The following is a 70,566-nucleotide window of genomic DNA, read 5'->3' as shown; positions in this document are numbered from 1 at the left end:
CTTGAGCTAGGGCCAACTGAGTGTAGGTCAAATGAAGACTTACGAGCTTGTTACTCTTGGTGTTTGATGGCACCTAGCCGTTCTCGGTGATCGGGAGGTTCTTGGTGAGCTCTTGGAGTTTGTGGGAGCCCCAAGACAAGAAGCTTGTACACGGTGTGAAGCTCGCCGTTCCGGAGACGGAGAAGGAGCATTCTTAGTGATCACTTGCTCCTTGGTGAAGCAAGGGAGCGATACCCTTGTGTGGGTGCTCCAACGTGGATTAGGGGGGAGCGTCAACTCCTCAATACCACGGGAAAAATCCGGTTGTCTCGTGTCCTTCGCATTTACATTCAAGCATTAAATTTCCTTATTGTGATCTTGCTCTTCTTTGCTTGTTTGTTTGACTAGGACAATGGCATGATAGTTTGATCTCTTGACTTGAACTTGTTCTTGCTTGTGTGATTCTTCCTAGGAAAGATGATCATGTTAGTATGTTCTCCTACCTAAGGACCCTTTGCTAGTGTGCTCTAGTCAGTAGGTTTCAAATTTGTAGATTGTGCAATACTAGTCTAGGTTAAGGACTCCCTAGAAATTTGAAAAAGTCCCAATTCAACCCCCCTTCTTGGGGCTCGATCATTTCAATTGGTATCAGAGTGTAGGCTCTCTTTTCATAGGCTTAAAATGCTAGAGATGTCCCCGGGGAGTAGTGGACCGCCCAAACTTGATGGGATCTCCTAATGAAGTGCAAACCATCCTAGATGAGTACCAACAAGTGATCAAGAAGTACAAATCTAAATGCAAAGTTCTTGAAAATGAATATGCTAACCTTAAGGCCTCGAATAATGAGTTGCTTATTAGACACAATGAGGTAGTAGAAACTCATGATACATGTATTGTTTCTAGCAAGCAACTTAAAGAGGAGCATGACAAGTTACTTGCTAAGCACAATGAATTGAATGTTAAACATGAGGAAGTAGTTCTTCTTAATAAGTCACTTACTTCATGCAACAAGAAACTTAAGCTTGATTATGCCAACTTAAGAATGAAGTATCAAGAACTTGACCTTGCCTTTGATGCCTTGGATGAAGAACTAAAAGAAACTCAAAAGGAAGTCATCAAAGTCAATATATCTACTTTTTGTGATGATCTTGTGGAGTTGCCTCACCCTACTACTTGTCATCATACTTCTCATTCTTGTTCAAAGACTAACCATGATAGGGAGAAACAACTTGAGGAGGAACTTGAAAGCATGACCAAATGCATGTTCAATGTGACAATGGGAGAATACTTGCATAAGGAGATTATCTTCCACAATGCAAGACACTTTGGGACAAATGGACTTGGATCATTTTCCAAGCATCCGGAAAATTGTCCCAAGTCGCCGGAGTTCAAGGCATGCTTCAACAAGGAAGTTGGCTCATATTGCCAACATTGTCAAATCACCGGGCATCATACAAGGGAGTGTCCAATTCCTACTCGCCCACCTCCTACCTTGCCTCCTAATTACAAGTCTCAACACAATGAACATCATTTCTTGTTAAGCAAGCTTAAAAGTGGCAATGTTGAGGCAAAGTTCATTGGCACTCACATGAAGGGAAAGCTACCACGCCAACTATGGGTTCCTAAAGCTTTAGTAACTCATGTTAAAGGACCCATACTTGCTTGGGTTACCAAACCTCAAAAGTGATTCATTTGTGTGTAGGTGAACTACAAAGCCGGTGGAAAGCATTGGGTGCTTGATAGCGGATGTACGTAACACATGACCGGCTATGTAAAGATGTTCACCTCACTAGATGAAGATGTGGAACATCATGAACATGTCACCTTTGGTGATAACTCAAAAGGAAAAGTGGTAGGTTTGGGTAAGGTAGCAATTACCAAGGATCTTTCTATCTCTAATGTGTTGCTTGTTGAGTCAGTTAGTTTCAATTTGTTATCTATTGCTCAACTTTGTGATTTAGGACTAATATGCACCTTTAGTGATAGTGAGGTTGTAGTGACAAGTAAGGAGGACAAGAGCTTAATATTCAAAGGATTTCGACATGATAACATTTACCTTGTTGATTTCTCATCTAATGATGCAAGCTTGGCGACATGTCTCTTCTCCAAGAACTCCATGGGTTGGCTTTGGCATCGCCGCTTTGCTCATATTGGCATGAGCCAACTCAAGAAGGCCTTCAAACGAGGTATGGTGGTTGGTGTCAAAGATGTTACATTTGACAAAAACAAATTGTGTAGTGCTTGTCAAGCCGGGAAGCAATTTGCATCATCACATCTCATGAAGGCTTATTTGTCAATATCAAGAAGCTTGGAGCTACTACACATGGATCTCTTTGGGCCAACCACCTACAAAAGTCTTGGCGGTAATCTCTATTGTTTTGTAATTGTTGATGATTACTCTAGAGATACTTGGACTTTCTTTTTAGAGGACAAGAGCAAGACTATGAGGATCTTCAAGACTTTTGTCAAGCAAGCTCAAAATGAATTTAAGTCAAGTGTTGTGAAGGTCCGGAGTGACAATGGAACGGAGTTTAGAAACACTCAAGTTGAAAAGTTTTGCAATGACATTGGCATCAAGCATGAATTCTCATCAACTTACACACCCCAACAAAATGGAGTGGTGGAGAGGAAGGATAGGATCTTGATCACTCTTGCAAGAGCTATGTTGGATGATTATGGCATCTCATAAAGATTTTGGGCGAAAGCCATCAACACCGCATGTCATGCATCCAACTGGGTCTATCTTCACCGCTTCTTGAAGAAGACGCCCTATGAATTTCTCATTGGGAGGAAGCACAACATCTCAAACTTCCGGGTCTTCGATTGCAAATGCTACATCTACAAGAAAAGGAAGCACCTAGGCAAGTTTGAAAGTAGATGTGATGTTGGTTTTCTTGTTGGTTACTCATCAAACTCCAAAGCATATCGAGTATTCAATAGTGCCACACGCATGATTGAAGAAACTTGTTGTAACATCCCGAAAATTACCCAAAATAAATCGTGCGCTAAAATTTTGCTTCGTCGTTGAGCTCGAGATTCCTCCTTGAAACCCTAACCCCAGTTTTCCGAAATCCTCCCTGTTCCGCCGGATCTCCCGATTCCCCAAAGACCCGACACCCGTATCCAGCACCCTGTTTCCCCTCGACCTGCGCGTCGCGCTCTCGCGCGCCCGGACGCCAAGCGTGGCCGACCGGCTCCGCGATCGGCGCCGTGATCCCGGCGCGGATCCCTCCCTCCCCCTTCTTTTTCCTTCTCTTTTCCCTCCTTTTCTTCTTCTTTTTCTTTTCTTTTCCCATTTTCTTTTTCTTTTCTTCTCTCCCCTTCCCTCTTCTCTCTCCTCTTCCTTTCTTCTCTGCCGCTCGCGCCTGGCCCGCGCCTTCTCCTCCTGCCCCGTTCCCCCCTCGCGCTCGCGCCCCGCTCGGCCCACCCGCGCGCCGCTCAGCCCGGCACCCAGCTTGCCGCGCACACCGCCCCCGGGCCGTGCCCACACGAGCGCCCGCGCTCACGCACGCCCCGGAACCCCGCTCTCGCGCGCGCCGCTGCTGCCTCCTCCTCTTGCACTGCCGCGGCGCGCACACACACACGCGCCTGCCCGAGCCGAGCGCGCGCCCACGCCACGGCCGACCGGCGTTGACGCTGCACAGCAGCGTCGACCGCGGCACAGAGCCGCCTGCAGCGGTCGCCGCCCGGCCGTGGTGTCACGTCGCCTCGCAGCGCACGCCGCCGCCCTGTGCGCGCACGGCGCCGGCGACCCCTCTACAGCGCCGCCGTTGACGCCGCGCCGCCCGCGTCGCGCCGTGCCCACACCGCCGCCGCCGAGCCATCTCATCGCCCTGCCGCACCATTACTCCACCTGCCCGACGCGTCGCGTCGCCCCTGTGCCGCACCGCCTTCCTGTGGCCGCTCTGCGACGCCCGCAAGCCGCCAAGCAAGCCCCGAGCGCCATTAATGGCCGCCCATCGACCTTCACCGTGCCACGCCACCTCCACCGCCTCACTCCGTCTATAAAAGGCGCCCGAGCTGCTTGCCGTCGCCATCCCAAGCTCGCCAGGCCACCCAGCTCGCCGTTCTTGTTCCTCCCCGCTCCGATTTCCACCTCCCCTGTTTCGGTACAGGGCACAACTCCCTCGTCGATCTCCTCGACCAGGCCACCCCAGCTCGATTAGCTCGACGGTGAGCATATCCACATCCCCCTCTTCCTTCGCCGAGCTTCGCTTTCCCCTTTCCCTTCCTACGTTGAGCTGCCCACGGAGCTCCTGGAACCGTAGCCATGGCTGCCATGGCCGGCCATGCCGAGGTCCCCACCTCGGCTGGAGAATCCCCGGAATGAGTAGCCCTCACCTCCCTCTTCCTCCCCATGCCCTTGGATTTGATTTTGGTGACGGGAATCCTCGAACGCCGAAGCTCCGTCGAGCTTCATCCGTCTCCTATGGCGCCAGGCGTGTCCGTGGGGCACGAGCGCCTCTGCCCTCTGCTCCTATCCGTATTCCTCCACTCTCCTATTACTTTTTCTCTACCAGCCCAACTACATTCCATTGGCCCAAGTGCTGGACGAAAAGCCCAGGGGCCCAGCTCAACTCCGTTCACGCACAAGCAAGGCAATGAAGCACTCCGTCCGTTTATTCCAGCCCATTTTCGGAATTAATTAAGCCTCCAATTTTATAATTACATTATCTCACTCATCCAACCTCCGATTCAAGTGATTTTTGTCCCTAAATTCCTATAAAATCAAATACTATCCATTCATACTATTTTCATCTCTCCTTGAAACCTGGTTTAGCCCTTGAACACCTCTTTAACCTCTCATTTCATGCGCCAAAAATTCCCCGTTTGCCCCCAAACTCCACTACACCCTTTCCAATATAATTTTGGCCATGCCATTAGAAAATCTCCCGGAAATAATACTTCTATCTCCATTTCTTGATTATTCTCCGATCCGAGCTCGACGATAAACATTTGTTTTCTTTTTATTTATTGTTTGTTCGTGTATGCTTGTTGTGTGTGCTGTAGATCACGGTGTGACCGAGGAAGGACCCGTCTCCGAGCAGGATCAGTACCGCGAGCCCGAGCCCGAGGACCCGTACCGCGAGCAGGAACTTCCGGAAGGATTTGAAGACGGCAAGTTCAATCCCATCCTTTGATGCATGTTTATGTCCTAGTTTTTATAAACACAACCCAATGGCCTATTTTATTAAGATGCATATGTTTTACTTGCATGAAAATACGGCTGGATAGCCACTCCTTGATTTGTGTTGACCATTCCTTGACCACCTAGATTAATGTCTGATTTTGCTTGGACGTTAATCGATATTAGAACGCTTAGGACTTTACTCTTAATATGATTTATTTGATAAAGAAAATGTGTGCGTGTGGGAAGGGATAAAATGTGGATTTTCGAAAGATGAGTATGGGCGAGATGGACGGCATTTCTGTGTGATTTGCCGATTGGTGTGCTTGTGCTTGTGTGGCAGAGCGAGAAGGGAGACATCCATCTTGTCATGTCTAAGGACCGAGTTGGTGTGTCATCTCACCTAACTCTACTTTCATGCAAACCACTCGACCGTTGAATGGGCAACGGCGTAGCATAAATCCCACTAGTTGGTGTGATAGCCATCAGGAGAGCTGAGAGCAACGGGTGTCTAAGGAGAAGGGATAAGCCCCGAGTGACTTATGCCCGGTTATACCGAAGTGAACGGTCAATGACCCCTTGGTGCAACCCGTGATGGCTAGTCAGGCTTAGCTATGGTGGGTAACGGCTATGTTAGGATCTACACCGACACGACGGTGTTCGAGTTGTGGTATCCTACTTGTGGGAAAAGTTGCACACCTCTGCAGAGATAAGAATCTATTCGAATAGTCCATGCCCACGGTATTGGGCGAGTTATGGTGTGGTCACATAACTAGTGTTTCAATGGGATGGGCTGGTGTGAGTTGTTTTGGAATTGTGTCCGGCAGTTGTGCCGTGTGCTACGACGGACGGGGAGTCCGGTAGCAGTTTTAAGACGTGAACTCCGTGTTGCTACAAAAACTGATTTCTAAAAGGGACTTTCTTTAAAATCAACCCCTGCTTAAAATACTGTTTTTCTGCAAATTAAACCGTAACCTTATCCTTGATTTACCTATGCATATTATTCTGTTATAACCCCCTCCGTGGGTGTGATTGGACTTGTTGAGTACGTTTGTACTCACCCCACTCTTACTTTTTACAGAAGAAGACCCGGACTTCGTACCAGACGACGTCGAGTAGGGTTTTCGTTCTACACCCAACCTTGCCTGTGGAACCGGCCCTGTTGAGATGCCTCCGCTGTCGCAGTACTCTGAGCCCGTAGTAGACCCTATGTGGTTCGCGGTCTGGTGTTATGTCGTAGCCTGGTTAATTATTATTATCATCTGTATCGAGTGTCCGCCAAGGTTTGTAAGGTTTTGAACCATCTGATGTAATAAATGTGGCATCAGCCTCCTGGGACTGATGTTTTGTATCACATTTAAGTCTTCTCTTATGAGGGGACGCTTCACTTGTGATGTGGAGTTTGATGAGACTAATGACTTCCAAGGGGAAGAATTTTCTTGTGATGATGTAGGTGATGAACCACTAAGGGAAGTCATGAAGAACATAGCCATTGGACATGTCAAGCCAAAGGAGGAAGTTGAGCAGCTACCAAGTTCATCCACTCAAGTTGAAGCCACTTCCAAGGATGACTCCAAGGTTGAAGAGAAGAGTATACCATCACATCACCACTATGAGTCATCCAATGAAGAAGATGGCTCCTCACATCCTCCTCATGACACCCAAGATGAACAAGTGGTTGAAGAACAACTTCCATTTGATGACACACAGATCACAAGTGAACAAGCCCAAGCTCAAGCCCAAGATGTCGAACCACTAGAAGATTCATCGTCTCAATTACAAGAGAGGCTCACAAGAACTTCAAGGAATCATCCCATTGACTTGGTCATGGGTGACGCCTCCGGTGGAGTAAGAACTCGTAGACGTCCATATGCCTCTTTTTGTGAACATTACTCGTTTGTTTCTTGCTTGGAACCCACAAATGTAGATGAAGCTCTTGAGGACCCGGATTGGGTGATGGTCATGCAGGAAGAGCTCAACAATTTCACCCGCAATGAAGTTTGGGTTCTTGAAGAACGTCCTCAAGACAAGAATGTCATTGGTACTAAGTGGGTCTTCCGCAATAAACAAGATGAGCATGGTATAGTGGTTCGCAACAAGGCAAGACTTGTGGCAAAGGGCTTTGCACAAGTTGGAGGGTTGGATTTTAGTGAAACATTTGCCCCCGTTGCAAGACTTGAAGCCATCCGTATCCTTTTAGCGTACGCTTCACATCACAACATGAAACTTTTTCAAATAGATGTGAAGAGTGCGTTCTTAAATGGCTTTATTAATGAGTTGGTATTTGTTGAACAACCTCTCGAGTTTGAGGACCCTAGATATCCTAATCATGTTTATAAGTTGCACAAGGCGCTCTACGAGCTCAAGCAAGCGCCATGGGCTTGGTATGAACGCCTTCGTGACTTCCTTCTCAACAAGGGCTTCAAGATCGGGAGGGTGGATACAACTCTATTCACAAGAATCATCAATGAAGAGCTATTCGTTTGTCAAATCTATGTTGATGATATCATTTTTGGTTCAACTAATCCCACTCTTTGCAAAGAATTTGGAGAAATGATGGCTAGGAAATTCGAGATGTCCAGGATCGGTGAGCTCAATTTCTTCCTTGGGTTTCAAATCAAGCAATTGAAGGAAGGGACTTTCATCCATCAAGAAAAGTATACAAATGATATTCTCAAGAAATTCAAGATGGATGATTGCAAGCCGATCAAGACTCCAATGCCAACTAATGGACATCTTGACTTGGATGAGGGAGGTAAATTGGTTGACCAAACTCTCTATCGTTCCATGATTGGGTCACTTCTTTACCTAACCGCATCTAGGCCCGATATCATGTTTAGTGTATACATGTGTGCCCGCTTTGAAGCTAATCCTAAGTAATCACACCTTAGTGCCATTAAGCGGATCCTTAGATATCTCAAGCATACGCCTAGCATAGGCTTGTGGTACCCCAAAGGCACTAGTTTTACACTCTTGGGATACTCGGATTCGGACTTTGCCAGATGTCGTGTGGATCGCAAGAGCACTTCGGGTGGGTGCCACTTGCTAGGGCGTTCCTTAGTCTCCTGGTCGTCAAAGAAACAAAATTCTGTGGCCTTGTCAACCGCGGAGGCGGAATATATTGCCGCTGGGGCTTGTTGTGCTCAAATCCTCTACATGAATCAAAGCCTCTTGGACTATGGTGTAGTATTAGATAGGATCCCGCTCCTTTGTGATAACGAGAGTGCCGTTAAAATTGCTAATAACCCGTTCAACACTCTCGCGCCAAGCACATAAATATTCGTCATCACTTTCTAAGAGATCATGTGGCAAGGAATGATATACTACTTTGTGGTGTTCGTTCCGAAGATCAATTGACGGATATCTTCACAAAACCTCTAGATGAGAGCACATTTTGTAGGTTGCGAAGTGAGCTTAACGTTCTAGATGCTTCTAACGTCATGTAAATGCCTTGTCATATAGATGCATTTCATATGTATATATGCTAGGAGCTTGTCTAACCTTGTCAAGATAGTGATGAACATGGGTCTTGCATGAGCCAGTGGACTTTGGTTTCGCTCATGGCATGAAGAATGGTTCATCGTGAAGAAGCTTGCCAAGGGTTCAAACTTGACAAGATATATTTAAATTCTTGCGATGCATGTGCTTGTCATATAGAATGCATCCATATTTAATTTCTCGCTTTGCATTGGCATTGCATCACGTTAGTAGCATCACAAGGCAGCAAATCACACTTCGAGAAAGATATTCATGCTAAATATGATATATCAACTCTACAAGGGTGATAAGATCAATGTTGCGCTTTCATGCCTATTGAGTCACGTCCTATCAAACTTAAAGTTTCAATCTCTAAGTTCATAGGCAAAGTGGCTCATACATTTGGTTTTTGTGTTTAAAACCTCGCTTGGATCTTAGTTTGTCTATGTCTATGTAAAAGCTTGCGAGCACTATGTGTATGAGTGTTTGAGGGGTGAGGCTGTCTCTCGAAAATGATCCAAATTGAGTGTTTATGGATTTGGTTTTGGATATTTGGATCAGAAGTAGAGTTTGTAGTTCAGCAGCAACTTCTTAACCACCGGTTAAACCGATGTCCTGTTTTCACCTATGTTCAACCGGTGCTTAAGTCTTCGTAATTTGGTTTCTGCATCGTCTCTGGAACAACCTCCGACGGATACACCGACGGCCGCCGATGCATCCGATGGTTGGCGGATGAACCGATGCCCCTTGGAGGTTCTTCCGGTGCTACTGCATACGAATCTTGGTCCTTGCAGCGTCTCTGGTCTTTTCTCCGGCCAATGCACCAACGACCATCGGATACTCCGATGCCCTAGTGGCGGTTCTTCCGATGGCCCCTGTTGACCTCACTTCAAACTCGCACAGATCTAGGTTAATCTTGCTCCGATGGTTGCACCGACGCTCTATCCTCTGCACCATCGGTTCTTCCGATGCCTTAGGGTTTACGGGCCCGTGTACACCGTTTCACTTAACTTGCCCGCGGGCCCCACGCGTCAGTCACACCGTCTCCTTCTCCTTCCCAAATCAAAACCTCCCGCTCGCCCCCGTGCCCTGCTTGCAGCGCCGCCGCCCGTACGCCGCCGCTCCGAACCCGCGCCCACGCTCCACCGCCGCAGAAGCTCTGCACTGCCTCGCCCGCGCCGCGCCCGTGCTCTACGCTCCTCGCTGCTCACCCGCACGCCGCCGCCAAAGTATTGCGCCGCCGCTCGCCGATGCCAACGGCATCCTCCACATGCCCCCTGACCTACTCCGCACGCGCCTTCACCTTCCAGACCCCCACTCGCAGCAGCTTGAACTCAAACACATCCTCTCCACCCTGACCTCTGGTGCACGCCAAGTGTTCGACAGATTGTCCCTTGGACAATTTTTGTCAAACTCAGTGTGGTTTCTTCTCAGCTCTTTCAGAGTATGATCTCTGCTTTATCCCTCATGTGTAGCACATATCTTTTCACATCTTTCACACATGTTCGTATATGATATCCTTGCACACACACACACTTTCTCTTTTTTTTGACTTGTTGAATCTCGTTAGTGTGTTAGTGAGTTGTTATCCACTAGATTTCCACTCTTTAGGCTCATATCTTTCCATGCTTTGCTTAAGGCCATTCTTTCCTTTAGCGGATATCTCGTATATGCATAATTCCCTGTCTTAATTCTACTATCTTCTATCGTTTCTCTATGACAGATGGCTGGAGATAAGAAGGGTAAGGGCAAGCAGGTGGTACAACAGAAGAAGAAGCGCACCCATGAGGACCGAGAGCGAGAGCATGCCCAGGCAGTTGCAGATGCAGCAGACCGATAGGGTTCGCTTCGGATCAGGGATCCTCAGGCTCAGGGGGAGCCACAACAGCGGTTACGTCGCTCAGGGCGTACTCGTCAGCCAAAGACAGCTCAGACCACACCTGAGTCCCGCTCTCGTCCACGGACTCGAGGTGTTGGTACTCACAGGGCAGCAGGATGTGATAGTGAGAGAGAGGCAGCTGGTCAGGACAGTGATGCAGAGTTAGAGCCACCTCAGGTCGAGCTGTTGGATCTCAGGGGGATACCAGGGCCTCGAGTGAAGAGATTGAGATACGTCACCCCGGAGACATGGTTTCCTGAGCAGAGGGATGTTGGAGTTGACCGTCGTTTTCACACCCTGCTCCAGGAGTCCTTTTGCCATGCTTATTGCCAGATGGACATCAAGATCAGTGAGCACAAGATGCTTCACTAGGTGGCTATGCGTGTGGCAGCCGGTGGAGTTCCAGTACTCTCCTTCTTTGAGCACTACGATGGGCTGCCGGCACTACTCAGTGAGAGGTCTAGATACATCCGCGAGTGGGTACGCGTGTTCTACGCTACCTTGTTTGTGGAGGAGGACATGCAGTTTATTGATTTCATGTTCCAGGAGAGGCACTATCGTTTGACTCACGCCAGATTGGCTACCCTGCTTGGAGTTCGGATTGCCTAGGAGCCCCACTACTTGCACTATCAGGCTTATGGCAACACGGTGCCCCCTCGTCGCCCTCACGATCACTTCCCGTCTGACGAGGATGTCAGTGTGCTTTTCCAGCAGCCATTTTTGCCTAGCACTCCTAGGACTCCGGACAGGCTGACTCCCGTGGCACACACTATCCATTTTGCTCTGAGGAAGAGTCTGTTGTTCAGGATAGGCTACAATGAGGGGATCACAGCTCTGCAGCAGTGACTATTACTGTACATCATGACAGGTCGAGACTTTGACCTTGTCGACTTCTTCATCTGCGAGCTAGAGGACGTGATCATGGATGGGATGGCAGTTCACCGTCGCCACCCATTCGCTCACTGGATCTGCTGGATTCTTGCCAAGCTCAGTCAGAATGCTCATATGGATGAGCTGGCGCAGTCGAGGACGCACTTCACAGTTTACTCACCTACTACTCCTCGAGACGGCCGCTGCAGCCCGAGAGGCCAGCGCAGAGCACAGTAGGTTTTAGATGAGCGTGCCTTGGCTGAGGGCAGAGTTGCAGATGATCCCACGGCAGCTGAGGACGCTTCACTCGCCGCTGCAGAGGCCCAGCTCCCGCACTACTTGGTCACTGACTCTGAGGACTCTGAGGATGACGAGGACTACATACCCACTATTACCGTCCCTCGAGGTGCTCATGATGATGAGGCAGGATCCTCTGGTGCAGCCTGAGTCCCTGCTCCTCCAGTTACCGCTGCTCAGGTCACTCAGCCTGATTCACTCGCTGCTATTCTTCAGAGGCTCTCTGACCAGCAGGACAGATTTGCTGCAGCTCAGCTGAGCATGCAAGCCGTGCAGGCTCGCCAGCAGGAGGCCCAGACACTTGTACTTGAGGGGATCCGGCAGCAGCAGGAGGCCATGAGGTTACAGCTTCAGTAGCAGTCCCAGATTCAACAGCAGATGTTCGCATTCTTCTCGGGATGCTTCGGTCAGCTGTACCATCACACCGGACTGCCAGAGCCTCAACTCCCTACACCCCAGCAGCTCCAGTTCGACCCCACTACTCCTGCTCCACCTGCTGGCGGCTTTGTGCAGACACCCTTGGCGTCCTTCCCAATGTCACCTCTTCTTCAGACCGGGGTGTTTGCCAGCCCTGCTCCTGCTTCGGCGCCTTCTCTACAGCCTAGTGTCTGGACTGCCGAGTAGCATGCAGAGTTCCTCAGGCTGCAGCAGGGTCTGCATCAGCTACAGCATCCCTTAGCTCAGTCCCTCACGTTCGAGTCACCCTCACAGCCTGAGGTGCTCCGTCCGTCTGTTGTCCGCCCTACTCAGCCAGACACGACTCCCGTCACGTCTACTCCTCCGACGGACTCCACGGTCATCACCGAGCCAGCTGCTACCTCTACTCCGGCTACTTCTGCTACTCCGACGACTCCGGTCGAGCAGAAGTCCTCTTCGGCCGACGAAGACTGGACGGACGATGACGCCGACGACTCCGCCACTCAGTTCTCCACCGGACCGAGCATGAAGACCCCGCCTTCTCCAGCTCAGGACTAGATCGCCTTCCTTTTTGGTGCCTTGTTGCCAAAGGGGGAGATAGATAGGGGGAGTAGAGATAGGGGGAGCTTGGTGGTTTGTGGCGTGTTTGGATCTTCATGGATTTTGTGTATGGACATGCCTTTTGGATATTGTGTTTGCTCTGGGTTGACATGTCCCTACATGTGCTTTATTTCTAGTAATGCATGCTTGTTTAATCGCGTTTCAATTTCAAATCTTTGTATCTCTACTTTGTGTTGTCATCAATCACCAAAAATGGGGAGATTGAAGCGCATCTAGACCGATAGATGTTAATGGTAAGTTTCGGTGATTAATAACAACCGTATGCGACTAACATGTGTTTTGAAGGAAAAATCAATGATTAGGTTAGTCTCATATGAAATATGAAATGAGACCCCTCAATTCAAAACAATCATGCGTGCCAAGGACTCAATTTCAAGGATTAAGGACCTTTGTAGTCTCATGTGTCACAAGAAGATGAAGGACACTTGATTTAGCTAGGTTTTATAGTTTCTAGTTCTTGACCATACTATTAAGAGGGGTTTGTGAGTTAGTAGCTTGACCAAAATTGAGTTGGCCTTAGAAATCTTGCACACTCGCTCAAAAATAGCCCAAGATAGTCAAAATAAGTCGACACAACACTTGGAAGAAGAAACAATCGAAGTTACATTCAACTCCAAGTCAAATTTAGCTGAAAATCAAGAAAAACTGCAGCACCGGTTTAACCGATGCCTTAGCATCGGTGCATCCGACGCCCTTGTCGGTCTATCTTCTCTTGATACAAGGGGAAATCAAGTCAACAAACTCTATAGCACCGGTTGAACCGATGGTCCCAAGCAAAGCACCGGTGCATTAGATGTACTTTGTTCCAGAGAGCATGTTTTGGTGGACCTCAACTCGTCTTCAGCACCGGTTGAACCAACGCTTAAGAATCAACCATCGGTGCATTGGATGTAGTATGTTCCAGAAAGCTTGTTTGAGTTGATCAGTGAACCTCTTCAGCACTGGTTGAACCGGTGCCCCTACGGATCATGCACCGGTGCAATGACGCAAGCCTGGATACTGTGTCAGAACCTCCAATGGCTACTATTTGGACACAGAGAGACCGGTTGAACCGATGCCTTCAATTTCTCACCCGTCGGTTCTTCCGATGGTCACGATTTTTTGCAGTGGACTTCCAACGGCTATGTGACCCTCTCCACTCTATATAAGGGCACCCCCTGGCTCATTTGAACTGCCTTTGATGTATTGAATACCTGAGGCCACCCTTGAGAAGAAGAGAGAGTGCTTTGAGCAAAAGAGTGAAGATCTAGTGCATTGATTGCTGCTTCAACCTTGAAGAATTCAACCTTTGCAAGTGTACCAAGTGTGTTTGAGCTAGAGCCAACTGAGTGTAGGTCAAGTGAAGGCTTAGGAGCTTGTTACTCTTGGTGTTTGACGGCACCTAGCCGGTCTCAGTGATCGGGAGGTTCTTGGTGAGCTCTTGGAGTTTGTGGGAGCCCCAAGACAAGAAGCTTGTACACGGTGTGAAGTTCGCCGTTCCGGAGATGGAGAAGAAGCATTCTTAGTGATCACTTGCTCCTTGGTGAAGCAAGGGAGCGATACCCTTGTGTGGGTGCTCCAACGTGGATTAGGGGGAGCGTTAACTCCTCGATACCACGGAAAAAAATCCGGTTGTCTCGTGTCCTTCGCATTTACATTCAAGCATTAAATTTTCTTTTTGTGATCTTGCTCTTCTTTGCTTGTTTGTTTGACTAGGACAATGACATGATAGTTTGATCTCTTGACTAGAATGTTCTTGCTAGTGTGGTTCTTCCTAGGAAAGATGATCATGTTAGTATGTTCTCCTACCTAAGGACCCTTTGCTAGTCAGTAGGTTTCAAATTTGTAGATTGGAAAATACTAGTCTAGGTTAAGGACTCTCTAGAAATTTGAAAAAGTCCCAATTCAACCCTCCTTTCTTGGGCCTCGATCCTTTCAAATCTATCAGAAGTAACGACTCAAACTTGTCATTACTTCTTGATCAATGAAGGACGTCAACAATAACAATCAACTCTAAAGCAGCCGTGTCAAAGAAAACGAATAAGGGTCACGGGGTAAACTGCTTAGGCGCCGTTCATGAGCGGTTTCTTCATCTCCCAGGCAGTCAGGTGCGACACCTTGATGTCCGCCTCCCCATTGTTGAAGACGTAAAGGTGCGCGTCTTTCCCGATAGCGATGGAGGGGTAGACTCTTGACAGGATGCAAGTCCGGCCTCCTGCTCCGAAGCTCTCCACCACGGATCGGTCGATCTACGCCACATAAGAAAACAAGGGATGGATCAACACATACACATATAGCTGTGGTTGTCAATAAAGCTATGAGCTCGAGGGTCAAAGTGAGGTTGCTTGTTAGAAAGGGCATCATGGACATACCAAGCTCCTGAGAGTGATCTTCCCGCTTGAAATGTCGGTGTCGACGAAGCCCGCAAAGGTCGGCTTGTACAGGTCTGGACTAAGAGACGACCTGCTCGATCGGCGCGGGAAGAAGGAAGGAAGAAAAAAAAAGTCATCAGTAAATTGTGTACTTTTTTGAGGGCCAGTAAATTGTGTACTTGAGAAGAAGAAAAATGTCTAAAATGCCATGGCTGGGTGATCTATGCTGCCCCGGACATGCATGGGGGAATGCATGTTCTTCAATTCTGTCCTGAATGTTGTTTGTCCACATGGGCAGTGTGTTTTCTTGTGAGAAGGGGGAAGGATGCATGATGGTGTGAGCGAGGGAGCAGCAGTTGAGGCGGCCATACTTTGTGGGGTCGGTGCACATGAGCACCATGGGCTTGCCGTATCCGTCCTTGAAGACTCTGAAGAAGACGGCCGTCTTCTCCTGCAGGTCGGCAGAGGCCAGCACCCACAGGCCGAAGGGCCCCACCCCGCCCTTGGCGTCGGCGCCCTTGACGCCGCACAGCTTCTGCGCGTCGTCGGCGTACGCCGGGTCGAAGGGCTCCGCCCTGTCCAGGCTCGACACCTCGAAGCTCACCTCCACGTCAGCCTGCCATCACCGGATCGATCGAGATCAGATCAGTCATCATCAGCAGATTAGTCAGCGTTAAAATAAAGTTTCTCCGGAATTTCTCTTGATCAGTTTCTCCGGATTTGGCGTTATTTCACACGTGAGTAGACAAACCACTAAAGGTTAGGTTTTTTCCCCGCCGCTCTCTAGAAGAAGAAACGAGAGGGTCCAAGAAGCCCAGGTGCACATGTGAACTGGAACTGATGGGAGCTAGCCGCGCCGTGACGGCGATGGCGCGGCACGGGCGATGGCGAGGACGAACGGCGACTACGGGCGTGCGCAGCGCAAGTGGCGGGGCAAGACAAGCAAGGCATGTCTGTAAGGATCAACGCCGACAAGTCATGGGCGAGCGGATCTTGGCTGGACTAGAGGACTCACTAGTCACTACTCACTACTGACCTGGTAAGTTGCGAGGCCCGTGACCTCGAAATGCTCGCCGGGCTTGACGACCTTGCCGGCGACGCTGACGGGCTTGCCCCTGAGCTCCTCCAACTCCTCGACCGGCCACTGCAGCAGCTGCTTCCCGCTGGGGTCCAGCCAGATCTTCCTGGGGATCGCCTGCGCGCGGCCACGAGCACGATCGGGTCAAACAAACATTGCCACCACACCGACGCTTCAATTCAGAGCTCCGAAGTTTCCGAGCAGCAGTACCTGGATGCCGGCCCAGTCCTTGGCCTTGTCGTCGGGCACGCTGTCGGACTCGTTGGCCCAGCCCCAGAGGATGCGCCGCCGCTTCGCCGGGTCGTAGAACGTCTTGGACGCGTAGAAGTTGCCGTAGTCGTAGCGGCGTCGGTGCTCGTCGCCGGCGGGGTCGTCCGGCACGTACCGGTCCTTGCGCCAGTCGTAGCTGCCGACGGTGTAGTAGTCGTACCGGGTGAGGTCCAGGCTGCTCTTGAGCACGTACTTGGCGCCGGCCTCGGAGGTGTCGAGGCCCTCCTCCTGCCCGGACCCGGACACCGGGAAGAAGTCCGGGCACTCCCACATCCCCGTCAGCGCCGAGTGCAGCGGGTGCTTGGCGCGGGCCCACCGCCGGAAGTCCCGGCTCCGGTACACGAACGCCAGCCCGCGGGTGCCGCGCACGCCGCCGACGAGCATCCGCCAGTGCCCGTCGGCGTACCACGCCGTCGTCGGGTCGCGGAACTGCGTCGCGTTGATGTCGCCCTCCGGCAAGGCGATCGGGTTCAGCTCCGCCGGCTTCACCCACTCCCGGAGCAGCGGGTCCGACTTGTTCTTGGGGAACGCGATGTTCTGCACCTGGTAGTTGATGTTCGGGCGGGTGATCCCCGTGTAGGTGATCGCCGGCGTGCCGTCGTGGAGTAGCGTCGCCGAGCCGGACCAGCAACCGTACTGGTCGGAGGGGATGCTGGGGGAGATGGCGGGCTCCAGCGCGATCCAGTTGATGAGGTCGCGCGAGACCGAGTGCGCCCACACGATGTTGCCCCACACCGCGCCCTTGGGGTTGTACTGGTAGAACAGGTGGTACCACCCCTTGTAGTACATCGGAGCTGCAGTTCCAAAATTCCAACCATGTCAGCTAGCTCCAAGTTTTTGTCATTGTGTCCTCGGTCGGTATTCTTTTTCTACCAAAAACTTTAGGTAACAGAATCTAGCAAAGCATGCTTCTCATCAGTTCCTGTTTGTTTTTCCTTTCTTTACTGTCTTTCAACATGTTTTTGAGCCATGTGTTGAATTCTTCCTAGCTAGTCAAATTCTTGCTCGTACATGCACATTAATTATGTTGCTTCCACCCGGCTCATTCAGGCCATTGTGGAGCCCAGAGGAAAAGGACGTCCCTATCCCTGATCCCCTGTGTGCAGTGCCTCCTCATGCGGAGTCTGCGGGGCATCAGAACATGCACCATTTGAATGTCAAACTGTTCATCACCCCACAATTAAGAAACACAGCTATTCATGATACTTGCAGACATTATTATAGATCTACTAGCAGGCAGCACAATACAGAGATAGCTACAAGAGATGGATTGGAAATTATAAGGCATACCGTTCGGATCTGGCACCGATGAGTTTCGCCACCATCCCAGCAATCAGAACCGGCCGTAGGAACATAAGAAAAAACAAAACCATATTAAAATCAAATTTATTTACATCAACCAACATCATAAGAACAAAAAAAAGCAATTAGTCTATCACTTAAACAAATAGCTAGCAGCCGTATTATTGTATATAACCACCATCCGTCTTGGTTATTAGCTGCTCATTGTCACTGTCAGCTACTATCAAAACTTGACAGGCTGCAGCTGAGGCTTTTCTGAAGACAGGACAAAGGAAACAACTGCAGAGCTCCTTGTTAACTACCGAGGCTAGACAAGATTTATTTGATTCCTCTCCTACCATGCTGTACTTCGTTGCTGTTCCCCTAAGGCACTATAAATGATTTTATCGAGATATTAGCTTCTTGAAACACCCATCTTATCCCCATGACGATCTCAGTTTGGTATTACTGGCATAAACGACCTCCATTCCTATTCACTACCATTTCTGTCCATGGTCTGCTGACCGACACACACACCTCAATTGCTCGTAGTACTACCAGCACGCATGGGGACAGGGGAGCTACGAATGGGTAGCTTGGAGACAGAAAGAGATCACAAGAGCGAAGCAAAGCATAGAAAGCCAAAGCTGGCAGGAGGGGCATGCGGTTCAAGAGACGAAGCAGCTGCCGTACCGTTGATCCAGTTCCTAGGCGGCTGGAAATGGTACCCCGTCCTGAGCAGGGGGCTGACAATGGACGCCGGCACCGACGGTGGCGCCGCCTCGGCCTCGAGGCTCCGGTGGATGACATGGGAGGCACCGGCGAGCTGCACCGCCACCACCACCGCCAGCAGCGCCCACGGCGCGAGGAGGACCCGCTGCGGAGTCCCCATCACGTCTTGAGAGACTGCAGGCCGAGGGAGAGGGAGAAGAGAAAGGGATGGTTTTGGTTCTGATGGGTGGCGAGAAGACCAGGCACCGGCTGTGGGTTTTTATAGAGGAAGAACCTGCTACACGTTTAGCGCGTCTGGCGACTGATCATTCGCAATAAAATAAGTTTCAAAGCTGACTGCGATTGGAGCAGCGTGCATCGCGTTCCAAAACCAGCCACTGGGCGGCAACCAGTTACCGAGGTCGGGGTTTTCCCTCTTCTGAAACTCCTCGGTCGTCGCTGATGAAGAAACAAATTTAACTACTGCAACTCAACTAGTAGACTTCAGAGATCGCTGCGAAGACTTCAGAGATGAGGAAGAAGAAGCTCACCAAAGAGTGTGGGAGTACGAAACTTGCTCGTATGAAAAGATCTAGGGAGTAGTTTCATGTGCTTATTCTACTCCTGTAGGATGTACGGCCTTCAGTTTTACGAAACGTGCAAGAGTGTTGAAAGCGTACGAGAGGATAAAAAAATTATGGCACGCGGTTATTATGTGCTAGTACCTTAAAACCAGTCCATTACCACGTCCCGAGAGTGAGCTAGCAAAGTTTTGGAAAATGCATGGACAATACAATTTCGTGGAATAATGTCTCTATTGTGATTTTAGATATTTATAGTTGACTAATGTACGTGTATGGACAAATTTTTCTTATATAGTTTACCATTGAACAAGAGCCTTGTGCAAAAGTTTTTTTTGTATATGTTTGGTTATTTCTTAGCAATGGTAGAGGAGGGTAGGTTTTTTCAAGTAGATACATTTCCCCCATGCTATTCCTGAGCTTGGCCCTGATCGGAAGGATCAGGCTGGGGCAGGCTTCTGTTTCTGGATCAAGAAGCATGCCCTGCCACTTGAACGTGGTTAAGAATTACAACTAGTGTTGCGAAACATTATCCAAGGGATACTTGTACAGTTGTTGAGGGACCGAAACTGGCGACCAAAGGTGGGTGAATGGGAGCCGATCAAAATTTCTCTCGAAATCGATCCGTCGGCCTATATCCCGAAAATTACCACAAACCCTCGAACCTAGAGCGAGAGAGTAGCTATGGATCAGCTATCTCCTTGCGAAATGCCCTGGGAAGCTACGCGGAAGCAAAAGAGTCAATACAATTCAAATCGCAGAACACGACTGCCTGGACCGGTCTGACCGGTACAACGGACCGGTCTGACCGGTCGTGGCCTGAACAGGTCTAGACCGGTCTGACCGATCTTGTCGTCCAGTCTGACCGGTGCCACCCAGAGAAACCCGTGAACAAGACTTCAAAAGAGGAATCTCGAGCAAACGAAGTCCAAATCCAGTGAAACTTGGAGGATACCTCCGCAACTAACCTGCGAACATATCCCCAAGAGATCTTTCCCAAAAGACCAAAGAATCTTGAGAATTTAAGAGAAGATCAAGAAGGATTGGGGTTTTCTCAAGAACTCAAAAACTTCAATTCGTGAGAACTTGTGATTCCAGAGGATTTGGGACGAGGCTAGGGGTACGGGAATCACTACAAAGAGCTCTACGAACCGTCATGATCATGTGCACCAAAAACAAAACGAAAATCCATCACAAAAGAACACAAGAGGGACGGGATTGGATTGATTCAAAAGCCCAGAGGGCACAAGGAGGATGGGGCCTCCTTTCCCAATCAAATCTAATACAAAGTCTCACAGATCCATAAGCAAATCCTATTCTAAAGAGAAGAACGGGGGGGGGGGGGGAGACAGGGGCGGCGGCCTGGAGGAACAATCAATCCACGGACGAGTTACAAAAGCCGCACTAACCTAATACAAGTGAAGGGGTATTTATACCCGCGGAGACCGGTCAGACCGGTTCCATGGACCTGTCAGACCGGTTGGTTAGACCGGTCAGACCGGTGCCAGGGACCGGTCAGACCGGTTGGTCTGCAGCATCCCCCTGTACACGATCCCATCTAACGACTGAGGTTCTTTCTTCGGAACGAAGTCTTCTCCACGATGCCGCCATCTTGATGAAGATCTGGTCCACGGTTTTGGAAGGTCCGTGAAACCCGGGTAGATGGCCGGTTTTGAGAAAACCGCCAAAACTCCTTACGCGGGAAGATTCCCGCCTCCACGCCGTGGTCCTAGACGCCGTTCCCGCTTCGGCCTTCTGATGGCCCTAGACGCCGCCCGACGCCCGTCACCTCCTCGCCCGTAGTGAGGCCCTAGACGCCGTCGACGCCCGTCGCCTCCGTTAGTCCCGAGACCGACGCCGGTGCCTCCACGACTTGGCGTCTTCAACCGTCGTCCGCCTCCTTGGTTTTGTGGCACAAACCAAGAAACCCGTCTTCCATCGTCGCTTGCGCCCTCGATCCAGGAGTGGACGCCACAGCTGCCGCCCGGCCTGAGCTCCGGTCCCGGCTGCCCTTCACCGCCGTCCACAGCACGGTCCATCGGCCACAACACCTCTACGGCAGCTCTCCGTCGACACTTGACGCCCATGTACCTGCAACCAAGGACCAAGTACACGGCACAATCTCCACAGAGTTGCGACTACACCACGGTTAGTCCACTCCACGTGTTGACCACCCGTCAACACCTAACGCTCCACACGGGCACTGAAGAAGGAAACACAAGAACATAAACAAAACGCACACACAGCGGTTAGCCTGACACAAACACAAGTCAAAATCAAGCTAACACACCAAAGCCTCCAAGTCATCACGACAATCACTCATCACAATATATGAGGTCAAGGTACTTGTCAACTTGACCTCTCAATCTCCCCCTTGATGAGTGCATTGTCAAAAAGATGACATGAAAGCAAGAACAACCCAAGCGAGTGCCCAAAAGCCAGATAAAAGCCAAGAACAAGGCCACTCGACATGAGCAAGGATCTAGAAGACTCCATAGAAAAACTGCTTGGCTCCCAAAGAAAAAGATCACAGCTCAACACCGCCAAGGAGTCAAAGGACATCTTCGAAAGACCCAAGAAGCAAGACACTCAAACCAATTTTGACAAGCGTTGTCAATCACTCATCACCAAGCAAACCAAGGTATTTATTGACATGGTTAGGAACATTTCTCCCCCTTGATGAGTGACTTGACACGAATCAAGCACAAGGAAATGGTTTGAAGTGCAAGAACCCAAAAAATCTCATCCAAATGATCAAAAGCCAAAGAAAAGTCAAGAAGGTTCACACGGAATGAGACAAACCAAAGCAAAAATCGGTCCCCAAAGACATGGGCAACGGCTCTACGCAACCGATCAACAAAACATGACCCTTCAAGAAAGAGGCAGGGCTCAACACAGTCATGCAATGGCAATACACCGGTTCCTCCAGAAAGAGGCAAAGGCTCAACACAACCGATGCGAGAGCATGCAAAAGCTCAAACTCCCCCCAAAATGCTTAACCTCTCACAATATGCACAACTCCCCATGAGTGCAGCACTCAATCTGTCAACTCCCCCTGGATAAATGCTCAACCTGAATGCCTACTCCCCCTCAAAGCATGATATGCAATAAATGCTGTGCGGAGGGTGTACGTGAAACATTCAGGCATACAAAGATATGATCATCGAGTGGCAGGCATGTGTGCTTCATAAACAGGAACTGAATCTAGCTCAACAGGATATATCAATCAAGTCTAGAGCTAGCAAGTTCAATTCAGCAAAATATAAAAGCAGCCATTATATTTTATCACGAATTAATTTTGCATATCAAAACTTATCAAGCAAGTGATTTTGCCAGGGGTTGAAAGCTTGTCATGCTTTACTTAGCAACGAGGCCAAGCCTATGCCAAAGGCAGTCAGAAGCTTAAGGCACTCGCTTCAGTCATGCACAGCCTTGCCTGGGTTCTCACTAGTGCTATGTGAGCCGTCCCGAAAGCTCGATCAGTGCGACAAGCAATCCCACCTGGATCTTTTCATTCCATTTCAGACGTATTTTGAACAAATTTAACAATTTAAGCTCATGTCAAAGAATACAAGCCACACTAGCATGAATGAGATAGCAAAGCATATCAATACATCCTATCATGCTAGTAGCCAAGACAGGGTGACCATGTTTTCAGATTTTCAAATCAAAAAGCTTAACTCTGTTGATATGACATATACTGTGGAGCAAGCTATACATGATCAAGTCTAAGAAACTACACTAGCAAGCACTAGAAGATCATAACAGTGTATACAAGAATGCCAGTGCAGTGAAGCAATGCAAAATGCAAACATGTACAATGCATATGCACAATGCCACTAACCAAGCTAAAACTAAGAGAAAAACAAAGACAAGCCAAAAGCTAAGCAAATGAAGCACTCAGCAAATACATAGGCTCAAAGACACACATGACTAGACCAAAATGGATCCAACTGAGTACCATGAAAAGGTAACAATCAGAAAACCACAAGTCTATCCTGGGAAGAAATCGTACAAGTCAAACACTTACATACCTCGATGAAGATCCCGCTGGACCTAGAGCATAGCAAGCTCGAGGTCACCTCCCCTGCGTCTTCAGCGGGTCCACCTTCTGCTCGAACAGGTTCTCGTAGAGGTGAACGATTGAAGTGGAAGTAGTGGTACTGGATCGTCCTCCTGAGCTGAGGTAGTCGAAGCAGAAGGGGCCGGAGCCTGCAGCCGGCGCAGTAACTCCGGATCATGATCATCAACTTGGGGTAGAGCTCCCCCTCAACAGACTGGGACCTAGCACAAGACAAAGCTAGACACCAACAAGAAGAAGCCAAGTACCAAGAGAAAACAAGCTCAAGCATATGGTTAGGCGTTAGTCAGGCTACACAAGCATAGAGATACCAATAGAAGATCTAGATAGATACCAAGACAAAAGATACCCCTAGAACAATCCTAAGGCACTCAAATAGAATGAACCACTGTAGCAAGACGGTATGAAGGAGATACTTGAGCTAGCCACCAGAACTAAGGAGAAAAAGCTACACAACCAGAGAATGTACAAAGAACTCAGAGGACAAACTTAAATATACATAGGATACAAAAACCACCATGGGCTATCCATCAGCCTTGGAGAAACATCAAGTCTTGATCAAACCTGCATAAGACCAAGATCCATGGAGCACTTGTTCTCCAAGCCACCAACCTGCATCACCAACGAGACATAGGGGGAGCAAATGTCTCGACACTGGGGTTAGCAAAGTGAGAAGCAAACCAGTGACGAGCCATTTGCTCTACAGAAGGGTAAGCGAAGTCAGGCAAAACATATCCCCTGTCCCGTCTATCGCGAGGCTGACGAACACCACCGCGAGGAAAGCGTGGTGCATCGTAACCTCCTCCTAAGCCTCGGTCCCGTGGTCCATAGCCGTACTGAAAATGACCAGGAGCACGACTGCCAAAGCGACCATCCGCTAGAGCACGGTAACCACCACCATCTCCCTGACCTCCACCTACACGGTGCGCCCTAGCATCTTGCCTACCACCACGCCGAGGAGGACCATGCACCCGAGCAGAGTACATGTCCGTGTTCCATCTCTCCTGCTCACGCCTCACAGCCCGCTTCCTTCTGAAGGAAAACTCCTCCAGGTGACCTTCCCTATCACAGTACTCGCAGTGGTACCTCACCTCACGCTTGGGAGGCGGAGGCCTAGCCTGCAGACGGGGAGGAGCAGCCCCCTTCTTCTGGGCAACCTGGGCTGTGGCAGCAGGGAGCGCATCGAGGGGATTCCTCAGCTCATTGGGCTTTGGAACCCAAACTTGCTTCTGTGGAGGTGCTTTTTGTGGTTCTTTCAGCACACCATCCACTGGGTCAACAAGCAAAGGCTGCATGCTCGAACTAGCAGTGTTTAGAGCATTCTGAACTCCAGCAGCCTTGCCGATCTTACCATACAACCTGTCAAAATCTGACTTCGTGTAGGTGTAACCGACCCCAAAACCATCACCATGCTTGAACTGCTTAATCATCATGCCCAACTGCGACTCACTAGCAGAAACCCAACTAAGAATCGCCCTAAGATAGGTATTCTCATTCTCCAAGTTGGCTTTCTCTACCGCAAGATTATCCAAATCAGAGATCAAACCAGGGCAAACAGAGCAGTCAATAGGTAGGCTAGACTCCACAACCTTAGTTTTCCCTAAAGACTTAACTAAGACGTTCTTCTCATCTAGCTCAGACCTAAGCGTGGGACAAAACTTGCAAGCACCAAGAAGAACTGGCCTAGACTTCATCTCCTCTAGCTCGCACACAACAGTAGCAAATTTGGACTGCAACGAAGCTAGATCGGACTTAAAGATAGGACACTCATCACATTCAAGCACATTGCTAACAATAGGAGCGTCCTTAACCAGTACTAGTTCATACTTGGCCTTAGCGAGCTCATGAGACACGTCAGCAAGCGAAGTCTTAGCAACATCTAAGTTCGCGATGTTCTCATCATACTTGGTACGGAGAGCAACAAGATCGTTCATGTGAGATATGCAGCCAGCGCACTCATCCTCACTAGATTTCTCCCTAGCACAAGCCAGCTCAGCACTAAGCTTTCTACCCTCTCTAGCTACTTACTTAAGCAGCCTTTTCTGGTTGTCGAGAGCAGCGTACAACTCCCTAACCTCTGTATCTAGCAAATTGATCGTGGAGTTTACCTCTGAATCACTCTCGGATCCAGGAGAAGAGTCGGCATGCGTCGGTGTAGCATGTCCACCTGAAGACACACGTGCACCATCGGCTTTGCCCGCCATGGTGCAGAAACCCTTGCGCCGACCGGCCGCCAAGCACAGGCCAATGAAGCCGGTGGCTTCCTTGTCCCGCTTCTTCATCTTCTTGTCGTTGTCGTCGGAGGTCGGTGAAGAAGAGCGGTCGGTGTCGGAGCTCTTGTCGAGGTCGCTGAGCTGCGCCAGAAAGGCCTTCTCCCACTTCTTGACCTTGTACTGGAAGCGCTTATTGAGCGACTCCTTGTCGAAGCGTCCTCCCCGGTCACGACTGCGGTCGCGGTGGCGGTAGTAGTCGAAGTGGTTGTTCTGGCCACCGCCGGACTTCTTGGGGAAATCGGCGATGAAGTAGTTCAGATCACCGCAGTTGTAGCACATGGGGTTCTTCTTCCTATGCATGTTGTGGTAGATGCGCTGGAACTTGCTGATGAGGAGGCACAAGTCGTCGTCGCCCAGCGTCTCCAGCTGCTCATCTGTAACAGAAGGCAAAGAGGCAAGAGAAAAGCCAAGAGCAGAGTTAGCGTTAGAGCTCGATCCACCTGGGCCAGTCACAAGAGTGATGCTCTTGGAAGGAGGGGCACCATTGAGCTTTGCTCGTGTCTAGTTATCCACCTCCGTGGCCTTGAGCTTGCTGAAAAGCTCGTTCACGGTCAGAGTCTCGTAGCCAGCAGACTCAATGATCGTGTTCACCTTGAGATCCCACACAGAGCGGTAAAGTGCGTAGAGCAGCTTGAGGGCCTTCTCATGCTCTGTGTACTCAAGGGCATCAGCAGATCTGTTCGCATTGACTTTGTTCACAATCGATTGAAACCGACTGAAAATATCGCCAATGCTCTTACCCGGCCCCTGTGTGAAGTTCTCGTATTCACGCCGGTGAGTCTCGAACAGTTTGGCCTTCACCAAAGGTGTGCCCTCGTGGTAGTTCTCAAGGCACATCCAAACTTTGTGGGCCTCCTGAAAACCCTGGACGCGTGAGAACTCCGCACGAGAAACGCCAGCGAACAAGACATTGACAGCCTTGGCGTTAGCCTCGTGCTTGGACACCTGAAGAGGTGTGGTCCGAACGGCAAGCACCTCGTAAGCCTGATTCTTGGTAATCTCCCAAACCTCGGCTCCCATGCTTTGCAAGAAGGCTCGCATACGCACCTTTTAATAAGCATAGTCCTCGCCGGCAAACACAGGGATCTTACCAAGACTCGCCATGGTCGCCAAGTGGTTTTCGAACCGGTTAAGGTACTGAAAACCTCAACCAGGCTCTGATACCAATTGAGGGACCGAAACTTGCGACCAGAGGGGGGGTGAATGGGAGCCGATCAAAATTTCTCTCGAAATCGATCCGTCGGCCTATATCCCGAAAATCACCACAAACCCTCGAACCTAGAGCGAGAGAGTAGCTATGGATTAGCTATCTCCTTGCAAAAAGCCCTGGGAAGCTACGCGGAAGCAAAAGAGGCAATACAATTCAAATCGCAGAACACGACTGCCTGGACCGGTCTGACCGGTGCAACGGACCGGTCTGACCGGTCGTGGCTTGAATAGTCTAGACCGGTTTGACCGGTCTTGTCGTCCGGTCTGACCGGTGCCACCCAGAGAAACCCGTGAACAAGACTTCAAAAGAGGAATCTCGAGCAAACGAAGTCTAAATCTAGTGAAACTTGGAGGATACCTCCGCAACTAACCTGCGAACATATCCCCAAGAGATCTTTCCCAAAAGATCAAAGAATCTTGAGAATTTAAGAGAAGATCAAGAAGGATTGGGGTTTTCTCAAGAACTCAAAAACAACAATTCGTGAGAACTCGTGATTCCAGAGGATTTGGGACGAGGCTAGGGGTACGGGAATCACTACAAAGAGCTCTACGAACCGTCATGATCATGTGCACAGAAAACGAAACGAAAATCTATCACAAAAGAGCACAAGAGGGACGGGATTGGATTGATTCAAAAGCCCAGAGGGCACAAGGAGGATGGGGTCTCCTTTCCCAATCAATTCCAATACAAAGTCTCACAGATCCATAAGCAAATCCTATTCTAAAGAGAAGAACGGGGGGAGAGAGACACAGGGGCGGCGGCCTGGAGAAACAAGCAATCCACGGACAAGTTACAAAAGCCGCACTAACCTAATACAAGTGAAGGGTTATTTATACCCGCGGAGACCGGTCAGACCGGTTCCATGGACTGGTCAGACCGGTTGGTTAGACCGGTGCCAGGGACCGGTCAGACCGGTTGGTCTGCAGTATCCCCCTGTACACGATCCCATCTGACGGCTGAGGTTCCTTCTTCGGAACGAAGTCTTCTCCACGATGCCGCCATCTTGAAGAGGATCTGGCCCATGGTTTTGAAAGGTCCGTGAAACCCGGGTAGATGGCCGGTTTTGAGAAAACCGTCAAAACTCCTCGCGCGGGAAGATTCCCGCCTCCACACCGTGGCCCTAGACGCCGTTCCCACCTCGGCCTTCTGACGGCCCTAGACGCCGCCCGACGCCCGTCACCTCCTCGCCCGCAGCGAGGCCCTAGACGCCGTCGACGCCCGTCGCCTCCGTCAGTCCCGAGACCGACGCCCGTGCCTCCACGACTTGGCGTCTTCAACCGTCGACACTTGACGCCCATGTACCTGCAACCAAGGACCAAGCACACGTCGCAATCTCCATAGAGTCGCGACTACACCACGGTTAGTCCACTCCACGTGTTGACCACCCGTCAACATCTAACGTTCCACACGGGCACTGAAGAAGGAAACACAAGAACATAAACAAAACGCACACACAGTGATTAGCCTGACACAAACACAAGTCAAAATCAAGCTAACACACCAAAGCCTCCAAGTCATCACGACAATCACTCATCACAATATATGAGGTCAAGGTACTTGTAAACTTGACCTCTCAGTTGTACTGAAACTCCAGAGCAGAGAGGCCCCTGATTCGGTGGTTCGTTTTGGCTGAGCAGCTAATGTGGAATCAAAACAGGGGAAGAAAGAAATGATCGAGCAGGCAGTTGTGCTCACTGTAGAACATCAACGCGGCGTCAATGGGGGCGTGGACAGCTAACTGTACATGTTCATACTCCATCATCATCCAGTCCAATCCAAGACATTCATTTTGCTTCAGTTTGAGTTCTCCCAGTCAGGGGCGCTGCGCAGCACGACGCATGGTCCCAGGGGCCGTCGACATGCCACACGCTGCCACCGCCACCGGGGTGTTTGCGATCAGATCTGCAGCCGCCGGCCGCCTCGTGCGGCTGGTGGTGGCGCCGGTGAGAAGGCATCCGGCGGGAGGCCAGCCGCCGACCTGCTGTGCATCGTAGCTTCAGCGTGTTCTGCAGTATCCGGAGTTCAGTCTCCTCTCGCCGTCCTCGTTCCGAGTAATGAACGGAGGCAGTAGCCGGCTAGCCGCGTGTCGTCTTGCCGCGTATGCTGCGCCGGTGGCCGGTGGCCGGCGGTGACCTTATTGGGATCTCCAATCCGTGGACCTGGCGGCTAAACAGATCTGGATTAGACTAAGCAAGCGAGCGACGACCTATATGGTTGTGCGTCATTGTTGAAATCACTATTCCCTTTATCTTTAGATTGTGTGCTAACCGTGGCTTAGGTCTCATTCTAATTGTTGACCTTACTAGAGCAAAATAAAAATACGTAAAGCTAAGATGTCACAACTAGAGGTGGTAAAAGGCCTCGATTTTTAGCCCAGATAATATAAGGGGCAGGCTCTGATCTCATACAATTTTGAGCTAAAAATATATAAGAGCTAATTTGGATTGTGAAGAGAGACATCTAGAATTGAAAAAGTCAGTGTGGAGCATCAGCAAAAGGTCTGAGAAATTGGAAGAAGATAAGCTCAAGCCAAACAACTTCATGCATGGCTGGCAATAGCAAGTAAAGTCTTTCTTTTCATTTGGATTTGATCTAGTGTCAGACTGACTTCAACGAGGATATGCAAATGCATATATGCCTCGCGAGCGGTACTGTGCATCGACGAGCGGTGCTCTAACAGCACAGGCAAACGGCGAGGGATTTTGCTTCGCGAGGAGAGAGGAGAGCTAAAAATGAATCGCCTCTCTCCTCTGATGCATTTCTCCACGGCGTGGCTACGGGCGGCGCGAGCGCGGGCCGACGAGCGCTGGCCGCGGCGGCAGGCGAGCTCGGGGGTGGACACGGGCCGCGGGCACGACTGGCGCCCCCCTGCTTCACCTCGGACGCGGGCCGCGGGCACGACCTGCGGCGGAGCAGGGGAGGAGGAGACCGTGTGTGCTGCCCGCCGCCGCTCCACCCGACCGAGCTGCTCTGCCCAGCCGGGTCGCGACGCCGGAGGCTCTCACGCAGAGGGCAGCGGCGCGGAGGGAGGCGCGCTCGCGGCTGCCTGCGGCGGCAGGAGCGCCCTTCGCCCCTTAGTCTCCTCTTCTGCTCCCTGCTCATCCGCCTTGGACCACCCGCCGGTCCGCCGCTCCTACCCGAGGTCGTCGTCCTTCTTCACGACGAACGGCTGCGCCATGGCGGCGGCTGCTGTCGGAGCGGCGCGCGTAGGCGGGGAGGAGGGCGCCCGGGCCGGCAGCGCCGGGCCGGGGGAGCGGCGGCGGCGCGAGGGGTTCCCGTGGGCGGCGGCCTCGCTAGATGCGGCCTCACCAGCCGGCGCGCGCGCTGGGATAGGAGCGCGCGGAGCTGGTCGATCTCGGCGGCGTCGAGCGCCATCTTCTCGTAGGCGGAACTGGCGGAGCTCCATCTGGACCTCGGCCTTCTCGCGCTGCAGGCGGAGCATCATGGCCATGGTCTCGCTGGCGGCGCTGGCCGCGGCGAGGCGCTCCTCCTCGACCTCGGCACGCAGCGCCGACGCCGTGCCGCGAGAAGCAGAGCATGCGGCGTGCGGCGTGGAGAGACGAAGGGCGTGAAGCAGAGCGTTTGCTTTTCGCTGTTGGAGAGGCTAAGATTTTGCCTCTTCAATCTCTACTGTTCACGCGAGGCAAATACTAATTTGGCTTCCAATTTTGCACTACCTTATTGGAGTCAGTCTCAAACTGCCAATTATGCTTCTTATCTGTTCTGGTGGAAAGTGCAAATTTGACTGGATTCTTACGTGTCGTGTAGAAAATTAATTAGACACCAAACCCCTGATGGTATGGATAAAAAAATTTGAGAGGACCAGGGGACGCCGACAAGACCAAAAGCAATGGAAATGCAAGAGAAAAATGTAACGTATAAAAAAATCATTTTCTATGGATCGAGATAATTAAATGCTGTAAGTCCACAATGCAAGACCGTTACATGGAAAAGTCAACCCTTTATCCCATAAACTCCACAAGAAAGGCAAAAATTTCAAATGTCCTTTGTCCTATCCTAGCTACACTTCATTTTTCATGCAGCTTTTTCTCTCACTTTTGAAGAATATGCATATTTTGACCCCACTATATTCTAAGCTAAGCATAATCCTAAATTTGTCATGTAATATGTTTCTACTAGTTATAGATCTATTTCTGTAAGAATGTACATTAAAATAAAAAAACACTCCCAGCTCCAGCAAAACAGTGAAGGGGTTTTCTTCTTTATAGTGGAAAAACGCAAAGCACGCAGGCGTATCGTGTTTCAGTCATTAATACCTCTAGAATTGAAAATTTAAATGGCAGTGTGGAACATCAACTCAAGATCTCTCGCAGCAATTAGCATGGGAATAACGTGATGCATGCATGGTCCCAGCCCCAAATAAGCTTCCTTTGGTGTTCTGGTGGCCGGGAAGTCGAAACTTGACTCGTTGTTTAGGTGTCACGTGTAGAAACTTGACACCAAACCCTAGTGGTAATGGTGGAAAAAGTTGAGAGGACCACGGAAAGCCAACAAGACGGAATGCAAGGAAAATGTCCTTCCAGCAAAACAAATCACCTTCTATGGATTGAGAAAATTAAAAGCTCCAGTATCCACATCATATAGAGAAAAGTCAACACTTTATCCGAGCAAATCCACGAGAAAGACAAAAAAAAAAATCAGTTGTTCAAATGTCCCTTGCCCTTCCCTTCAATTTTTATGTAGTTTATTATCCCCTATTTAGGGGTCAGGACCTGTTTTTTTTTTCTCCGGATGATACCTTCCCTTTGTTTTAAGTGCTGCATTATTGCCTTATCTCCCCATTAATTACTTGCTAGACCAGGGGAAGAATTATTAATATCCAAGAATAATTTGCCATCCCTTGCAAGCAAACGAAATGCTTGTACAATACAAACTATTTCCCCCACAGTACGACGACTCTATCGGCAGAGGCTTGCACGGAGTGACGTAGCACGCGTGACTGCGAGCTATTATGAATAAAGAAGGAACACTGTTCGAACTTCGAAGTATTACCCCGGTTCCAACCGATAGGCCGGGGAGGTAGAACCCGTCCAGGTCGTCAGCTGTCATGCCACATCCGATCTGCCAGCAAAGAATCGGTGACGAGCACGAAAAAGGCAGGATCCACGCTGATCCGGCTGACCATCTGATTGGTTTTTGGAGCATGGATGGAGAGGCTATGGCACATAAAAAAGATAAGAATTAAAAAAAATCTCTAAGATGTCGGTATTGTTGTGGTGTCAACAATTATCGGTGGATCTCTGAGCGTAGACTCTATTCTTGCTTGTTGAATGAGACGGCGACGGCGTCTTCGTTATTGTTCTCTTTTTAAAATGTTGCCTTGGAGGTCCTTCGGTCCGACTCTTTACTTCAGCGGCATCAGACGATCCGGATATCGAAGTTTCTAAGAAGATAAGAATTGTGATAGTTTAATAGTGCATGAAGACTTTGCAAGGACGAGAAGGCCGGGAGCAAAGAAGAAATTGAAACTTCGTCTTCTAATTTTTCTTTTTATTTTAGAATTTTCTTTCTTGTGTTTGAGACCCTCATTTGTGATTTAGAGGCTAAAAACTCTTGTAACCTTTGGTTGTATATATCCAGGTGATGGATATAGAGGCTAGTTTTTTCTTTATTAAAAAATATAACCTCTGCTTATTCTGACGTATGGAGCGTGATTTTAGCTTGTTCAAACAAGCTCTGTATATTCTACTGCATCAAAAAAATTCCTCTCTCCTCTCGTGCTCCTCGTTCTGAATTGTTTGTTTGGTCAACGGTGTAAGAGCATTCCCACTCGATTCATTTCATTGTGACCCCTAACGACCTGCATGATAAGTAAAATTTTACATCATTTGCCTATCATAAGATGATTTTATCGTATAACCACAGATGACAACATGTCCTGACTCAAGAGCTCAAATGTGGCATAACCACTGATAAAAGAACTACACCTCACGACGTTAGGCGTGGAATGATGAGTCTGCAATAACTTAATGTGCAGAGGTGGGAACCTCCCTGCGCACCGGGCGCAATGCTTTCATTGCACCTCAGTTGTCTCTTCGAGCACCAGCCAAGTGTAGAAGGGGTAGAACAGCAGCAACGACGCCTCCAAGGAGGTGAATGCCGCCAAGGCGGCAAGGCTTCCGCCAGCGACTCCACTGACCATGTACCTCGTTCTTGAGCCATTAGCGGCTCGCACGTTGCAGCGAGGCACACTACCATTGCCACGCCCAAGATACACCTTGCTGTTTGAATCCCCAGTGATTCGCACGAGCAACAAGGCGCGGCATCTTGAGTTGTAGCTATGGCATCGCCCCACGTAGGGAACAACATGCAATGGCCGTGCAGGCTTACCCTCGTGCCGTCGAGGGTTTACGAAGACCCACCGCCCCATTACAGCATCTTCAGATGGGTACCGATGTGCCGGCTGCACGCGGTAGCGCACAGCTGCATCGCCCACCCCGTTCGACTAGGCAGAACATGGGGCAGTCGCCGACCCTCGCCTACTTGAGTCGCCTGCGCCACGGAAGATGAGCAGGCCAGTCCACATTGCTGGCGGTAGGTCGACTCCATCTGCGGGACGGTGCCGGCAGCCTCTCATGCATGGATGAAGGTGCCCCCGGTGGTGGAGTCAATGCGGAGGCCAAGGCGGCCCATTTCTAGCATGGTGTCCTCCATGCGCGCGAGCTCACCCGCGGCGCCGAGGTAGGAGAGGGTGAGCGGGAAGAGCGCGCAACAGCGCAGTTCCTCGCGGAGAGCTCGTGCACGGTGAGGATGTCGAAGCGTACCAGCTCCTTGATGCCCACCACCACGAGGAGCTGCCATGGGAAGGTGTCGCCGCTATTCCGTGTAGAACCAGCTTGGACTTTAAATTTATTCTAAGTTGATTCAGGAAATTATTACTATTTATTGTCTATTGTTTATATATGTCAATGTTATATATATAGAATGTATATATTTAGAGAAAGTACTTATTTCTTCTACTATGTTGTCATACAAAGCAGGTTTCGGGTATCCAATCGGATTTTGGAGATGAATTTTCATCCAAATCGGCGTTCAGGGCAGGTTCAGATTTTTTGTTCGGATTTCGCTTTTAAGTGCCCAAACATTCCACCTGATCCGAACCCACTCCATTGCTATCCTTAGATGCAGGTGTGATTCGATTGGATGAGTTCCAATCACAACTGCGAATCCTCCCGCTCCTCAGCCCTCTCATGCTGTGGGATTGAGGCGTGACTTTTACATTTCGCGGGAACGTGGCAAACTAGCCATTGACATGGCGGCTAAGGGACTTTTACATTTCGTGGGCGCGTGGTAAACTAGCCAATGACCTGGCGGCTGTGTTACTGCATGAGCCGGTGGCTCGATTTCGAAAAAAAAAAAAACTTCTCTGATGGACGGCATACTTGGGTTGTGTCTCTCGGATAGTCAGATATATTAGGTTGAAGTCATACCAAAGGAATCCTAAATGTACTACACGTACATCATTTCAGTGTCTTGACCGACACGGTCAAACCTTTTAGCAATGGAAACCTGACAAATGATTTCTATAGGAAACCTTTTGGCAAAAGAATCAAATGGACAATCTTTGTCATTGGTGCTGGTACTAACAATCTTAACACAACATATTATATGATCAGCAGGGCTTTAAAAAGTTATAAAGATTTATGCATGCATCAAATGGTGGGTTTAAGAAAATATAAGGTGGAGGGACAAGGCATTAACACCCCTGTTGTAATTCAAAAAGTTACATAAAAATATTTTATTGACAAAGCGAGGTGCCTTTGACACTTGGACGCACGGTCGCTTTTGGTGAAAGAAGAAACGTATTTTTCAAGACTGACAACTTTTAGGCAGCCGGTTTTCTTGACGGTTCTAAGTTCATATGGTTGCTAGCACGAATAGTGAGGTGAGTACAGAATGGCTGCTTTGTATGGTGCTGCAAATTCTCACACTTTTAGTACGTTTGAATCACGCGTTGAGCTTCCGACTCCAAGGCTATCAGAATGGTCTCAAGTTTTATGCGATGGGCACAAAGTTGGTGAATAAAGTTTTTGAAAGCCCATTGCTTAATTTGTGCAATTGATGGTTACAAGACTAGCAGTCCATGTCCAGACTTGGGCCTCATGTACAATAGTGCTACGACATGTAACAGGATAATCATGAACATATGGTTGTAAGGCCCGTGATGTGGTTTGTGATGAGGCCTGGCTATCTGGCTGGGCCTGAAACAATGCTTTGCTATGGATCGTAAAGGGCAAGAAGAGGCTGTATGTTCAGAGCAACTTGATTAGACAGGGAGCCGTGGGAACTAGTCCCGGGTGGGCCGATCTGCTGGACCAATAGCAAAAAGCGCATAGACTATGGGCCAATAAATTATTGTGCAAAATAAAAATAGATCCATAACCTAAAAAATAGACTATACAGTGAACAAACTCTATTACTCAAATCGATTAAATGAGCCCACATACAAGAATAAATGAGTCCACAACACTAAATAATTTACTCTAAAAGTGACCAAATAATTTAAATTTATGAACATAATGTAGGAATATGGAGTTGTAAAAACAAAATTTTTCTACCACATAAACCAGGATTACTGCAGTTATAGATCACGGGATTACCACTAGACGCGCGGTTGCGGAACTTCTGTAGCGTGTCGGTGTAGTGCAGATGGAAGCCGGCAGTACAGTTGCGTGAACCACCTCACGAACGGCTCGTCCTTGTGCGGCAAGCGCATCACCTCCACGAAGTCCACACGTACGGAAAGAAGGATCGCACTCCGAATTGCTAGATCCGCGAGAACAACTAGGACTTGATGCACATGAGGGAGGCGCCAGCAGGGGCGGCGACCAGCAAAGGGAAAAGGGGGCGGCCAGCAGGAAGCTAGAGTTCAGAGATGCCCCCCTTGCTTATATAGGCCTGGGGCGCCCTCTTTGGTGGGCTGCCCTGAGCCCCACCTGGGGTCCAACCCATCCTCGTTAAGCTTCTGGCACTTAAGTGTGTGACCCTATGGGCTCACGCGTGAATAGACATGGCCGAGTACTCCTACTCGCCAATAATTGATAGCGGTCTCTAGCAAGACGTGTCAACTCCTATGCGCGCGCGAATCATATCTGTCGAGCCGTCACAATCTTATACATGTTGTTCCCTTTGCCTCGCGATATTTGGTCCAGCTTGAAGCCGACCACTCTTTCTTGATCCTGTGATTTGGAATCCTTGGTTAACTCTTAACTCCAGCGTGGCCATGCATTTCCTGATCCGAATCACTGAGGGGCCTAGAGATATCTCTCTCTAGCAGAGGGAGGCAAATCCCATCTTGACCGACTGTGTCTCACAACATGCTTCTTGACAGACCCGAAAGCCACCTTTATGACTACCCAGTTACGGTGTAGCATTTGATGGATCCTAAGTAAGTCGATTCATATCTTGAGTACATACGACGATCTTAGGTCTTAGGACACATCGTATATATTGTGTAATGAGAAGTCATCATCTCGTGTAGGGTCAGTTCAGTCTCACGTCTCACATGAGCCCACATTATTAGTTTAACATCCCCATGCCCATGACTTGTGAAACATAGTCAATCAACTAATATACGTGCTAGTCTAATATTCATGTGTGTCTTCACGTGAACTCCGACTAGCAATATTTTAGAATATCCATACAAATAAAGAGTTTCACAAATACTTCATATAAGCATTAATCAATACAAGTTGTCATCCATGGATATTCAATGAACACTTTATTAATCATGAATACAAGGAAATATGATTGCCTCTAGGGTACATTTCCTACAGTCTCCCACTTGCACTAGAGTCAATCTAGAATGTATCTAATACCCATTGCTCTTGTGTGCCTCTTATGCTTGGGCTGTGGAAGGGGTTTTGTCAACGGATCTGAAATGTTTAGGTCCGTGTGTATTTTGCATATCTTGATCTTGCCCCGATCGATGAACTCTCGAATGAGATGAAATCGCCGCATAACGTGTTTGCTCTTCTAGCGATTTCTTGGCTCCTTAGCTTGCGTAATAGCTCCACTGTTGTCACAGTAGAGATCCATTGGGTTAGAGGCATTAAGAAACACACCAAGCTCAACAAGGAACTTCCTTATCCAAACACCTTCCTTTGCAGCTTCTGAAGCTGCAATGTACTCGGCTTCTGTTGTAGAATCGGCCTTCGTCTCCTGCTTGGAACTCTTCCAGCTAACCGCACCACGATTTACTTTGAACACGAAACCGGACTGAGACTTTGAATCGCCTTTGTCGGTTTGGAAGCTAGCATCAGTGTAACCGGTTACAACGAGCACCTCCTCACCTCCATAGACTAGGAACACATCCTTAGTTCTTCTCAAGTACTTGAGGATATTTTTCACAACTGTCCAGTGACTCTCACCTGGATCTGACTGGTATCTGCTCGTAACACTTAGAGCATAAGAAACATCTGGGTGTGTACTTATCATTGCATATATGATAGATCCAATTGCCGAGCCATATGGAACTTTGCTCATGCGCTCTCGCTCATCAGTCGTCGTAGGACACTGAGTCTTGCTAAGATATATGCCATGTGACATAGGCAAGAACCCTTTCTTTGCCTCTTCCATGTTGAAACGCTTCAATACTTTGTCAATGTAAGTATCTTGGCTTAATCCTATATGTCTCTTTGATCTATCTCTATAGATCTTGATGCCCGGTATGTATGCTGCTTCTCCTAAATCCTTCACTAAAAAACTATTTTCTAGTGAAGTCTTTACAGACTCAAGGATATGAATATCATTTCCAATCAGTAGTATGTCATCTACATACATGATTAGAAATACAACAGAACTCCCACTTTCCTTGTAAACACAAGCTTCTCCTTCGTTCTTAATGAAGCCAAACCCTTTGACTACTTCATCAAAATGAATATTCCAACTCCGAGATGCTTGTTTTAGTCCATAAATAGATTTTTGAAGCTTGCATATCTTTCCAGCATTGGTCGGATCGACAAAACCCCCGAACTGCATCATATACACGTCCTCGGTCAGATTTCCATCAAGGAAAGCTGTTTTGACATCCATCTGCCATATTTCATACTCGAAATATACAGCAATAGTTAGAATAATCCGAACAGATATAAGCATCACTACAGTCGAGAAGGTCTCGTCATAGTCAACTCCTTGAACTTGTCGAAAACCTTTTGCGACAAGTCGAGCTTTATAGATGCGAACATTTACATCCATATCTTTCTTCTTCTTATAGATCCATTTGCACTCTATGGTTCTCACACCATCAGGCGGGTCTATCAAGTTCCAAACTTGATTTTCCTTCATGGATTCTATTTTGGATTTCATGGCATCTTGCCATCTCTCGGAGTCAGGGTCTGCCATCGCCTCTGCATATGTCGTAGGCTCATCATTGTCTAACAATAATAATTTCCGCACTGCACGGAGCCTTGCCGATCTTCGTGGTTGCGGAGGTACTTTTGTTGCCATTGGTATCTCAACTTCTTCAGCTACATTAGCGTCACTTGTAGAGTCTTGTCCTATTGACTCATCTCGAACTTCTTCAAGTTGCGCCGTTCTTCCACTTTTCTCTTCTTTGAGAAACTCTTTCTCTAAGAAAACTCCGTTTCGAGCGACAAACAGTTTGCCCTCAGATCGATTGTAGAAGTAATACCCTAAGGTCTCCTTTGGGTATCCCACGAATATGCACTTATCCGATTTGGGTGCAAGTTTGTCAGACTGGAGTCGTTTGACAAATGCTTCACAACCCCAAATTTTTAGAAAAGACAAACTGGGAGTCTTGCCAGTCCATATCTCGTATGGTGTCTATTTACGAATTCTGATGGAACAGAGTTCAATTACATCGCCCGGAAACCCCGATCAGATATTCGCCCCCACAATCATATCGCAAGGCTTTAATCTTCTTGCCATGCTGATTTTCAACTTCATCCAGAAATTCCTTGTACTTTTCAAAAGTTTAAGACTTATGCTTCATCAAGTAGACATAAACATATCTAGTCAAATCATCAGTAAAAGTTATGAAATATTGGAATCCTCCTCTAGCAGTCAAGCTCATTGGTCCACACACATCCGTATGTATGAGTTTCAGCAAGTCCGACGCTCTTTCTGGAAAACCTGTTAAAGGCGTCTTGGTCATCTTGCCTAGCAAACAAGTTTCGCATGTCTCGTATGTTTCAAACTCAAACGAACTTAGAAGTCCATCCTCATGGAGCTTCTTCATGCATCTCTCGCTTATACGACCGAGACGACAATGCCACATGTAGGTAGGATTCAAATCATTTAGCCGAGGCCTTTTAGCACTTATATTACAGACAGGAGAATCATCAAGATTTAAATTAAATAGCCCATTCTTAATGGACGCCAAAGCCACAAACATATTATTCTTAGAGATCACACAACCATTGTTTTCACTTGCAAAAGAATAATCATCCTTCATCAAACATGAAGGAGACACAATGTTTTGATTCAAACTAGGAATAAAATAACAATTATTAAGCTCCAAGACAAATCCTAATGGTAGGTGTAGTTGCATCGTCCCGACGGCCAAAGCAGCAACTCTTGCATTATTGCCGACGCGGAAGTCAACTTCTCCTCTTTCAATGCTTCTACTTTTTGTCATTCCCTGTATCAAATTGCATATATGAGCAACTGATTCGGTATCAAATACCCAAGAATTAATATAAGAATCAGCGAGAAATATTTTTGTAATATGAACAACAAGCGTACCTGAAGTGAAAGAACGATTCTTCAACGAGACTAGGTACAGCTTGCAGTTTCTCTTCTAGTGTTCTGGCTGGTGACAATGAAAACACTCTTTTTCTGCAGCTAGTCTAGGTTTGGCCTTGGGTGTAGGGTTTGGCTTGGAGTTCGCAACCTTAGCCTTGCCCTTCTTCTTCCAAGAGGAACCTTTCTTCTTGAAAGTAGGCTTATTCTGGACAGCCATCACAAGGCCGCCGCCTGTGCTCTTCTTGATGTCACTCTCTGCCATCTTGAGCTTGCCACACAACTCACTCAAGCCCTTCTCAGCCCCATGCATGTGGTAGTTGGAGACGAAATTTCCATAGCTCGGGGGTAAAGAGGCAAGAATGAAATCAGTGGCCAACTCTGGCCAAGTGGGAAGCCTAGCTTCTCCAACCTCTATGTGTAACCAACCATCTTGATTACATACGGCCCTACTGATGTGCCTTCTGCTAGCTTAGTTTCAGCAAAGGCCTTGGACACATTGAACCTTTCAGTCCTGGCCTGAGTCTGGAACATGTCTTGAAGCGCCACGATCATATCGTGCACCGCATGGTTATTCTCAAATTGCATTTGCAGCTCAGGTTCCATGCAAGCTAACATGAGACAGCTCACTTCACGGTTGTTATCAACCGCTCTCCTATAAACATTCCTCTCAGCAGTAGTGGCATTTGCAGCAGGCTCTTCTGGCGGTGGGGTGTCTAGAACATCTTCCTTGTTGGCAACCCTGAGAACAATTCTCAGGTTACGGATCCAATCTGCGTAGTTTGTCTCATTCAATTTGTTGCTCTCAAGTATGCAACGTAAAGCAAATGGTTGGTTTTGAGCCATCGATCTACAACAAAATAAATGCAAAATACTACGACAAAAGTATTCATGATGGAGTAAAAGAAATATAATTTACTCCAACTAAAATCAATATCACTCTTTTGATTCTTAGTGATTCGAGACCCACAACTAACACGTCCACTAGTGAGCTTTTGCATCACCCTTAGAAGACGAGATAGATCGGTAAGCAACTCTTGCTAATCATATCTCATATGACTCTTATTGTTGGGTGAAATCTCCATGTCTCGATCCCAACCTTGATGCCCCAAGGTCCTTAACTGTTAAGATGACCTTGTCAAGCTAACCAATCTTTATGCATGCTTGTATCTGATACAACCTGTCTAGTTAAGGAAAACTAGTGGCACTCTAATTTCATAGACCCACCACCAATCGTACAAGACATGGGATAGTGCAAGGTTTAGTTGGTAGGGCATGATTGCTCAAAATTAATGAGGGATCGTTCTACTTCTACTATGATGCACGTAGTAGTAAAACGTCAAGAACGACAAGCACATAATTGTGAATCAGTATGTCCCTTATTCTCATGGTGATCTCCATCTCCATAGAACTTGTTCGCCATGTTGATCTCCATCTTCATGTACATGTGCACCATCCTTCATGTGATGAAAACTACAAGAACTAGAACTAGCTATAACACCTAATAGCTAGTAAATAAATTTACATTCACGACTTGGATCATCACATGTTGGCACGCATGCCATTACATCAAATGTAACAATTCATATGGCTCCTGCTAAATTGTCATAATCAAGACACGCAGGTCATGAAACAACTACACACATGCATCACATACACATAGGGGCCATACCGATCACAAAACCTGCAAAACAGAGTTATGCAATTCCGACGTTCGAACATAAATTGCCGAAAAACCCTATCTTCCAGGCCGAATTTCGCAAATCTAAATTTCACGAAAAACCAAGTCTAACTTTTTCTGTAGATACAAATCGATATAAAATTCGCCTCAATCTGAGTTCGTATGCAAAAGTTATGATTGTTTTATGATAAAACACGCTTTTGCAACAAAACAAAATTCGCAGTAGATCCAATCTACTGCCCTATGCATCTCATGCATCTGGCTTATGCCCTAAGTTTTGATTCGACCAATCACATTGATCTCCAACCGCAGCAACCAGGTTTATGTGCATCACTTAACTCCGATGGCGGAAAACCAACCGGTAGGAGTATGTCATTGCACAACCTTCGCAGCAAGTTTACGAAACAAGGTCATAGATCAATCTGCAACTACGCATATCTCCATATGTACATATCCAAATCTATAACGACATAGAACTGGCTCTTGATACTGCTGTAGGAATATGGGGTAGCAAAAACAAAATTTTTCTACCACATAAACCAGAATTACTGCAGTTATAGATCACGGGATTACCACTAGACGTGCGGTTGCAGAACTTCTGTAGCGCGTCGGTGTAGTGCAGATGGAAGCCCGCAGTGCAGTTGCGTAAACCACCTCACGAACGGCTCGTCTTTGTGTAGCAAGCGTAGCACCTCCATGAAGTCCACACGTACGGGAAGAAGCGTCGCACTCCGGATTGCTAGATCCGCGAGAACAACTAGGGCTTGATGCACAGGAGGGAGGCGCCAGTAGGGGCGGTGACCAACAAAAGGAAAAGGGGGCCGCCAGCAGGAAGCTAGGGTTCAGAGATGCCCCCCTTGCTTATATAGCCCTGGGCGCCCCCTTTGGTGGGCTGCCCTAAGCCCCAGCTGGGGTCCAACCCTATGGGCCTCATGAGGCCCATTAGTGCATCTAAGTCCAGTCTAATTTGGATCTCATCCTTATTAGACTTCTGGCCCTTAAGTGTGTGACCCTATGGGCTCACGCGTGAATAGACATGGCCGAGTACTCCTACTCGCCAATAGTTGATAGCGGTCTCTAGCAAGACGTGTCAACTCCTATGCGCGCGCGAATCATATCTTTCAAGCCGTCACAATCTTATACATGTTGTTCCCTTTGCCTCACGATATTTGGTCTAGCTTGAAGCCGACCACTCTTTCTCGATCCTGTGATTCGGAATCCTTAGTTAACTCTTAACCCCAGCATGACCATGCATTTCCTGATCCGAATTACTCGAGAGGCCCAGAGATATCTCTCTAGCAGAGAGGGGCAAATCCCATCTTGACCGACTATGTTTCATAGCATGCTTCTTGACAGACCCGAAAGCCACCTTTATGACTTCCCAGTTACAGTGTAGCATTTTATGGATCCTAAGTAAGTCGGTTTATATCTTGAGTACATACGACGATCTCAGGTCTTAGGACACAGCGTATATATTGTGTAATGAGAAGTCATTATCTCGTGTTGGGTCAGTTCAGTCTCACGTCTCACATGAGCCCACATTATTAGTTTGACATCCCCATATCCATAATTTGTGAAATGTAGTCAATCAACTAATACACGTGCTAGTCTAATATTCATGTGTGTCCTCACATAAACTCCGACAAGGAACATTTTAGAATATCCATACAAGTAAAAAAATTTCATAAATACTTCACATAAGCATTAATCAATACAAGTTGTCATTCTTGGATATTCAAGGAACACTTTATTAATCATGAATATAAGAAAATACGATTGCCTCTAGGGCATATTTCCAACACATAATTTGTTTGTAAAGTAAAAAATATAATTCTATACCTGGAAAAATTGTTATATATTGAGAACAAACGTGTTTCACGAACAAACTACACTTACATGCATATGAAATGAATAAATAATTTTGTAACATTAACAAATTAACCACTTGAGGTGAACAAAATGGCTCTACACACGATCAAATAATTATACGTATCAATATCATGAGAAATTATTCTTAAAAATTGAACAATTATAATATATAAGTGAACAAAATAGCTTCACTTAGGAATAAATAACTTTGTATGAATACATACGTACGTGTCCAATGCAAACAAACTACTCGTACCAGCAAATAAATTAGTACAAAAAATATCCTGAAATATTAGAAAGGTAATTTATAGAAAATTACAATCAGAATAAATTATAGCATTCACAATCTAAGTTCATAAGAGTTTCTTTTTACATTTAATTAGATAACATGGCAAAATATTTCTGATGAGAGAGATGGTAGTAGTTCATCATAGTGAAACTTGTCATACACGGTTACCAATGCCTCAAAAACTGTTTGAAACTCTTGTTAAAACAGTTTGGTTTCATCTCCACACATTTCATCTACTCCCATTAGTAGCTTAAGAGCAACATTTTAAATGATATGGTAGCCTATTAAATCATGAAGTGAAACTTCACATTGTGAGATCTAGTTTCATGCTTCAACTCAAATATTCTTTTTTTAGCGTCAACTCAAATATTCTTAGATGATATAATATTATACGACTATGTAATAAAACTTTGCTCTGAGAATAGTCTTACCAGAACTTGCAAAAAAAAATCTGGATTTAAAGTAATCTACCATGCAAAGAAACAATGGTAAACAAAAACCTGCCATTCAAAGAAAAACCTGGGCAAGAAATATAAAGAAAAGCCTCCATACTGAAAAGAAAAGGAATAGGACAAAATCCAAACCGAAGGAACTGGCAGGACAAGAAATTTGCGGAGCACAAAAAAGGGAAGAAAGTAACAAAGGAAAAATTCACCAAAGATCCATGAACTTGTAAGAGGGTATTATTTCGGTCCACAAACTTCCAAAAGTGCATTTTTGGGTCCATTAACTTGTAGGTTGTACCATTTAGGCCCACAAACTCTTGAAACATAGGTCCACAAACTTTGAAACTACATTTTTTTAGTCCATATACTTCTAAATTGTGTCACTAAAGTCCACAAACTTTGAAAGTGCATTTTTAGGTCCATAAACTTAAAATTTGTGTCACATAGGTCCATACTCTACCAGGTGTACACATAGCACTGATATGACATGTTAACTGGGTACATCCCTTTCATCTCTCTCCCTCCCTTAGTCTTGCATTTTATAGAGAATGTTGTAAGCGAGGTAGGAGCATGTATCCATTTTATTTGCAAGGATGGCCACTAGAGGAGCTGTTGTTAATTCTATCCTAGCGAACATGTCATCACCACTGTCATGGCTCTCCTCGGCAGTGATCTCAAGGGCCATCTTCCCAACCATACTGCACCCTCATGGTCGAGCAACTTCATGCGTTCCTTCATTGCTTCATCCATGAGCAATCGTGTGGCCACAGATGTATTGGTGTTGGACCAAAAGCCCAAAATGCTTGGTGAGCTACAATGACCAAACATGCCTCGCGAGAGGCTGCTTCAGGTGACAGGTTTGCTATTTTGTAGCTAGGCGACGCATAGCTCCCACCGATCGGAAAGACATGTTCAATCGGTGCCAGTGCAAAATTCAAGGCTTTCTTTTGGGAAAGGTTCATTCACGGCTAAGGATTATATCTTTGGTCATGGATTTTGAATTCCTGATTTACTTGATCACAGGTCGTCCGATTTGACAAACCTGAACCAACCCACCCGAAAAATCTAACCAGATCTGACCCAAAAAGTGCACGGGCTGGGCACGAACCTATTTTTTTCGACTCGGGGAAAAACTCAGGTTGGGCTTGGTCTGCAATTTTGGCCCGCATGCCAGCCCGATAACCCAACCTTATAGTAAAACACCCCTACTCCTGTTCAGCCCATAGAATTTTGACAGCCCAGCCCAACAAAGAGATATGTAAAAGTTGTTTCTAACCCTATTTCCAATCCTCATTCCTTCCCTGCAGCCCCATCCATGGCATAGGCAAAGAGCAAATCGCCCCCTCGGCACCTTCCCTCTCCATCAGTGCTCCTCCCCCTCCACTGCACCCTCTATGCGGGGCAGACATCCAGGGTGCAGCCAGGAACTGGCAGGGGCCAGCTACACACTGGCATCTAAGCCGGCATGGACAGACCGCGGGCAGAGGCTGGACGCGCGTGGGCAGCTAGGTCGGCGTGGCCAACCAAGCCGTGGGCAGGCTCAGGCAGCGGCTAGCCAACTAGTCGGCAGCTAGGGATGTCGAGTTGTCGGGTTGGCTGTCAAGCCATGCGTCGGGCAGGCACAGGTCAGGATTTTTGGTCTGATGTGAGCTGGCAGAAAAGAACGCCAGGTTTCTTTTGGCCCGGCCCGAGCTATGATCAGATCTCTTCGTGATGTACCAAGACTCCGAGAGAGTTGTGTGTTTGGACAAATAATGACAAGCTAAGCTCCCGAATGATCCGTTGTGGAATACTTAGATTCTAAAATCCCTATTAGATGAACAATATCACCATTAAAGTGTAGCAGATTGCTAATGTTGTTTCTCACAGAAAAAAGTTTCTAATGTTGCGGTCATATGAAAATTCATATGCAAATAACAAATTCCATATGCAAGTGCAGTACAAGACAAATTTCCAGAATTTTTGTCTTCTAGTGCCTCATGCACTTTGAGTTTGCCATTTCTGTTTAAATTTCTTTAGATTGAGTTTGCAACCCAACTTTTGATACAAAATACGTCTAATGGCACTATGGATGTGCATAACTTGAATTTTCTTTGATACTTGCAACTATGATTTTTAAGAGTTTTTCACTTTTCCTCCGAGAAGATGGTTTGCACCTAATATATTCCTAAAGAAACTGGAGACACCATCATTTATTTCATTGACATCTAAATTTTAGTTTGCGAGATAATTACGTAGCATTTTTCACTTGACATTTTCCTATTGCTGCGAACAAGAGCATGGTGCAATAACACAGAAACAGTAATCAAATAGTCTAGTACAGATGAAAAGCATTCTTGAATATGGAAAACAAGAGCACCGAAAGTTGTGAGCTTGTTTCATTTTAAAGGGCAGATAACACCACAAAGTGGAGCTTATGCTAATCTCTGCCCATCCAATGTCAATAAAACTTTAAAGATCGGGCCGACGATCCCTGAATAACCATCAATCATGCCTTTATTTAGGGCCTGATCAGCTCTGACCTGAAGGCCTTACTGGTGATGATGGGTCTTGTTATTGCCCATCAATGTTGGGTTTATTATTGACGTGCATTATGCCCCTGTCACTTTTTTTATATCAGTAACGATCCATTTTCATGTAGTGTACCTACTTGGATGTATCTTTCCAAGTACGAGAACACACAGCCCAATAAGCCTGTGTCAAAATAACTAGGCAAAGCAGCAGGAAGTATTGAAGACTAATTATTTAAACAAGAAAAAAACAAAATTCTGCCTAAGTTTTTCTGTGGTAGATTCTCCACAAGTCTCCTTATGCTATACCTATCGGTAAGTCGATAAGCCAACACAAGTCTCCACAAGACCTGAATGGGTCTGCTTGTGGCTCGTGCCAAGTTCTCACGAAGGACTCAAATTCTTGTTCTTTGTTGTTGATTGTGATGTCACAACTAATCTATCTGTTCAATTATTGCAGGAAAAAAACCAAGCCAACACTCCTGTGATGAACATAAAGTTGAGTTCATCATAGTCAAGGAGGGTTGGTTGTCCTTAATTTGCAAACACGGAATGAAGCACTTCTCCTAAAATATCTTCATAAATTCTACAACCGATTGGATATCCCTTGGGCCCACTTTATTTGGAAGAGACATTATAGTTCTAGCTCATTGCCATCTCTAAGAAAGAAAGGATCCTTTTGGTGGAGACACAATCTCAAGTTATTAGTCAACTTAAAAGGAATGGCGATGGTTTACCTTCAGGATGGCCGCAGTTGTTTACTATGGGATGATCTCTAGGGAAACAGAGTTACCCTTCAGCAGTATCCTAAACTCTACTCATTTGCAAAGGCTAAGAACATCACAATCAAGGCAACCAGAGAAGCTAGTGTCCCACAAGCTCTTTTTAACCTACCTCTCTCTGATCTTGCCTTTCATCAGCTAGAAGATCTAGCATACTCTTTAAGTAGTCAGGTACCAAAGATTTGGATTGTTGGTCGTACATCTGGTGTTCTCCCTTCTTCTCTTAATCAAGAGCATATAAACATCTCATAGGACACAGGGTCTTGCAACTAGTCTATTCTTGGCTATGGAAGTCAGCCTGTCAAAACCTCAAACTTGGAATGATATGAAACTTTTTATGCGAGAAACCTTTGTTAATGTACTTCTGCTTTGAATTCATATGATGAGGTGAATCACTTAGAGGAAGAGTCTGTTGTTATTTCTCTTGCTATGTCTAATCTTTTGCAGGATAATGTACATAATCAAGAGGATGACATGGAAGATCATGGGGAGCTCACAACCTCATGTGCAAATTCAGGACCATCACTTCACAATGCACCTATTAATCTAGCTGAGAACATAGGTAATGCTCATGGTGCTACACTCACGGAAGGTGAGAATTATCTTGACGTGTTGCATTTTTCCACACACCATGCTATCACTGAGCAATTGTTAGTGGAACCTTCTCTTGATTTATGTTTGTCACAATATGACTCCCTTCCTATTCATTCTGATAAAAAAGAAATTTGTGAGAATGCTTATGTTAAACCAATGAATCCTCATGCTATATGTGTTTTGGAACCCAACATTTGTGTCTAAAGTAGACATGTTGTTCATATTGGTGGTGATAAAGATGAGCTAAAATTATTGTCTTCTTTAAAAACTCTGGGTTACATTGAATTTGATGTTTTGTGTAATCTTAGTTATTTGGAGGAGAAACTTTTTGTATATGCTGATTTGCCATGGTTTTCTAGACATACATATTATGTTATTTGCAAATATAACAACAAAGGAGAATGCATGGTACATCGAGTTTATATTTGTTCAAATCTGAATTCTCCATTTACTGTGCAACAATGTGATCATGTAGACGACTGCAATACTACTAATCTTGTAATGTCAAGTTCCTCTAGTTTTATTTTAAAGAAGCAGTGTCATTTCAAAGGAGGGGAGCAATATTGGTTGTTACCTACTCTATATCATCCAACTAAGATCAAATCAAGGATGGTTTGATGTCAAGAAGGGGAGGATGATGAGGGCATGACACCTTTCGGATATGACCATTGATTATAAGGTGAGCTCGTTTCAAATAAATTTATCATCTGGATTTGAAAATAAATTACTATCTAATGATTTAATTATTGTTAGAAACCATGGAGATGATGAGGTGGATGTTGGGGAGGAGTTTGGAGGCGTGGTGGACCAGCAAGGGCAGCCAATCCGAGTTGGAGGCCCAATCCAAGTCGAGCTCGAGTCTGCCTCGGAGTCCAGGAGCAGCATGCAGTAAAAACTACGCCACGACAACATATGGAGTCCGTTTTGAAGTTCTTTATATGGATGAAAAGATAATTTCAAGGAGCTTCCAATGGCACTAGTTTCAGGCCCAAATGCATTAGGAGTCTATGGGAATCGCCGAAACAAGGGGATGTCCAAAATCTGCCACAGTGCTGCGACACCATGCTTTGGGCTGTTGGCCTGTGTATCGTGTTAGGGTCCGTTATAGACGTGGCTAGGGGGTTATGCACGCCCCAACCCTCATATAATCAGTAGCCGCCGCCACATTCGGGTTTTGGGTTTTGTTTAGATCAAGTTTTCCTTCGAGAATCTGTCTTCTTCATTGTAACTGTGACGACAAGTCCTTTTGCTGTGAATCAGGGGCCCCGTTTTTATTGTTCACCACTGTGGCGATTAGTCCTTTTGTGATCAGAGTTTGAACCCTTTTGATTTTCGCTTCATACAAATATGCAATTTCAGATTGCACGTTTACCCTTTATTGCTTGTGTTCTTCGATTCGCTTGCAGGATGAGCCTTCTCAGCGAGGTTAATTAAGTTGTGCTTGGTTGATAACCAACGGAGCAGCATTGTAACGGTTGCGGGACTTCGAATCGTGTCTGATTAGAAGCCGGATCGCCAACGTCACATACTCCACCAATCAAATTTACCCTACCTCTCAGAAGATCGGGCCAGTCCTACATCACTGCAACTAGTCTATTCTTGGCTATGGAAGTCAGCCTGTCAAAACAAACACAAGGTCTTCTTTTGGTTATTGTTTAAAGACAGATTGAGCACTAGAGGCCTGCTGAAACGGTGTAACCTGCATCTTCCATCCTATATCTGTGTTTGCTGCACATAGGGCATAGAGGAAAATCTCGCACACCTCTTCATTACTTGTTCATTTGCAAGAGTGCTGGGCAGCAATTGGTCTGCAAATTACTCAAGATAATCCCTGTTGGTCTTTGAATTTCAATAAACCCAGCTGGGTGTGCCATTTTTTATGGACATTATCATCTCCCTTAGTTGGTTAGATGCAAAGGAACGAATGACTTTATTTTTAGAGGACTGCAACCACTTATCTCAAATTGCAAGTCATACTTCAAGAGTGAATCTGCTCTAGTTATTCTAAGAACAAAAAGAAAGAACAAGGAAGCAATGTCTCTATGGATAGAACAAAGAAACAGAGCTTCTAGCCATAGAGACATTGTTTCTTTGTCTCTATGGCTAGAAGTTTTGTTGTAATCACTATGTCAAAGAAAATCTAATAATAAGCCCCATTATTAGATTTATTGAACCACAGCTACACCACATTTTCTTTGTTTCTTTCTTTGACATAGCGATTTATTAGTTGAGAATCTAATAATGGAGCTTTCTTAGTAACATCTTGATCGAGGCACTTATGATTCAATAAACTACTAGTGGGGTTAATGCCTAAGGTTAGACATAGCAAAAAGCAAAAATCTGTGGTAGACCAAACTCCTTTATCTCTATATCAACTTTATCTACTCTCAGCGATCTAAGTATATCTCATGTGGTTATGGTCTGTATGGTGAAACCTAGGTTCAAGGCTCAAACTCAGCTGCTTGTATTTTCCTTGATTTATTCCTTATGAGGCTAAGTATTCTTTTGACGGTTTGTGATGTGTCCAGTAGCATCGAGATACCTTTGCGCCTTTATCTCCTTATGATGGTCAACACATGCTCACTATTAGATGATCATAGGATCGCTATGATTTCAAAATGTATCAGCTTGGACTGCTGTTGACGATCATAGGGTCGCTACACTTTCAAGATATATGTCGGTTCAGCCTCTCATGTGTCTTCATTGGGTCAATATAAGTTCAAGATCTGATGGTATCTCCCATAGGCGTTTACCACACTTCCTTAGTCCTAAGGTTCATATGTCATAGACACATCTCATACCATCACACAGCCTCCACACATTAATCTTCATTGTCACTGGCAATAACACAGCCATTGGATCATATTTGCCATTATGTAAATAGACCAAAGCAACCCCATAATTTTTTTTTCAAAGTTACCCATCTATTGCGTTATGAAAATAGTTTAAAATAAGTTTATATTTAATTACCTATCTTGACGAGGACATCACTCCTATGGATACAAACATCAATCCTTCACTGGTCATTCAAGGTCCAATCACTAGAGCTCTAGCTCGACAATTGAATCTAGAGGTGAGCTCGTTTCTAAACACCCCTTTGTATGATTATGAGAATAGATTGTTACCTAATGATTATATTGTAATTAGGAACCATGGAAAGGTCAAGGAATGCTTGGAGATGGGCTTGGAGGTGTGGAGGACCAGCAAGGGCGGCCAAGTCAAGAGGGATGCTCAAACCAAGTCATACTCAGGTCTGTTTCGAGGTCCAGGAGCAGTCTGTAATAAACGCTTACGGATTCAGAATTGGATGTTCTTTCTGTGGATGGAAACCCAAGAAGATAACCTTTCCAAGGGAGCCGGCCTCAGGCCCAAATCCATCCGGAGTCGATGGGAATCGTCCAAACAAGATGGCGTCCAGAATCTGTCCCCGTGCTGCGTCACTTCCTTTTGGTCTTTTGGGCCGTGTATCTTGCTAAGGCCCATTAGAGTTTTGTCCACGGGACCTTGGCCGCCCCTAAGACTATTTAACCAGCCGCCACTCCCTCCTCTAGGGTTTGGGTTTTGCTTAAGTCTAGAACAGCCGTCGTTCATCGGTTTGTAAGATCCCAATCGTGAGTTGATCGAATTCGTTTCGCAATTTGGTTGCTTCTCCGTGCACTTGTTTGTGTTATTCGTTTTCGCAGGCAAGAGTAAGCCTTCTCAGCTTGGTTGATAGCCAGAGGATTCGTGGTGCTAAAGTTGCGGGGTTCAGTTCTTTGGATTTGAAGCCGGATCAATATGTCACACTCCGCCCAAACACACCTCATTTGCATAAAAAAACGATTTGATGGAGCAGATGTGATGCAAAGAGAGGAAAAACTACGAATGGAAATGAAACTCTATCACAGCATGATAAAAATTACAACGTATCAATATGAATATTTACTTAGAATATAAAAAAATGAGAGGGAGCTAAGATGAGCCATTCTGATTATATAGTATTACAATTTATTATGTTAGAACATTTCACACTTGCGTCTATAAAAATTTGTAGTCCGTGCAAGAGCATTGGTTGTTGGGACTAGTATTGTCCTATTTACCCCTTGTTTAGATGCATAAAATTTTGATTGTAAAATACTGTAGCACTTTTGTTTGTATTTGGTAATTATTGTCCCGCATGGGTTAACTAGGCTCAAAAAATTCGTCTCGCAAATTATAGACAAACTGTGTAATTAGTTATTTTGTTTAGCTATATTTAATACTTCATACATGCGTTCAAAGATTCAATGTGATGGGAAATCTTGTAAAGTTTTGGAATTTTGAAGACATCTAAACAAGGGGTTTGTCGTTGTTCATGAAGCAAACAGCTCATGAAACTCAAGGTGTGTTTAGATCCCACCCCGTAAACGCAAAAAAGCCGTAAACGCATTAAAGTGAAAAAGAATCTTGCTAATTTGAAGTACTAAATGAAGTCTATTTATAAAACTTTTTGCATGGTTGGGCTGTAAATCGCGAGACGCATCTAATGAGCCTACCTAATTCATGGTTTGCAACAGTGATGCTACAGTAACCATCCGCTAATTATTGATTAATCATGAATTAATTAACATCATTAGATTCGTCTCGCGATTTACAACCCATCTGTGTAAAAAGTTTTATAAATAGACTTTATTTAGTACTTTAAATTGGGAAGATTCCCACGCAAAAATTTTTTGCGTTTCCACCTCCCTGATCTAAACACGGCCTCATTTCCATGTTTCTCCCCTTTCCAAATAAAACCCGCGGCCGGTAGCCACTGCCCGATCCCAGTCACCTCCTTGCTCATCGAAGCGCCGGTGTGAGCTCTTGACTGCGGTGGCCAAAAGATCCAAAATAGCGTACTTGGATGGCATCACACAATAATTTGGCCCCTGCGCGCATCCGTGCTGCCGGGTCTCTGCTTCGCGAGTTGCTATTGGCTAAGACTAAGAGCCGTCCGTCCGTTGGGTGGCGGCGTCCCGGCGGCCTCGTGAACCTCTCCTGCCCAAAGTTCCAACTAGCTAGGGATCCATAAAATCAAGAGCCGAGTATCAGAGTCTCCAGAGGACACATTTAGCACGGCAACATTGCAGCCTCCGCCGCCCCGCGCCGCGCCCACATCGATCATCAGCTCCACCCCTCGGAACCAGGAGCCGAATCATCATCAGCTTCCTCCTCCGTCAGATGCTGCTCGCCATGTTGAGTGTCAATCCGTCTTTCCTTCTCCTCGCTCATCTCACCCAAATGTATACACAAACCAATCGATACGCCAACCGTGCCCACGAGCAGGTGCCAAACCCTGACCGGCCGCCTCCTGTAAACGCTTGCGCTTCAGCAGGATCGCGGGGTGATCATCGTCCTCATCGCTTCAGCAGATGTATTTACTTGGAATTACAAGGATCAACAGGCATTCGCGGTCAAAGCTGGCGAGATTTTGGACGCAAAACGCTGCCGGTCTCCAGGACGCGGTCGATCCCCATCCGAACCCGCCGTAACAAACGTTGGTTGCTGACGCGGATAAGAACCGAGCGGATCGCCGGCACGCGACCTTCCAGCCGCAGCGATGGGAGGCGTTGCGGCCTCGATCTCATCTGAATCTCGGAATCTCTATCGTAACCGCAAGCGCGTCCGACCGTCCATCCAGCCCATCCAATCCGCCCGCTGCCCCGCGCGCAGGGGCGCCGTAGCCCCAGCCGCCGCTCGGCCACCGCACCTCTTCAGGGCGCCCCCAGGGCGCGGCCACGAGTCCCGTCCGGTTCCTATAATACAGGGGCGCCAGGCGGGGACAGCAGGGGCCCGACACGCCCGCAACAAGGACGAGGGCGAGTTCGCCTCACCACGCGCCGCGCGCCCGCCCGGGTGGCGTGCATGGCCGCGACCGCGTGCGCCTACGGGTACCAGCAGCAGGGGACCCGGCCGCTGGCGCTGGCCGCGCCGGCGAGGTCCTCGTCGCAGGCACCCGACCCGTTTCTCACCGGCTTCGATGATGATGCGGCGGTAACGCCGCCCCCGCCGCCGCCGCCGCCACGGCAGTGCACCAAGGCGCCTCCGCCCTTCCCGCCGCGCCACCTCGGGATCTGCACCGAGGGCCTCGGCTCCGAGAGCTCCGGTGACATCGACCTCAGCGATCTCTCCGACGATGTCAACACCCTGGTGGTGCCGTGCAAGAGGCAGCACCGCGACGGCGGTGGCGAGGGGCCGGGGAGGCGGGCGAGGGGCGGGAGGCCGGCGCCGTTCCCGCCCCCGATCTCGGTGATCGGGGCCGGCGGGAAGCCGTGGCTCTACCTCCGGCCCCACCGGGAGGACGGCCGCCTCGTGCTGCGGGAGATCAGGATACCGTCCCGGGAGCTGCTCCAGGCGCGCCGGGAGGGCGGCCGGTTCAAACTCCAGTTCGCGCAGCACCAGCCGGAGGACGAACCGGAGGATGTGCATCATCATCATCATCATCATCATCAATGCCAAGACCATGAACCAGCAGATGAGAAAAAGCAAGAAGGGCACGAATAGAACAGGGTTTTAGATTATTGCTCCGAGGTTTAATCAGCACTCGTCAACAAGTTCCACACGCCTAGTGTTGTTTTTTTTTCTTTCACTTTCAGAGAGATGTAAATATAGCGGAATTTATGTTCAGTTGTGAGTCAATCACCCAACCCATTGCTACGGCTTCGCAATACTCTGGTCAGGAAGTTGAAGGACTCAACTTGCAGGAATCAACAAAACAAAGTCCACCAGTACAGAAGCTAAAGTATCGGGCGTGGCACTGCTACTGCAAATTTTGTGCTCCCGAGCACTTTAGTGAACACAGAAAACAGAGTTCACAAGAATCCTGACTTGGTTGCTGGAAAAAGGAACGGATCACATGTCAAAGTTAGCTAACAGTTGTCAGTCAAAGCGATCGTGATTGGCATATGGAATCAAATATGCTGATTCTGCAGCTTCAGCAGAGTATTATCATCCTCACACTTTAGTAACCAGGCACACTCAAATTGCTAGCATAAATCGAAGGGTAACAAGAAAGCATTGATGCGATCACATACTAGTTGAATCTCTGATAGCTTTTGTCCTCAGTCAAAACATTACGTTGCATTGCATGACAATATTATTCATGAAATGTGAAAATGGTAAAATATCATGAATCACACAGGTGGCTTGTACGGATGCAAGCAAAGCATATGTGGACAGGGAAAGGGAAAATCTACCATCGATGTGGTGGCAACACTCGAGGAGCCTGTGCCTTCCCAATAATGTGGAGCTCATCACGTCCTATTCAAGGATAGATACACACGCTAAAGTTTGAGCTTGTTATTATTTCTCACCATCTAGTGTCAATAGCACTTTATATAATTCAGGGCGGCGGTCCCTGAATACCCCCCAACCATGCCTGGTTGACTTTATCTCGTCTAAGTCAAACTCCGCTACCAGCACTTCCTCTTCTTTGTCGTTAGCAAGCTTCACGATTTCTCCAGTTGGTCCTGCAGAGAACCACAAATCTTCAATTAAACACATGTTTCTAATACTGATTCTTCTATCTCCCAGTATAAAGATATACATAAGCTAGATTACCTGCAATGAAGGAATTCCCGTAGAAGGTTATAGCGCTCTTGCCATGCTCAGTCTCAACAGTTTCTCTGCCTATCCGGTTGGAAGCAACAAGAGGAACCTGGATAATTCAAGGTAGATCATGACATGATCAGATCAGAGAAAAGACTGTTTCACCAGTATCACTTAGAGGAACAGCAATCATAGAAACATCTTTATGATTCCATATGAAGCTGATAATGCATTATGAACTATATAAAACAACAAATAGTACCAAATTGGCACCAGCATGGCCTTGCATGACACGCTTCCAATGTTCACGAGAGTCCAGGTTACCATCCTGAGGTTCAGATCCAATTGCAGTGGGATAGAAAAGTATTTCAGCCCCCTGAAGAGCCATTGCTCTTGCACACTCCGGGAACCACTGATCCCAGCAGATTCCTACAAGTTCAAGAATGATGGCATATTTATGAGTGAGATTATGTAACATTAATTACTATTAGTGCTATTACTGTACATAAACTAAATAAATTCCAGTATCACTGCAGAACAAAAATAACTTACCAACACCAATCGTCGCATACTTGGTTTTGAAAGCCTGCATCAATATGAGTAAATACAAAGTGAACATTTGCTGACCATAAACACAGTTACAGTTCCAAATATATATAAATCCATCTATACTTTTTTGTGAGGAATATACACATAAAGTTGGAGTGCAACCTAGAACAACAAACAATTACCTTAAAGCCAGTGTCACCCGGGTTGAAATAAAATTTCTCTTGATAGCCTGACAAACAGTGGTAGTTTCTTTAGATGAGATAAACCCAATCTACAGCAGAACAGGAAACTACTGACATTTATTACCTGGTCCATCTGGAATGTGTGATTTACGATAGAGGCCAAGATCAGTGCCATCAGCATCAATGATGGCCACTGAATTGTAGTGGGCATTGTTTGCTTCTTCAAAAAAACTGACAGGTATCACAACTTCCAATTCCTTTGCAAGCTGTTGCATCCTGTCCACCAAGGGGGGTGGAGGTGCAAAGGTGTTAGTGTAAATGTTAATGAAATTGAACGGATGCATTATCATTGACTGCTTAAAGGAACAACAAAGTCTACCTTATGATAGTTGGGTTGCCTTTACAAGGCTTAGCGCGACGAAAGAAATCCATCCTTTGAGCTTGACAGAAATAGTGCCCCTCAAACAATTCCTAGGACATGAATAAAATACATATACAGAGAATTATAAACTCAAGTAATACAAAAACAAGAATATCTATGGGAACTCCTATGTATTTCTGCTTTATTTGAAAGAAGCATTGCAGTTAAGTCTTGACAATTTTTAGCTAAATATTTTATTTGTCACATATAAATTTACCTGAATGAGTACAATCTTCGCACCTTTCTTGTGCGCTTCCCTAATCAACCTGCAATAAAAATGATCAGTCCCCAAGTTTTTCAACGATGATAAATGGAGAGAGAGAGAGAGCTGCAAAGCATATGCTCCCTGTCATTTTAAATAAAATAACTCAAATCACGGATGTCTAAATTTGCTACCAGAGCCAGAATAAATTTTAAAATCTTGCAAAAAAGTTTCTAAAAGTGCTGAGTTTAACACAAGAATGGAATACTAACAAAAAAAGAGGGTTCCAAAACTGGTGAATTTTGAACACACAGAGAATGATATACTGACCAAAAAAATGTTCTAAACTGTCCAGCTGAGAATGGCATTTAAAGTAAATGAAACCCACCTATACACACCAAGAATGGCAGTTAAAGTAAATGAAAGCCACCCCGACACTATTGGTGAGTTCTAGATTAAAACCATTAGTATCGATTTCAAACAGAATCTGGCAAGCTCATAGCTAAACAATAGCTTTGGAACCCAATCATCCAACAATGCACTCAAATAAATATACACCTTCAAATATGCTACATGTATGAAAGAGTAACAGGAAACAGAATCAGTTCAAAAAGTTCAAGTCAGCAAGGTGAACTGCAATGTGATTATGATGCATGAGGTGCAAGAAAATTGCAAACAGAGTTAAGGCGATTTTTTATTGGAATTTATAGTTTCCTTTAACTAAAATAATAATCAATGAAATATAGCACACTGTAATTGTAGCAGTCGACAATGTTTTCTCCCTTTTTGGAACAGCACTGTAACTATTGGAAAATAAAGTCCTGCCCTTCAGGAAAGTGATAAATTAACTTCCAAAGAAAGGTAGTAAAAGAGTTATCACTGCAAGGCTGTAAAACTGACTCGATAAACGTATGTTGCTAATGTACCCAAAAGGTGATCAAGAAATGTCCTCCAGTTCTAACATAGTAGCTAGAACTAAACCAGTGGCTTGAAACAAGTTGGTTAAAATGTGGAGAGAAGAACCAACTCTGCAGTAATTGGGCATGTTTTTGCAGTCCTCACTGTAGAAGGGATAGAATTGGTGTAATGGATGGATTGTATTAGCTTGAGGCCTCGGCCGGTATATATAAGAGTACAAGACTTGGGGTGCAAGGCAACCCCACCGGATATGTATGGCAGTCCGGATACAAAATCTAAACTACCAAATATACTCTAACATCCCCCCGCAGTCACAGCGGGAGCACTGCAGATGGTGAGATTGGAGGGTAAGCCGAAGGTAGGAACCGACGGACTGACATCCCCCCGCAGTTGTAGCGTCGGCGCAATGCGGATGCTGCGACTGGAGAGAACCGGCGAGAAACTCATGCGGATGGTAGCCCTTTGTGCCGATGTCGAAGAAGCCGAACTGGAGCAAGTAGCCGTGGTCGAGGAAGTCGTGCGTAGGGTAGCCGTGGTCGATGGTGAGCTGTTGAGGTCGCCGATGGTAAGGAGCCGCACAGGAAGCCGCGGGCGCACGAGGAAACGCCATGGTGGAGGCGTAATGGAGACAACGCCAGAGACGAAGACGGCGACGCGTCGAGGCAGTCGAAGAGAGAGTCGATGCCGCAGTCGACGCAGACACACCATCGAGCGACACATCCCCGGGTTTGCCAGACCCGTGAATGCATCGGGGACGATGGCACGCACCGGTGTTGCCAAGACCGGACGTGCGAGGGAGAGTGCACCACCAAGACGCCGTTGTCTGAGGGACCAGCAGAGAAGGCCTCCATGACGGTCACAGGCGCAGAAGAACGGCAAGGAAGAAGATGCCGATGCAGCCCGCAGTTGCTAGAGACCTGGAGTAGACGAAGGGGTAGAAGTGGACGGCGACGATGGCAACGAGGTGGTGCTGGACGAAGCGACGAGGTAACCCCGGATGATCTGGCGCAATGCCTGATGAACCGGGGGACGCAGCGGCGGAGCTTGAAGAACTCGAACAGCTCGGTGAAGACCATGTGCGCGCCTTGCGCGCACTGACATAGTCGTAGACGGTGTCGAAGATGCGGTCGAAGTGGCTGGCGTGGACGAAGTCGAGGACGTAGTCGGCGGCGGTGAAGATGCAACGACGAGGAACACCACGGACGGTACCGCTGCTGCCCGAAGAGGCGAAGCAGCAACCACCCTCCATACTCGGGGAAGAGGCGCGCAATACGATGACGGACGTCACGGGAGCCAGGTGGATCGCGCACGTCGGCTGATCAGACCGAGTATGTGCGAGGCGAGACGACGATGGGCGAAGTCGGTTGAGGCGTCTCGATCGGTGGAGGCGACGACGAGCCGGCGAAGATCGACATGCGGACGAGGCGACAAGGTGGGCGGCACAGATGGGCGTCCCCTAGGGCACCGTCCATGTTGCTATGCCGCACAATCGAAGACGAAGAAGAGGCCGGTGAAGTTGATGTTGATGTCGAAGTAGAGGCGTGCGGTCGACAGGCGGTGGGCGACTCAATCTCGAGCAGTGCTCGAGTAAAAAACAAAGGAATTACCAAAAAAACAAATCAGCAGCAGCTCGTGTAGCACCTCTGGGTGCGCGTAGCGCAATCCTCTCAATCTCCTCTTTTTCTTTCTCTCCCGTCACGGTCAACGACCGCATTTGAAGCGGAAGAAACAGAGTGAGAGAGAGTGACGGCGGACGGCGATGAGGGAGGCGGGCGGCCGGCTCCCTGCGGCGGCGCTGGAGGTCCTACACCGGGCGGCTGCCCGCCGGGAGGGGCCGCGGAGGGGCGGTTGAAGCCGGGCGGCTCCCTCCCTTGCGGCGGCTAGAGCCCGCGCGGGGAGAGGCGGCTGGAGCCCGCGCGGTGAAGGGGCGGCGCCGTCATGCATGCCCCCGGCGACGAGGTCGACGCGCTGTGTCGGGGCCCCTGCTGCCACCACGGCAGCACGGGGTAGGGCACGGACGCCGGAGCAGACTGCGGCTGCCACCACGGCAGCGCAGATCGGGGTCGTCGACGACAGCTTTCATGGCGGCGGTGACGAGATACGTCACGATCTGTTGCTGCTAGACGCGAGGATGGCGGCGGATTAACTCGATCCGCCGCGATGGAGGGCGCTGCCCTCGGCGGAGGTCATGGGGGACCTCCCCGGGGGCGCGCTAGGAGGCCGTCGAGGGGGCGCCCTGGATGGGAGCCATGGGGGACGGCCGGCGGCGCGCAAGAGGCAGGAGGGGCGCCGGCGACGCTAGGGTTAGGGCAGCGGAAGATAGCCTAGGATCTCAAACCCTAATCTCGTGATACCATGTAGAAGGGATAGAATTGGTGTAATGGATGGATTGTATTAGCTTGAGGCCTCGGCCGGTATATATAAGAGTACAAGACTTGGGGTGCAAGGCAACCCCACCGGATATGTATGGCAGTCCGGATACAAAATCTAAAGAGTTAAATGCACCAGTGGTCCTCGAACTTGTCCCTAAATGCCACTTGGGTCCACAAACTCGCAAAATCGAAATCTGGTACCATAAACTTGTTAAGTTGTGCCACTTAGATCCATAACCCTTCAAAGGGTATGAATATATGCAACAAAGCCCTTGAGTTTCATCATCTTCTATATCTACATCCTCCGACCGGCCCGCCACGCCCGATGCCACGCGCTGCTCGCCTTTGGCCGCGCGCCGTTCACCTCCGGCCGGCCCGCCTTGCCTGACGCCGTCCGCACCCCTGCTCTTCCGTGCTGCCACGCGTGCCGCTCCGGCCGCGCGCCGCTGGATCCACCCGCCGGGCGGAGGGACGGGGCCTGGTTCTGGCAGGCGGCGAACCTCGAGCCGCCAAACCTCCATGGGCCGCGGCGTGGCCGCCGCGCTCCCGTGGCCACGCGCGCTGGAGGCCGCGCCGCGCGCAAGTCACGGTCGCCGCCGCGTGCAGGCCATGGCGAGGGGGCCGGGAAGGTCGCGCGCGGCACTTGTCGCTCGTATTCGCCGCCGGAGAGGAGGGAGACGCGGCGGACAGGGAGGGTCCCGCCCGGCCGCCACTCCTGCGTAGGCTGCTCGCGCCGGCCGCCGCACGCGCGGATCAGCATGCCGGCCACCGCGCCGCCATGGCCACGCGCACTGGAGGCCGCGCCACGCGCAGGCCACGGTCGCCGCCGTGTCGCTCGAGGTGGGGAGGTGGCGATGAGGGGGCCGATGGAGCTCGAGGCGAGGGGGCCGGGAAGGTCGCGCGCGGCCCTTGTCGCCCGTATTCACCGCCGGAGAGGAGGGAGGCGCGGCGGAGAGGAAGGGTCCCGCCCGGCCGCCACTCCTGCGCAGGCCGCTCGTGCCAGCCGCCATACGCGCATATCAGCATGCCAGCCGCCGCTCCCGCCGTGTGCTCCTGCCACCCGCGCGGATCCGGCCGTGTGCGGGGCCGGCAGATGGCAACGAGCGGCGGAGCAGAGCCGGATCCGGCCGCTCCACGCGGGGTACCGAGCAAGGGAAGGAGGAGGAGTGCACGGTGGGGGAGAGGGAGCGTGGAGGGCCGGTGCGGCGAGGCGGGGAGGAGGGGTGCGCGCCAGCCGCTCGCCGGCGGTGGGGCGGAGGGGGCGCGCCGGCGTGTGGCCGATGGGGGAGGGTGCGCGGTGAGAGAAGGGGAAAAACAGAAGGGCTTTTTTGCATATATTCATATCCCTTGAAGGGTTATGGACCTAAGTGGCACAACTTAACAAGTTTATGGTGCCAGATTTCGATTTTGCGAGTTCGTGGACCTAAGTGGCACCTGAGGACAAGTTCGAGGGCCGCTGGTGTATTTAACTCAAATCTAAACTACCAAATATACTCTAACACTCACTACTCAGCATACAGAGTAGAAAGATAGAAGACTTTATGCAGACGGATAACGCTTTCACTTTGCGATGCTAGAATAGAAAATATCTTTTAACATAATTAGCTAAACCTCACTCACCAAATGAACAAATTGAAAACATAAGCATCAAATTTGTGATTTCAGACTTTGGAGAAGCTATCAGTATATATAGCACAGGCAGTATACAATTATACTAGAGAACTAATAATTTTGACTTGAAAAAATGTATATTTTCATTGCATTATCTAGGATTTCATAAAAAAAGGTACATATAGAATCCAAACACCAAGGCAGATGCCTCAATAATTCACTGCAAGAATAAAGTAGATGACAGAGAAAAGAATGGCAACGGAATAGGGCAGAATAAAGTAGCTGACAGGATTGTCCAATCCAAGGTAGAAGGTATAGAAATCCATCTTGCAAAAGCAGGGTAGTTGAGATACTGAAACTGAAGTGCTAACATGATAGATACTACAGTAGATGGTAAAACAAAAATGAAGTGCTAGTACAGGATAGATACTCGTCTAGATTTTGTAATGAGAGAATGGTTGAAGCACAGTCCGCGAAAGCAAACTCCTGCACGCAAATCAAGCAGTAGGAATGCGTACTGAAGGCGGATTTCAGGACAAATCTTCACGAATCAACCCCTTCTAGGCAAAAACCACCTTGGGGCGGGAATCAGGGACGGGGTTAGCTAGGGATTGGAGTCAGAAATCATAGATTCAGCAACCGTCAACGTCCGCGAGACCGCGACTGAACCAAACGGCTAGGATTTTGGCTCCTTTGGGGCGGGGATCAGGGACGGGGTTAGCTAGGATGCAGGCGGCCATACCTCTCGGCGGTGGCGACGTTCTCGGCCTCGACGTCGGTGCAGGCGAACTGCACGGCGGCGACGGCCACCTTCCTTCCCGCGGCCGCGGCCATCCTCGCCTCCGCTCCCGCCGCGCGCGTTCCCACTTCACCGACCCCCCTCCACGACTCGCTCCTTCCGCTGCTTGGACTGCGGCTGCTGCTGCTGCTGCTCGTCGTCTGAAGCAGAGAGAAAATGGTCAGCATTTAAGGAGAAAAAAGGAAGCCGCCTCGGGGCCCACCTGATATGGGGGTTGTTGAACTTGAGGTGGTTCGTTGGGCCGGGGGAGCTAGGCGACACCAGAGCCCCATGACGGATTTAGTCAGGCCTGACAAGGCCCAGTAGAGCTTTGGGTGAGCCCGAAGTCCATGAATCGGTGGCTGCTTTGCCTGTTTGGTTTGCTCCGATTGAGAAAGAGAAGCATAAATTGAAGAAGCTAGTGCTCCGCGCTGCTTTGGGGAAAGAAGAAAAATGGAAGTTGCTTGCTTTCATCTCGATTGGACGCAGAAGAATCAGATGGAGCACTTGCCTGTTGGCGTGAGCCGTACTTGGGAACGGGATAGAAGAGAAGGATGAGGGAGGGAAATGGAGTTGGAAGGACGGCCGACGGCGGATAGACGGGGTTTCCTCTGGTCGTCTGTGGCGGCGCGAGATAGGAGGGAAGGGGATGGAGCCGGAAGACAAACAGTCATACTAGGTTTAACCTATTATAGTGGACTTGAGCCGCCGCTTTGGCTGCCCTATCTGCTCACTTGGCGTCGTTTTTGGCCCTCGGCACGTTTGGCTCGCGAGCAGCTCAGCCAGCTCGAGCTGGCTCGTTATTTTAACGAGCTAAAATGCTAGCTTAGCTCGTTTAAAAAATCTAACAAGATGAACTGAACCGGGCTAAGCTAACCACGAGCCGAACGTAGCTAACGAGCTATAAACTTTTTATCCAGCTCACCGAAACCCACCAGGAAGACTGGAAGAGGAAAAATTCGACGCGACCCAGTGTTCAAAATTTCGGCAAAATTTTGCGAAATTCGGTGATTTCGCCCCCCTCCGAAATTTGAAAATTTCAGAAATAATAATTTAAATATATTTAAAAATATTTTTAAAAATAGTCTAAAAATGAATTTCAGCCGAAATTTCGCGGAATTCGGTGATTTCGGCCATACCAGAAATTTTTTGACAAACGAAATTCAAAACCCTGACGCCACCGCGTGGGCGGGCGGAGTTGCTGCCCGCCTCGCCGGACACCACTGCTGCGGCGCACCGAGCTGCTGGTTGCTTCCCTCAAAGCCACCATCGCATGGTGCTCGCCATGGGGTGCGATTATATGTTGCTTTCTGGTGATGATTCGCGAGCCATCACCTGAAGCGGCAGATGTGCACAATGTTTTGAGCTGTAATTAGGCTCAATTATTGAGGCGGATTGTTTCCAATTCTGTGCATGCAGATAACGATAAGGAGGGTGACATGACCCATATGCATGTAGATTTCAAAATTAAAAAAAAGTTATAAGTATTGAACAGAGCATCTAAATTAAATTTGGATTGTACCATTATCTTTCTTATGACTAGATCTTATACCACGCTTACCTATGTTTGCGTGATATTTTAAAAAGAATATTTTTTAAAAAAATCTCAGTAATTAACTTCAGCTACTGGGAACAAATACATCAAGTATATAGTTGGATCTAGCAAGACTGTGTCCACTTGAGAAGCGCCAAGCAAGTTCGAATGTGGCGAGTGCGCGCTCCCCACCGGCCGGAGGCGACGGCATCGCCGCCGCGCCTCCTCCGCCGCCCCTCCGACGCGCCCAAGACCTCCGCCGCAGCCTGGCCGTCACCATCCAAAAACAAAGCCCCACAGACACACGCAGCTCCTTCCCATGCCGTCCCCCCAAGCGGAATCGCTCGCCTCAACGCCTCCCAGATCTAGATCTAGCAGCAAGCTCCAAGGTTGCTCCGTGGTGCCGGACACGCCGGAGTCCCAGCAAAGTATGCCCACGCCTCCTCCATTCTCTTTTGCTGAGGTTGTCAGGGGTGCAGCTTGGCCCGTCTTCAATTCCACGCCGTCCAAGCCACCGGCCAGCAAGCTCAAGTCCGCCATTACTATCCCTGCAAGAAGCAATTACTACTCCGACTCCAGCACTCCACCTCGCCAGGTTGCAGCTCGCCGCTCTCACGTCTCGGCCGCTTCAGCGGGGACAGCTGCGCGGCTGCACGTCCCCTATGCCGCGACAGCTCGGGCCGACTTCAATTCGCCTGCGCCGGCCGTTGAGGGGGGATGGACGAAGGTCAAGGGACCGTACTGGTGGAGGAAATGCAAGGATTCTGACCGCAGCGGCGCCCCGCCTTTACGCCAACCCAGCCCTCCGCGGGAACAGAACTCTACTCAGCTGCGTGCTTTCCGGGAGCGAACTGACGGGCGCTGCTTCATCTGTCTCGCCCCCGGCCATCGCGCGGCCACCGGCCGCGCCCAGTACCGCTGCTTCATCTGCAACCGCTCCGGTCCCCGCGCGCGCGCCTGCGACCGGGGTCCGCCGCTCCACTGCCAACGTCCCCCGCCACCGACCAAGTCAGCGCCCCGCCACCACCGGCCTTGCCAGCACCGCCCGGCATCGCCGCAGCCGGCGGCGGCCATCCACCGCCTTACCTGCTGCAAGGAGCTCCCGCCTCCACCCAAGCCGACGCCGCGGACCTAGATGTCGCGCCTTGGCGACCCGGCCACTAGACCTGAGGCGGAGGACTGCCTTGTTCAGTCCACCCGCGCCATCGACGACAACCTGCGGGAGTGGGACACTACGGGCGCCGTCACCTGGGCAGTGCAAGGCCCGGAGTCCACCGGGCCTGCGGAGATTGAGGCGGCCATTCGGGAAGAGTTCAACTTGCGACATGACGAGGTAAAGGTGACCTGCCACTTCCCGGAATCCTTTCTAATCAAGTTCAAGTATGATCGCCATTGTTCGTTGGCCCTCGAGAAAGGCTCGGCGAGACGTCGCAGCATCGAGGTTTTCTTCGTCAAGTGGAGGAGCCTACGAGACGCCGAGGGTGTGGCCCTCCTCTTCCGCGTCAAGCTGTGCCTCGACGGCGTCCCGCGCCACGCTTGGTCGGCCGAGCTCGAGGAGCGCATCATCAGCCGCACCTGTGCGCTCGAAGGGATCGAGACCAACCTCGACAGGCCGGCGGACACGAAGATCATCGATCTGTGGGCCTGGACGGCCAACCCAAGCACCATCCCCAAGTTGGTTTGGCTCACCTTCACGGGCAGAGCACGCGACCCCCATCTGGCGTCTGTGCAGGTCACCGACACCCCGCCGGAGCGCTGGCAGAGGGGGGTCAAGCACCCGGTCATCGTGCACCTGGAGGAGTTCCAAGACTACACCGCTGCGTCGGTCAACCTCGACAACCGAACCTGCTCGCCGACTACGCGCAAGATGCCGCCTTGACGTCTGGGCATCGTCGACGGCGAGTCGGCCCCTAGGCGGCCACTGGAGCGTCCGGGGCGGCGCCGCAAGGACAGGGAAGACAAGGAACGTCCACGGCGGAACTATAGCGACCACCATCATCACCGCTGGAACGTATGGCGACGCAGGGACGAGGACGACGACGAACGCGACGGGCGCGGCCGCGACTACGGCGGCAGGCGCGACAGCGACGGGCGCAAAGGGAGCGACCGCGAAGTCACTCGTGAGCGAGAGCGCTCCCCAAGGCTCCGGAACTGGGTGGCAGCTCGCATAGCGGCACCGGCAAGAAACATGATGCTGCTGTGGGCGACAGCGCCTTGCACGGCTGCGGGTCACGCGTGGAGGAGGCGCCATCGCCGATTGCTGCACTTCCTCAGCAGCTGCCCAACCTGACGGACCTGCGCTCCAGAGAGGTGATTGAACCGCAATTCCTTTTTGCCAATCAAGCTTCGACCATTCAGGAGGCGGCCAGAAACTATCTCAACGGCAATCGACTCTCCGGCACCCCTGACACTCAGGCTCTCAACAGCCTCTGCAACGACTACATTGCCAAGGCGGCGACTCTAGCAGACAGGCTGCAACTCCACGACGCGGAGGAGGTGGGGGGTGAAGCCTGGTCCGGCGCTGGGGTCGTGCAGGGGAGCTGCGCCGCACCGGCTCCACTCACGATTCCGGTGGCGGATGTTTTCCGGCGCATTCTCTCTGACCTGCCGCCGTCGGCCACGATGGGGGAGGTCGATGCAGCTCTGCTACGACTGCGCCTCTTCAGCACCTCCAACAACGACGCCACGCTTGAACGCCCTCCCTCGCCAATCCGGATCACACCTGGGCCCCTTGCTGGGAACTTCGCCGACATGTTCCAGCAGGCTTGGTGCGCTCACTCGGTGGTTGACGCTCTGCCGTCCGACGTGCCGGCTGTTATGCCTGCTACCGGGAACGGAACTCCGGCGACGGCGAGCACACAGGAGATGGGCGTTCTGCAGCACAACCAGTGCGCGCCCTCCCCAGTTGGCCCGGCACTGGTCGACTGCCTCTTCGTCGCCCCGACGCCACCACTGCTGAACCATGACGGCATCCCGCAGAACGACAACGCTCCAACCAGGGACGTTCCCACGCCGCCTGCACCAGCGCCGCCGACCAAGCGCCAGCGACGTCGCCGCGTCTTCGACATGTCCGCGGTACGTCGGAGCGCCCGCCTGGCTACTGCGCGACCAATGACAACAATGCAGCGTGCCCAGAGAAATCTCTGCCGCAAGCTTGGTCTGCTGAATGATGAGCTGCTGCCTATTGAACTTGCCTTGCAGGAATTCCTGGCCATGTTTCAGGGGCCGCTACCGCACTACATCGTCGCTGCTCTGACGACCACCTTCAACCTCGACGATGATGGCGCTGAGGAGCTAGATGAGGAGTTGGCTACAGTAGCTGGGGATGCAATCGTCGATCTCCAAGATGAAGCTGAAAGCCTCCAAGTGCAGGCGTTGGCTGTGGCAGCCTGATCTGCGTCTGCAGCCAACCCCTCCCTGTGTCCAACCTAGTTTAATGATGTCTACGCCACTTTCAGATTTTCGTTTCAGTGTGGTTTGTCAGCGTTCAAGACTCGTTCCGTCCAGCGACTCTGCTTTAATTTCGTCTGTAATCCTAAAGGCTGAACTTCATGGCCTGTTGTGTGCTTCCTCCGCATCCTTTGCATCTCCTTTCCTCTGCAATAGTGGGCACCAACCTGCTACCAAGCAACAGCCACAAAGAACACCAAGAACACAGAGCATTGTCAGGGCGCTTGCACCAGAAACAGAGTTAACATCGTGCAGAAAATGTCAACAACCAATTTAGAAATCTTGTGCTGGAATGTGCGTGGGCTCAACCAAAGGGCACGCCGGGACGCTGTTCGCGAGACAATTGCCACCTCTTCCTGCCATCTTGCGTGCCTTCAGGAAAGGGGTTTTTTTTTTAATTGGTGCCACTGCAATTTTCGAAGTTCTGAGATATTCCATTACAATTCACGTATTTTGAATCGTGCCATTATAATTCTTCTCTTCTTTGAATCGTGCCATTTTATACGTCTTTAATGCTTTTGGACCCACTCGCAGACCCGTGTATTTTCATATGGTCCAAAATACCCCTGCCACTTCTCTCCCTTCCCTCACTGATGTGTGGGGCCCACACATCAGCTTCTCCTTCAACCTCACCTCCACCACGCTGCTCACCTCCGCCCCCCGTGCCGCCGCCGCCGGCCTGCTCCCCCACAGGGCGAGCTCCTCCCCCGCCGCCGCCGGCCTTGCTTGGCCCTCGCGCGGGCACGCTGCCACCGCGCCCTCCCCTCGCACGTGCTGGAGGCGACGCCAGCTGTGAGGCGAGCACGCGTAGCGGAGGAAGGGTGGCGCGGCGAGGCCAGCTGCGAGGTGAGAGCGTGCGGGCGGAGGAAGGGTGGCACGGTGAGGGCAGCAGCGAGGCGAGTGCGGGCGGAAGACTGGCGGCCCGGCTCCTAGCTCGCGCGGGGGTGCGGCGGAGCAAGGATCCGCGGCAGCACGGGCGGAGGGAGGGTGGCGGCGGCGTGCCAGCGCAAGGCTAGGCGAGGCAGCGGCGGAGGATCTTGTTGCTCTGGAACGATGACCACCTTGAAATCTCTAACATTATCATAGGAGAGTTCCATGTCTCTGCAACAGTTTCTACCACAGAAACTCCTTCGACCTTCTTTCTCACGGTTGTCTATGGGCCAACACTCTCATCTAGGAAACAGGTTTTCCTACAAGAACTGCAGCAGCTTAAACCGCAGCCAGGTTTTCAGTGGCTTTTGCTAGGAGATTTCAATCTGATCTATAAGGCAAGTGATAAAAACAACAACCGTCTAAACACAAGGCTTATGAGGTGCTTCAGAGAGGTTCTAGATGAGTGTGATCTCAGAGAAATACATCTCCAAAATAGAAAGTTCACATGGAGCAACGAGAGACAGAACCCGACGCAAGCAAAATTAGATCGCGTCTTCTGCAACGAGGAATGGGACACCAACTTCAGCAGCCATGTCCTCCACGCTCTGTCTACTTCGCTCTCTGACCACTGCCCTTTACTACTCTCCAACCAAATTGGGCCTAGGCGACCAAGTTCTTTCAAATTTGAAATTTTTTTGATCAAATTGCCGCGTTTTCGAGAGGTTGTCGCAGCTGCTTGGAACGAGACTTCTCTGCATCACGAGTCATTCCATAAGCTCTACTATAAGCTCCAAGCCACGGCCAAGGCCCTTCGTGTTTGGAGCAAGCGGCTTATCCCTGACGCCAAACTCCAGTTACACATGGCCCTTGAGGTGATCCTCAGATTGGATGAGGTATAGGAGTTTAGGCAGCTCTCGCTGGAGGAGCAAACTCTGAGTAAAAGACTTAAGCTGAGAGTACAAGGGTTGGCAGTCATCGAGCACGCCCACCGCAGCCAAGCGGCCCGCATGTGTGAGTTAAAATTTGGGGACGCCAATACGAAATTTTTCCACTGAAGAATCAATGCACGAAGAAGGAAAAACTTCATACAACGGCTCAAGAACAGAGATACAGGGTGGCCAACTACACATGAGGAGAAAGCTGCTGAGATACAGTCTCATTTTTTGGAGGCAATGCAGCGGCCTCCAGCCCGACATACTGACTTCAACTGGGACCTCCTTGGTATTCATCCTCATGATCTGTCGGCGTTGGATGATCCTTTTAGTGAACGGGAAATAAAGTTTGCCATCGACCAAATGCCGGGAGACAAAGCACCGGGGCCAGACGGCTTCACTGGGGCATTCCTAAAAGCTTGCTGGGATATCATAAAGAAAGACATTATGGATGCAGCTAACACTTTTCACTCCCTCAGGATGTCTAATCTGCAGCTAATTAACTCAGCCAGCATAATTCTCATCCCCAAAAAAGATGGTGCTGATGCTGTTGGAGACTTCCGACCTATAAGTCTCATTCATTCCTTTGTCAAAGTCATTACCAAAGCTCTTGCGCTGAGGCTACAACAATACATGCCCTTCATCGTGTCTCAGTGCCAATCCGCATTCATCAAAACAAGAAGCATACATGACAACTTCATGGCGGTCAGGACAACCGCGCGATGCTACCACAGGAACAGGACCCCCGCTCTTTTCCTTAAACTCGACATCACCAAAGTGTTTGATTCGGTTCGTTGGGAATATCTTCTTAACCTGCTCCAACACTTGGGGTTCCCGCAGCGCTGGAGGGATTGTATTGCTGCACTATTATCCACCTCCACTTCACAGCTTCTTCTAAACGGGGTGCCCAATCCTCCGATACGCCATGGAAGAGGCCTGCGACAGGGTGACCCCCTATCGCCACTACTTTTTGTCATTGCAATCGATCCTTTGCACAGAATTTTGGATTTGGCTACTGAGATCGGCGCTCTTACCAAACTGAGAGGTAAAAGCCTGCACTTACGTATCTCCATGTACGCTGACGATGCTGCCCTATTTGTTGCCCCGTTACAAGATGACATCCGCACATTAGCCAACATTCTCAACTCCTTTGGTGAAGTGACTGGGCTCAAAACGAACTTCCAAAAATCGACAGTCATCCCCATCCAATGCCAAGGTATCGATCTCGGGCCAGTGCTCAACGGCCTTGCTGCAAGAAGAGCAAGTTTCCCAATTAGGTATCTTGGCCTCCCGCTCTCTACAACAAGACTGAAAAATGTCGACTTCCAACCCATGCTGGATAAGATGGCAGCCAAGCTAAATGCGTGGAACGGCCGTAATGTGTCTATGGCTGGGAGGCTAACACTTGTGAAGTCGGTTCTGACCTCACAGGTAATACATCTCCTTTTAGCCCTCCGTGTGCCAAAACAAATCCTCCAGCTAATTGATAACAAACGAAAGTGTTTCCTGTGGGCGGGCAACGAGGAGCTGATGGGAGGAAAATGCAAGGTTAATTGGATTAGAGCGGCTAGATCTAAAAAGGGGGAGGCCTTGGCATCCTTCATTTGGGCAAATTCTCCTGAGCCTTGAGGCTGCGCTGGCTCTGGAAGCAATGCAAGACTGATGGTGGGCAATGGTTGCACTCTGAAGCACCATGCACAACCAAAGACAAGCAACTGTTTGCGGCAGCAATGACGATCACGGTGGGCAACGGTGACAATATTTCTTTCTGGGAAAGTGCTTGGATCCAAGGACGCAG

General features: G+C 48.8%; 4 protein-coding genes across 9 annotated transcripts; 2 read left to right on the top strand and 2 right to left on the bottom strand.

Annotated features, from left to right (window-relative positions):
* Positions 1-14,415: 14,415 nt before the first annotated feature.
* On the bottom strand, positions 14,416-18,605 carry LOC120655951 (beta-fructofuranosidase, cell wall isozyme-like). The gene is made up of 7 exons (XM_039933939.1): positions 18,342-18,605; positions 17,658-17,666; positions 16,308-17,161; positions 16,056-16,214; positions 15,391-15,635; positions 15,020-15,110; positions 14,416-14,896 (listed from the first exon to the last, which is right to left on the bottom strand). Exons 1-7 carry the CDS (start codon positions 18,538-18,540, stop codon positions 14,711-14,713), a joined length of 1,743 nt encoding a protein of 580 aa, XP_039789873.1. The 5' UTR covers positions 18,541-18,605; the 3' UTR covers positions 14,416-14,710.
* Positions 18,606-52,963: 34,358 nt separating this feature from the next.
* LOC120655948 (protein FANTASTIC FOUR 3-like) lies at positions 52,964-54,025 on the top strand. The gene has a single exon (XM_039933937.1). It carries the CDS (start codon positions 53,264-53,266, stop codon positions 53,900-53,902), a length of 639 nt encoding a protein of 212 aa, XP_039789871.1. The 5' UTR covers positions 52,964-53,263; the 3' UTR covers positions 53,903-54,025.
* A 377-nt stretch (positions 54,026-54,402) lies between these two features.
* Positions 54,403-62,636, bottom strand: LOC120655947 (N-carbamoylputrescine amidase-like). Of its 2 annotated transcripts, XM_039933936.1 has the most exons (11): positions 62,491-62,636; positions 62,203-62,350; positions 61,944-62,140; positions 56,316-56,364; positions 56,057-56,148; positions 55,802-55,953; positions 55,678-55,724; positions 55,499-55,532; positions 55,209-55,375; positions 54,959-55,055; positions 54,403-54,867 (listed from the first exon to the last, which is right to left on the bottom strand). In XM_039933936.1, the coding sequence occupies exons 3-11, from the start codon at positions 62,033-62,035 to the stop codon at positions 54,701-54,703; spliced, it is 897 nt and encodes a 298-aa protein (XP_039789870.1). In that variant the 5' UTR covers positions 62,036-62,140; positions 62,203-62,350; positions 62,491-62,636; the 3' UTR covers positions 54,403-54,700. The 2 variants fall into 2 exon arrangements, with proteins under 2 accessions (XP_039789870.1, XP_039789869.1); XM_039933935.1 differs by having other exon boundaries at positions 61,944-62,635.
* Positions 62,637-63,670: 1,034 nt separating this feature from the next.
* Positions 63,671-67,090, top strand: LOC120655946 (translation initiation factor IF-2-like). 5 transcript variants are annotated; one of them, XM_039933929.1, is made up of 4 exons: positions 63,671-64,846; positions 64,929-65,823; positions 65,940-66,588; positions 66,715-67,090. In XM_039933929.1, the coding sequence occupies exons 1-2, from the start codon at positions 64,176-64,178 to the stop codon at positions 65,425-65,427; spliced, it is 1,170 nt and encodes a 389-aa protein (XP_039789863.1). In that variant the 5' UTR covers positions 63,671-64,175; the 3' UTR covers positions 65,428-65,823; positions 65,940-66,588; positions 66,715-67,090. The 5 variants fall into 5 exon arrangements, with proteins under 5 accessions (XP_039789863.1, XP_039789864.1, XP_039789866.1 ...); XM_039933930.1 differs by having other exon boundaries at positions 65,929-66,588; XM_039933932.1 differs by having other exon boundaries at positions 64,504-65,823.
* The last annotated feature ends 3,476 nt before the right edge of the window (positions 67,091-70,566 follow it).

Source organism: Panicum virgatum, chromosome 1N (genome assembly GCF_016808335.1).
Source record: "Panicum virgatum strain AP13 chromosome 1N, P.virgatum_v5, whole genome shotgun sequence".
In the NCBI taxonomy this organism is placed as follows: domain Eukaryota; kingdom Viridiplantae; phylum Streptophyta; class Magnoliopsida; order Poales; family Poaceae; genus Panicum; species Panicum virgatum.
This window is presented reverse-complemented; position numbering and strand designations above follow the sequence as displayed.

What these genes read in the sequence shown, in the direction of transcription:
- LOC120655951 (XM_039933939.1), bottom strand. Translation starts at nt 18,540, where the DNA reads ATGGGGACTCCGCAGCGGGTCCTCCTCGCGCCGTGGGCGCTGCTGGCG. An exon ending in CGGGCCTCGCAACTTACCAG is followed by an intron (nt 15,636 to 16,055) that starts GTCAGTAGTGAG and finishes CGGTGATGGCAG; the next exon opens with GCTGACGTGGAGGTGAGCTT. An exon ending in ATGTGCACCGACCCCACAAA is followed by an intron (nt 15,111 to 15,390) that starts GTATGGCCGCCT and finishes CCGATCGAGCAG; the next exon opens with GTCGTCTCTTAGTCCAGACC.
- LOC120655948 (XM_039933937.1), top strand. Translation starts at nt 53,264, where the DNA reads ATGGCCGCGACCGCGTGCGCCTACGGGTACCAGCAGCAGGGGACCCGG.
- LOC120655947 (XM_039933935.1), bottom strand. Translation starts at nt 62,167, where the DNA reads ATGCTGACCATTTTCTCTCTGCTTCAGACGACGAGCAGCAGCAGCAGC. An exon ending in ACACATTCCAGATGGACCAG is followed by an intron (nt 55,725 to 55,801) that starts GTAATAAATGTC and finishes ACTGTTTGTCAG; the next exon opens with GCTATCAAGAGAAATTTTAT. An exon ending in CGGGAATTCCTTCATTGCAG is followed by an intron (nt 54,868 to 54,958) that starts GTAATCTAGCTT and finishes GGTTCTCTGCAG; the next exon opens with GACCAACTGGAGAAATCGTG.
- LOC120655946 (XM_039933929.1), top strand. Translation starts at nt 64,176, where the DNA reads ATGCCGCGACAGCTCGGGCCGACTTCAATTCGCCTGCGCCGGCCGTTG. An exon ending in TCAACTTGCGACATGACGAG is followed by an intron (nt 64,847 to 64,928) that starts GTAAAGGTGACC and finishes CCCTCGAGAAAG; the next exon opens with GCTCGGCGAGACGTCGCAGC.